Source organism: Sparus aurata, unplaced genomic scaffold (assembly GCF_900880675.1).
Source record: "Sparus aurata unplaced genomic scaffold, fSpaAur1.1, whole genome shotgun sequence".
NCBI lineage: Eukaryota > Metazoa > Chordata > Actinopteri > Spariformes > Sparidae > Sparus > Sparus aurata.
This window is the reverse complement of record NW_022045165.1, coordinates 4,649-67,553: the sequence shown is the minus strand read 5'-3', so window position 1 is coordinate 67,553 and position 62,905 is coordinate 4,649. Positions and strand designations below refer to the sequence as shown.

Here is a 62,905-nt window from a genome sequence, read left to right as displayed (position 1 = left end):
GAGGGCATGGACCTGGATTGGCTGGACGATTAAAAAACATGTGTGCTGTGTGTGATGTTTGGGAAGTTGTGGGGACTGTTCTAGTCAAGTTCATGTTATTTTTTGTTTGTTTTGTGTGGTTTGTTGTTATGATGACCATGTTTAAATAAATGTTTTTGCTTAGAAGGAAAATGCCTTGAAGTCTTGTTAACATTAGATTGACAAAGAAAGGGTGACAGAAAAAAGTGAAAAACACAAAGGCACTTTTTCTTTAACTAATTTATTTGAGAAACAAAGGGTTCAGACAAACATTGCAGGTGACACGGAGTGCATTTCATTCTACCAGAGACACTGAGCTGATGAAATGAGTCAAATATGGCATAGTTTGGACATGATTATACAAGGAAAAACAAAGGCGATGTCCAAGATGAAACACTAAAACACTTCACTTCTGCTAACAATAGTCTTTGTGTTCCATCGATTGCATTTCCACTTGATTTCAGGTGAAAAACCGCTGCTTTTTCATGGTTTGTAAGTGGTTGTTGCTTTTAAAATCTACAATTTCATGATGTGGATTCAATTGCTTGTTTTGTCCACTAGATGGAGACAGGTTGACCACATATGAAAACAGTTTAGATTTGTGAAAGTCAGTCTCATCCACACCTTCTAAACAAGAGACACATATATCTATCTATCTATCTATATATATATATATATATATATATATATATATGTATATATATATATATGCAGGTGTGTGCGTGTGTGTGTAAAAGCATCATGCAGGAAGTCATCAAGATGATCACAAAAAAGGTACGGGTGCAAACTTGCTTAAATGTCCTATCCTTCCTTTTTGCGTACTTTGCTTTGTATCTACAATCACCCAAGTTGTGAGCAAGAAGTTGCTGTGGCAAGAGTTTTAGAACTGATTTAGTTGTGTTTTGTAAACACCTCAGTTCTGAAAAGTTAGAATTTCTGGATGTGTCAAGCTTTATAATTATATAATATATATATATATATATAGATATATCTATCTATATATAGATATATATATATACATAATTATAAGTACCTTGGTGTTACCATCAACCATAGACTGGACTGGAGATCTAACACTGAAGCTGTTTACAAGAAGGGGATGAGCAGACTTTACTTCCTGAGGAAGCTGAGATCCTTCAACGTGTGCAGCAAGATGTTGGAGATCTTTTATCAGTCTGTGGTGGCCAGTGTACTTTTCTTTGCTGTGGTTTGTTGGGGAAGCAGCATTGGAGCCAGTGTAAACAGGACACTCTGGAGGCTGTGGTGGAGAGGAGGACACTGAAAAAACTGTTATCCATCATGGATAATCCTCTCCACCCTCTCCAACTCACACTGGTCAGACAGCAGAGCCCTTTCTCCGGAAGGCTGCTTACGCTTCGCTGTCGTAGCAACAGATACAGGAAATCTTTCCTGCCACAAACCATCACTTTATACAATAACTCTCTCACCTCTGCCTGATAGAGAACTCTGCTCTCTCTACTGTTTTGTTGTATATATTATCATAGTTTATTGTTTATAGCACACTGTGCACTGTATATATACACTATGTATATATTGGATTCTATTTATGTTATGTACGAAGTGTTTTATTTGTGGACCCACTACTGCTGTACCAAAATAATTTCCCAGTCTGGGATTATTAAAGTATTTCTATCTATCTATCTATCTATCTATCTATCTATCTATCTATCTATCTTTATAGGGTTAACTCTGCGCGAGTGTCTGCATTGTGTTTCCACAGATAAGGCCGGTCAGCATAAAAATTGTCTGTGAAAAAAATGTAAGTAATAACACACACACATGCTTGAGACTATACACTTCAGCTGACTACAGTCAGGAGAAGGCCATGCATTTTTGTTGTTTTTTTCAATGTCTCAAATGTACTTTACCGTTGTGAACCTGTGATGCATGTCAGATCTCAGGAAAACAGGAAGTCCTGCTGTGAGCACATGCGGGAGAAGCAAAGAAATTGGATGCAGGTAGCCTGCCAAAAGCTCAAAGAGGGAAGGCAGATGTCTGCTGACTCCAAAATGTATTACCAATATGTGCTGATGGACACAAGAGGTCGGTGCAGGAATTTAAAGTAAGCGTGCATTGATTCCAATTTTCCATCCAAAGGGTTTCTGTTTCCCTGAAACTTTGAGTGTCTTGCACTTGAAGTTCTTTGTATCCTTACCTTCAAAAGTAATCCCCCATCACAGCTGACTGACTGGATTGACAAGGAGGTGACCGCTGGTGTTGGCACAACCATCAGCTTCTTGGATGGCTCACAGAAAGCTGTCATCGGCTTGGATTTGGATAGGGTGAGTTGAGTGTTTTTTGTTTGTTTGTGTTTTTTTTTACATTCGAGTGAACAAACCATTTCCACCAACAACTGACTTGAAAAACATCTTGACATTTTGTTTCTCACCCACAGTAGTTGTCTGCCTACCACAACGCCATCAGACGCACACTACTCAGGAGGCTGGGAGAGAGCTGCAACTGGCAAGGACCATTTTTTCCTCAACACGAGAGGCAATTCCTTGGCCGATCCCTGGGCCGATGTGGAACGTCTCTGGGTGCAGTGAGTGTACTTCTCATTTCTTTAACAGGGCTAAGGCAATATCACTCAAAGTTAAATGGTAATTATTAGTGTTAGTATTAGTTAGATAGTTGTTGGTTGGACTGTTCTTTAGTCTGACGAGGCATATTGCAACCACTGAATATAAGCTGGGAGATAACAATAAATTTTTCTCTGTTTTTGTTTTTCTTCTCCCCCTCTCCTCCACAACACAGTTACCAGAAGAGACGAAAGCGCGGCCTAATGCGCCGACCAGTATGGCCGACACTTTTCCAGTTGGCAATGTGGTTGTGGTTCATATTGTTCATATATGTTGCTGCTTTTTATTATTAACACGTGTTGTTGTTTTTGTTGTTCTTGTTCTTTACAATCATGTTTTAAATAAATGTTCTTGCTGAGAAGGAAAATGCCTTGAAGTCTTTTAACATTAGATGGACACATAAAGGGTGACAAAAACAGTGAAAAACACAAAGACACTGTCTTTTCTTAAACTCATTTATTGGAGAGAGAAAAGGGTTTAGACAAACATTGCTACTCCAGGAGAAGGGATTGCATAAAAAATGTTCACTGCATGTGAAACATGCCATAATGACATGTGGCATAATTGTAATTACCAGATGTGAGGATGAAAAAATATGTTGCCATACAAGCAGTGAGGACAATAAAGTAAAAAAACAAACACATCAACAATGAAGGAGTGAATGAATATACAAGTACATGCTTAAGACAGAGAGCAGGTGACACAAATGGCCGTGTGGGCTGCAGGTCGCTCCTCCAACCCAGCCAGACCAGGCAGGCGGACCAACCAGCTGTCTGAAGACTGAGATGAGCTGATGAAATTAGTCAAGTATGGCATAGTTTGGACAAGATTATAGAAGGGAAAACAAAGGTAATGTCCAAGATTAAATACTAAAACACTTCACTTCTGCTAACTATAGTCTTTGGGTTCCATTGATTGCATTTCCATTTGATTTCAGGTGGACAACCACTGCTTTTTCATGGTTTGTAAGTGGTGTGCTTCTAAAATCTACAATTTCATGATGTGGATTCAATAGCAGCACTGTATCACATCTGCTGGGGATGCTGTGTGATGATCTACCTCTCTTGCAACAGACAAAAGCACATACGATGCACTGCACCGGGTGCAAGCTTGCTTAAATATCCTGGGAGACGACTGCAGCAGATATGATGAATTTAGCACAGGTGATGTTGGTGGTGCTTCACACGACACCCTGTGGACGTGGAGTTGCACTGCAACTGCCACACTCAGTGATTTGTCAGTGCAAAGACGCAGCAAAAAACACCACAAATGCAACACAGCTGGACTGCTGGGACACACTGTACACCTTTAAGTTTGAATTACACTTTATCAGTCTGCCAGTGACCTTCATATGATTCTCCTTTTGACAACTTACAGTTCAGCCACATGACTCGTGGCAAAATACAGCTGTGAATGCTATATAATGAACACACTGAAATGGATGTCTATCACAAACTAGTCCAAAACATCTCAAACCACACACACAGACACACACACACAGGATTCTTTTGTCCACGAGGTGGAGACAGGTGACCACATTTAAAAACAGTTTAGATTTGTGAAAGTCAGTCTCAGCCACACCTTCTAAACAAAGAGACACATATATGTATCTATCTATGTATCTATCTATTTATCTATCTATCTATCTATCTATCTATATGTATATATAGGAGCAAAGGAGAAAAAAGAAAGAGAAAAGGAAAGAAGTTAACAAGTTAAAAACACAGACTATCAAAAGGGAAACAGGGAAGATAAAAGTCAGTTTGGCATCACAGCTCGAAGGGGCAACATCTCCTCATATAAAAAGCCATACTTACCTTGTGTCTCCTGGCCTGATGAAGACCCAAATAGGGTCGAAACGTGGCCATCTGCAGAGACACACAAAGAAAAAGATTCATCTGTAAAAATAAAGGCAAACAACAAACAAAAAAATGACAACAAAATGTCAATCAACAGAAAAACAATAAAAACACAAAAACGAAATTAATACTTGACATAACAAAGGCTACAAAACAAACTATTATTAATGGATACTGCAACTGCCACACTTGGCTGTGCAAAGACGCAGCAGAAAACACCACAAGTGCTGCAGGCGCACAGGTGATGACCTCTTGCACTGCCCCGGGAGCAAGCTTGCTTAAATATCCTGGGAGACGGACTGCAGCAAATGTGATGAATCCAGCACATGTGATGATGCCACAGGACACAGTGATAGTGGTGAGAATATATATACATATATATAACTAACATGAACTACTATTTAATACATAAAAAATTAAAACATTGTAGAAATCCTAAATTTACATATTACCAGGTGTGTTTTTCTTATTTATTTTTCTTCTATGAAATACTGTTAACCTGGTGGCCATTGGCTGGTGAAGTGATCCGTGCCTCGTCAGGTCAGGGTTGCCAGTCCTGTAAGGCAAAGGCAATGCATACGAATTTCTACGTACAGGAATCTTTCACCTTTAACAGTGGGCGGAACTCGGTGGCTGGATTGCCAGGGAGGTGACCCCAGGCGTTGGGAAAAAAATCACCTTCTCTGACAGCTTTGAGCAAGCTGTGATCAGTTTAGCATTGGAGAGGGTGAGTTGAGTGTTTTTTGCTTGTTTGTTTGTTTGTTTGCTTGTGTGTTTTGTACCTTTAAGTGAAGAAAACCATTTCCACCGACGACTGACTTGAAAAGAAACATCCTGACAAATTTTTTTTCCCCCCCACCAACAGTGGTTTGCGGCCTATCTCACCTGCATCAGGCCCTCACTCCAAAGGAGGCTGGGGCGAGCTGCAGCAGGCCAGGGCCTTTTTTTCCTGGGCAACACAGGAGATGTTGTGGCTGGTCTCTGGAAGCAGTGAGTTTACTTCTCATTTCTTAAACAGGGCTGAGCCAATTTCACTCATTAAGCAACCACAACTAGCAGGTTGCTTATGTAACTTGTTAAATGGTAATTATTACTGCTAGTATTGTGAGTTGGTTTGTTCTTCACCTCTGACCAGGCATACTGCAACCACTCAACATAAGGTGGGAGATAACAATACATTTTTGTCTGTTTCTGTTGTTCTTCTCCCCCTCTCCTCCACAACACAGTTACCAGAAGAGACGAAGGGGGACCCACATTAGCCGTCCACTGCGGGCCACAGTGTTTGCTCTGATTTGATTGATGCTGATGTTTTTTTTGTTTTTTTGATACTTGTTCTTGTTATTGCTGCTGTTGTTTGTGTTTATATTGTTCATACGTGTTGCTGTTGTTTGCTTTTTATTATTCACATTTGTTTTTGTTGTTACTTGGAACTGTGTTTTAAATAAACGTTTTTGCTGAGAAGCAAAATGCCTTGAAGTCTTGTTAACATTAGATTTACATAAAGAGGGTGGCAAAAAACAGTGAAAAACACATAGGCACTGTCTTTTCTTTAACTAATTTATCTGAGAAACAAAGGGTTCAGACAAACATTGCAGGTGACACGGAATGCATTTCATACTACCAGGGACACTGAGCTGATGAAACGAGTCAAGTATGGCACAGTTTGGACATGATTATACGATGAAACACTAAAACACTTGACTTCCGCTAACAGTAGTCTTTGGCTTCCATTTATTGCATTTCCATTTCATTTCAGGTGAAAAACCACTGCTTTTTCATGGTTTGTAAGTGGTGTGCTTCTAAAATCTACAATTTCATGATTCAATTCCTCCTTTTGTCCACTAGGTGGAGACAGGTGACCACATACATATATATATATATATACATATATATATATATACATATATATATATATATATACATATATATACATATAGCTATATAGCTGTCTTTTGTGTGCTTCAAGTCATCAGGTGCTGCCTGTTGCGCTTGATTGTGCATTTACTACAAAAAAATTAGTCCCAGAAATTCAAGGTTCACCTCTAAATAATAAGGTGTCCCTGGTTTTTCACTGACCTTCTTCTCTCTCAGCACTGACGCACCTGTCTCGGAGAAACCGCGGCGGAATACTGGAACATCGCTGCGTCTCAGCTCTTCCCTCTCAGCTGCTGTGGCAGAGTGTCGGTGCCTCCCTCCATGTCCACCTTTGAAAATGACAATGTGAATCGTGCCAACTGCATAGAAGCATGAAACCTTGAATGTGTTGTTGGAACAAAGGGAGGCATTGCTATTTCAAGTTCAGCTGTATGGTGCGGACTCTTTGGTTTAGCTTTAGTGATTCTGGAGATTCTTCAAGACACCAGAGGATCACAGAAGCTTTAAGCCTCCACGCCTCGTCAAGGCAGAGCCCATGTGGAGGTTACTCACTGTAACTACATATACATATATATATATATATGTATATAGTAAAACTATGTATTGTAAAACTTAGTGTATGTATATATATATATATATATATATATATATATATATATATATATATATATATATACATATACATATACATACACTAAGTTTTACAATAAATTGCATGTGATACCATGGAAGCAGTTACCTGTTTTACTTACCTGTTGCAATTCAGCAGTAAGTATAACTGTTCATGGGTGGCGCTGCCGGATACAGTAGTTTGATTCCATGTTCGTATTTGTCTCTGACCTGCTTCTGTCCGTGAAGAGGTAATCCAGCACCATAAGGAGGCTTTTGAGAAAAGTGGAAGTAGTTGAGCTGATGCTGGAGACTGCCACCATTTCCTCTCGTCCATTAACCACACCAACACGTTCATCTTTCTCCAATACTCCTGCCAGGTTTTGCTGTCGGCAAATAAGAGGAGACAAAGAATACACAGCAAATGTTTGAATGCATTAAATATGCATACCATACATGCTTTACAAGCCACACATTCTGGTACTTGTAGAATGCACAAATGAGAACATATTAGAGCTGATTTCACACCAGTAGACCTGTTTTCTTATTGTTTTTTTCCCCCACACGCGTAATTTTCGGTTCGGGCCACTCTGAAAAGTCGTAATTCACCAGAGAAACTGCTAAATTCACAGTGTTCAGGTAAATAATACAAGAGACACAGCAAATAAGTCTGCACTTGCCAAGATACAATATCTCATATTTACATATGTCAGATGGATGTTCTTGTGTTCAAAGTTATTCGCTTGTTTTTGATGTGTGCATAAATGGGATGATCTTAAATTGATCATTTACATGTCATTTTGGTCCTAAAATTGAGTTAACAAATGTTAAACTAAGAATCGCTGCAAAATAAAACAGCTGGAGCTGTTGACTGCATCCAGAAAGGCTGAAAACAACACATCTCATACTGTATTAGAAACCAGAAATGAGCTGCATTGTTCTCTACAATTCTGGACTACCTCTGTCCAGCAGGCACCTCTCACAATTACCTATATTCAGATGAACCTGGCAAAAAACATCATCCAACTTGAGTTTCTTTAATCTTGGTCGTTTTTCTCCTCCGCCATACTAACCCTAACAATAAATCGCATCTGCATACTGTGATACCATCGAAGCAGTTCTCTGTTTCACTTACCTGTTGAAATCTGGATGTGTTTACTGCATCCAGAATGGCTGTGTGTGTCACAGCTGACCTCTATGTTAGAAATAAGAAGTCGTCTGTGCGCACCAAGCCATTCAGGAGCATCACCGTCGAGAATGTGCCAGACAAACTGCTAAATTCGTGAACTGTGTTCAGGTAAATAATACAAGAGACACAGCAAATAAGTCTGCACTTGCCAAGATACAATATCTCATGTTGACATATGTCAGATGGATGAGAGTTATTCGCTTGTTTTTGATGTGTGCATAAATGGTATGATCTTAAATTGATCATTTACATGTCTTTTTTGTCTCCACTTGTCCTGGAATCTTAAAATTGACTTAAATGTTAAATGTTAAACTAAGTTATTTTAGTTCTAGCTCTAGCTGTCTCCAAAAATCTCTGCAAAATAAAACAGCTGGAGCTGTGGACTTGAGTTCATGGTGGTCGTGGTGTGTGTGTGTTTTTGTATATTTACTTCTTATTGTTATTATTTTCCCTTAAAAGACAGGTATTAAATTGGGTTTTGAGTTAAAATCAAAATACTAAGGTATCCCTGGTTTTCACACTGACCTCCTTGTCTCTCAGCACTGGTGCACCTGTCTCGGAGAAGCCGCGGTGGAATACAGGAACACTGCTGCGTCTCAGCTCTTCCCTCTCAGCTGCTGTGGCAGTGTCAGTACTTCTCTCCATGTCCACCTTTAAAAATGACAATGTGAATCGTGCGCCTGACAGCCGAACAGAAGCATGAAACTGCGAAGCATTGTTGCAAAACAGGGAGGCAATTTCAGTTTAATTTTAGCTGTATGTTGTGGACTCTTTGGTTTGGCCTCTGTGATTCTGGAGATTCTGAAACACACCAGAGGATCACAGAGGCTTTAAGCCCTCACGCCTCGTCAAGGCAGAGTCCATGTGAGGGTTTTTTTTTTTTATTTTTCCTCATTTTCAATATACACGATCACATACATATATTAATATATATTATATATATGCATGTATATATATATATATATAAACTTATTTTTGGTATATATTAGTTACAGTACAGTATATATGTATGTGTGTGTGATTTGCTGTTGCAATCGTTGACTTATTTATTGTATGAGTTCAAAGTAGTATTCAATTATCTCCACTGATGCCACGGTTAGCCACAGAGGCTACAATATGTCACAATAAGAAGAAGAAGGAGGAGCTGGGTAGCAAGAAGCTTTCCTGCATTCATGAGGAAGCGACAGCGGATGATGCATGTGCAATAGACGAAATGAAAAAAAGGAAGGAAAATGTTTTGCCGTTGCATTGTGTGACATCAACCGTGGCATCAGTGGAGATAATTGAATACTACTTTGAACTCATACAATAAATAAGTCAACGATTGCAACAGCAAATCACACACATACATATATACATATGTATATATATACATATATATATATATATATATATATATATATATACATATATATATATGAACATATATACATATACATATATATATATAAACATATACATATATATATATATATATATATATATATATATATATGTATAGCTATATAGCTATCTTTTGTGTGCTTCAAGTCATCAGGTGCTGCCTGTTGCGCTTGAAGACATCAACTACTTTGAACTTATACAATAAATAAGGCAACGATTGCAACAGCAAATCACACAAACATATATACATACCAAAAAAAATACAAATACAAAATTCAAACATTGCAACAGCACATTCTTTTCTTAGCTATCTTTTGTGTGCTTCAAGTCATCAGGCGCTGCCCCTTGCGCTTGAAGACATCAACTACTTTGAACTTATACAATAAATAAGGCAACGATTGCAACAGCAAATCACACAAACATATATACATACCAAAAAAAATACAAATACAAAATTCAAACATTGCAACAGCACATTCTTTTCTTAGCTATCTTTTGTGTGCTTCAAGTCATCAGGCGCTGCCCCTTGCGCTTGAAGGCATCAAATGTTCTTACTGGCAACTTTCTCTTCCTGCATGTTTGGATGTATTCCTGGTATGCAACTTTGTGGGTGACCTGGGACTCTTTGGGAACGAGCGATTCCTCATCTGCGGTCCACTCCTGCCGAAAGTTGGCCGGCAAGCACGTGGCAGCCGGCACCGCTGCGGGCCTTATCTCATCCTGGTCATCGACCGCTTGGACATCTTCCAGGGGCTGGACACACTTAGTCGCCTCACTGGGAGGTGCTCGGAGGGATGGCAAAGGGGTCACACGTTTCTCCAACTGTTAAGAATATATGAACGACAATAGCTGTGACGACAACAAGCATTGTTATAATGACAATAGAAATAACAACACCTTCGTTTGCACAGCAGCTTAAAAAAGACAAAGTCACAGGATGCTTTAGATAAAAAGAGCAGCTACTACTACTACAAAGAAATAAAGATGTAAATAGATAAAAAAGACAAATAGCATATCAAAAACAAGTGCTGTGGAATGACACGGACAGGCCAGCTAATGCATACCTTATACGGGACAGACGGATGCAGTCTCCAGATCCTGACATTTCTCACTTTTTCCAGGTTGAATTTCCCCAGGATGAGTAGCTGCTGAAGTCGGGCCTGTGACACACCTCCCAGGCTCATCTGCAGGAGAAGCTCTTTCAAGTGTACAAAGTCAATGTAAGCTCCATTCTGTATCAAAGCAACGCAGGAGATGAAGGTGAGTGTGTTGAGGAGCAAACCTCCCTTCATCTCCTTCGGGAGCCTCTGTAACACTGTTGCCATCCAAGGCATGCCATGGTCTCGGTACACCTCCAGGTGTTTTGAAAAGCAGAGGGAGCGCCGCTCAATCTCTGAGAGAACTTGAAGTGTGTTGGAGGCGACGTGAGACATTTGTAGGATGGACTGATCTCCGTGGCTGACCTGAATCCAGTCCCTGTAGTTCCACTAGATCCTTTTGGTGCTGCGAAGGTCTGTGAATTTGAATCCTGGGAAGAAGATGATGGCCTCAGCGGTGAAGCCTTGGACCAGGCACTCCACCACATCCTGCCCTGCCTCACTCACCAGGGTGCGCGCCCTGCTGAATGTGTGTGGGACTGGGAAGCTGTCTTTGTTGGCGAGGTCCTCGGCCAGTTTCTTGACATCGGTCGCACCAATCAGCCTGCCAGGGGGAGTGTCTGCCTTAAGGGAGGTCCAGGGAAGCTGATCGTCGTAAAGATCCCCCAGCAGGACCCTTATAAGGGCTGCCCCAAGCACGGCCGGTCCAGCTTCCAAACACTGACACAGTGCCCAGATCCTCTGGATGCGTGTTTTTTGTAGCTCGTCCCTGGTCCAGTGATGGAGGGGAGGCGGGGACTCTTCCAGACTGGCGCTGTTGTGGGGTGCCAGCCCGATGAAACCCCTCTCGTGGCTCACGCTACGTTCATTGACTGTGCTGGTTCCCAGGCTGGCACTGAGGGTGTTGTCAAGGACTGACAAGGGATGGCCGAAGAAGAGATCCTCCAGGGCCAGCTCCGCCTGAAATGCTTTCCAAGAAGCGTGGTACCTGCCAACGCCCTCGCTGTCTCGCAAGGACTGTCCCAGGACGCCGGCCAGGTGGTTGACAACATTCCTCAATGTGGATAGGAGACCCTGGCCTTCCTCTCTGTCCTGGAAGGGCACCAGCAGCGCAAGGTCAAGGAAAAGCTTCTGCAGAGCGGAATGATCGAAATAGTCCCACGGGTTAATGTCAAAGGGAACATCTTTGCCATCAAAACGCACCACCTGCTCGATGCGGCATGCCACTTGACACGCCAGGCGGCGGCTCAGGTCCCGGACGTACCTGAGGTACGTGTGTGCCCTGCTGGTGAGGGTGGTTATGAAATTTGGGTGGGACAAGCCACAAGTTACCAGAACCCCACTCACGGGGTGTTTGAATGGCTGGCTGTAGTGAATGTGCGGAGCGTCGGCGTAGAGCTGGAGGAAAGTTACTTTGCCGGTTTTTGACAGCACGCTCATTAAGTCCTGGCCTATGTCCATACCTAGATTGTTCAAGTTTGACTGGAAATTGCACGTTTCGTGCATTCCCAGTGTCGTAAAGAGTGACCCCCTCATGCCAATCAGGCCAAGCAGACCATAACGAGAGAGGAGGAGATGCGTGTCCTCCTCTCTCCAGCCAGCACCTTTATGGCAAGGTGGACTGATAAGGACACCACTGAATCCTGGGACACCAAGTCGCTGATTTGCAGGATGTCAGTGTCCCGCTGGCCAAACTGCCCAAGGGTGGCGATGACGGTCAAGAAGTAGCAGCTGTTGGCCTTCTCCACTGCCTTGTCCAGGAGGCTAAGAATGAAGGGTTGATCCACCCTGAGGACTCGGAAATAGGCCAGGTTGGTAGTGCCCTGCTTCTGTACCGTGGGGCGCGACATGTCCATCGGTGTCAGGTTATTCAGGTGTCGGCAAAACTCGTCCGTCACGTTTCTTAGCAGTTCGGCCGCAAGAGGGGCATACAGACTCGGGTTTTGCAGCCTGAAGTCTGGCTCTGTGAGGCAGCTGGGGACAGCGCAAAGCGTGAGGACGTAGCCTCCCGCGACGTCCGCTATTTTGTGTCCGAGGCTGTTCTTCAGGGCCGCTATGCCTTTTGGACTACAGTTTGGCAGGTACACGTTCTTTTTCAAGTAGCTATACTGCTTTTTCGGCGTTTTGGCATTCCCCAGGGGCAGGTTCAGATAGCACACGTCCGCAAATAAATCCCTCATGTGGCGCACATGCATCACGACGCCGTCGATGTCGTACGTGTATCTGAGGCAATGGTGATTAGTGGGGCTGGTGCAGTGTATGGGGAGCCGGAAATCGGCGTGAAGGAATCCCCCAATGTCGCTGTGGTGGCCCAGCTCGGCGAGGAGACATTCGGTATTGTCTGACGCAACGCTGAGGAAGTCGGTGTCCGTGGTGTCCGGGGTCTGTTGTAGGGGAGATAATTGGGGACTCACGGGAGCCGACATCATCTCGATCTGCTGCGTTTGTAATGGAAGACAGAAAAAAGTGATGACATCATATTCTACTATGAATACGTCTAATCAAAAGATACCCAACAGCAAACAAGCTCACAAACAGTAACACCTTGCACAGCATGTAAACATGTTGGGGCCAGTTTACACGACACACACTCAATACATACACACATTGCCCATTGATAACAGCCCATGCTAGACATCGGGGCTGGCCGGTGTTACTTAATATCAATGTCACTATTGATTGCAGCTTTTACCCGCATTGTGATGAATCAACAATCATTTCACGCATTGCTTTTAGTTAAGCTTGACCATTAAAGATGAATTGAGATGGTTGGGTCGGCCTGGAGATCACTCCACGGACTAAATTTAAATAGCTCTCTCTGTGTCTCTCTGACATTTGCAACACTACACAAAAGCAAAACCCCAACTACATCAGCAAAACGATTTGACAAAACTAGGTCCAGAAAATTAAAAGATCACAATGACAATGATTTGATTATCAAGGTCAGTGTTAGCATTGGATTGAAAAGATTCTCGGGATTAGATTGGAGGCCCACATCGTGCACCCTGAGCCACGCGCTCCGGCCGGCGCACCACACCAATGCATTTATTCATCTATGGGTAAAAAAAACAACAAAAAAACCCATAAAACACGAAAAATCAATGAATGAATATGTCCTTTAAAAGTTGTAAACTACTATCTAACTCTGTCTGACTCCTCACGGACTTTGCACAAGTTGTTACATCGTAGTTACCGAGCCTGTCCCTGCAACAAAATGGCGAAACAAACGTCGCGTATGTAAAATAATTAGGCTTATGACCTTTGGGGTAATGTGCATGACTTTGTTTATTTAATAACAACAACCGAGAAGGAAAGGCCAACAACATAAACTCACCTTGCTGAGCCAACGTGAAGCGAGAATTTAAAGACTATCGGTATTAGATTCTGGGCGCATTTAGTGCGCCCTGAGTCACGCGCGGAGAGCGTGAGCCACGCGGAGCGCATGGCTCATGGCACACACGGAGCGCATGAGCAACGCGGACCTATTCATTTATTCATCTATGTGTAGAAACACCATAGACACGATACATTAATAAATGAATACGTCTTTTAAAAGTAGTAAACTATTATCGCACTCTGTCTGACTCCTCGCGGATTTTGCACAAGTTATTACATTGTAGCTACCGAGGCTGTCCCTGCAACAACATGGCGAAAAAACGTCCGTATGTAGAAAAACTAAGCTTATGACCTTTGGGGTAATGTGCATGACTTTGTTGATTTAATAACAACAACCGAGAAGGAAAGCCCAACAACATAAACTCACCTTGCTGAGCCGATGTGATGCCTCGTCCTGGTAGTCCCGGTGGCCAGTGGCTGGTCAGATGACCCGTGCCTCTCGTTCGCTGTCTGTTGTGTAAGGCAAATGCAGTATGTACATAACAGTGGGCGGAGCTCGCGGTGTCAGAACCGCGTCACAGCGTAAGTGCCAATCTCAAGTCCAGTTTCAGGACCATTTGAGAACTGCGCAGAGCGAGAGGTCACAACCGCGTCTGAACAGGTAAAATGATTATCAATTATGCGAACATGTAATTTTCAGATGTAAGATATTACCTTAATTTCCATCAGCATCAGCTTATTTGCTATGGTAACTTTAGGATTGTGACACTGCTGAGGCCGAATGTGTGCGTGTGAGCAGGTATAATACTACTACTTCTACTACTACTACTAATAATAATGATAATAATATACATTTTATTTTCAGGTGTAAAACGTTATCTTAATTCACACCAGCATCAATGTATTTGCAACTTTACAGCGATACTTTACGATTTTATTCATATTTTATGTCTTTTTTGGGAATTTAGGTAATGGGGTGTGTGTGTGTGTGGGGGGGGGAGTGTTAACTTAATTCACTCCAGCATCAATGTATTTGCTACTTTACGGCGATAGTTTATGATTTTATCCATATTTCATGTATTTTTGGGGGGGGGGGAAGTTAGGTAATGGTGGGGGAGGTGCTGCGCAGTGCGCCCTCAGATACGTGCTGATGGGTAATAAATAAGTGCATATGAATTATAAATTTTTCCAACATTTTATTTTCAGGTGCAAAATGTTATCTTAATTCACACCAGCATCAATGTATTTGCTACTCAACCGCGATAGTTTACGATTTTATTCATATTTTATGTATTTTTTTGGCAGGGGAGTTAGGTAATGGTGGGGGAGGGGCGGCGCAGTGCGCCCTGAGACACGTGCTGATGGGGATTGAATAAGTGCGTATGGATTATACATTTTTCCTACATTTTATTTTCAGGTGTAAAACGTTATCTTTATTCACACCAGCATCAATGTATTTGCAACTTTACAGTGATACTTTACGATTGTATTTATATTTTATGTCTTTTTGGGGAATTTAGGTAATGGGGTGTGTGTGTGTGTGTGGGGGGGGGGAGTGTTATCTTAATTCACTCCAGCATCAATGTATTTGCTACCTTACGGTGATAGTTTACGATTTCATTAATATTTTATGTATTTCATTTGGATTTTATGTAATGGTGGGGTGAACAAGAAGTTGCCAAACATGCGGAATTTGTCAAATGTGCTACACAAAATATAGCATAAACAACATGACATGGCCACAGTTTTTGGCCTGATGTTGGTGTTGTAAACATCTCAGTTGCAAAAAATTTGAATTTACTTGGCTTTGTTGTATGTGTCAGGCTTTACATCAGAGGAGGCTCGTCCATAGAGGCAGAGGAGGTTGGTCCTCCTCTATTTTTGGGAGGCAAGAGGAAGATCCATTTTTTTTAAAGACAGAGTAACTGGTTGAAATAAATCATTACCAAATCTCAGTATCATTTATACAATATTATATATATTATATCATTAAAAAAGTTTCTTCTTTGGAAGAAAATCCACCTAAAACGGTTGAACAGTGTCAGCTGCAGACGGAGGAGACAGAGCAGTCTGTGAGAGGAGCAGGGAGCAGGAAGGTGGGGGCTAGAGGAGGACGGAGGGCTTCTGTCCTCCGTGGGAGGGATCTCCTTCCATTCACTCAATGCATTCAGGATTTTTTCATGCTGATCTATGATTGGCTAAGACACGTAAAATGACGCGCTAAGGGAGGACGTCCTCCCTTACCAATCAGCAACCAGAATACAAGATTGACAGCAGGTTGGTCCAATAACAGTTCCCAAATTTCATTCTCACATTTATACAGCCGTAAACAAAAAATACTTCTATGTACCGTATTGACCCGAATATAGTACGAGTTTGTTTTTTGTTTTTTTCGATTAAGATTATGTGAAAAAGTGGGGTCGTTTTATAATCGGGGTCTAACCGTTGACACATGCTGATAGTTGCCTGGGTCGCTACGCGACCGCAACGGCAGAGGGCGCCATCTTGTTGTAGAGACGTCACTGACACTGTGGCTGCGGTTATCTGTCAATCACAGCGGAGAAGAAGTGACAGGAGATGAAAAATGGAGAGACGTGGTGATTTTACGGAGCAAAGTGGATCAAGTGTGGCAAGTTAACAGACATCTGAGGCGGAGCTATGACGCTGATTTTAAGATAATGAGATCAATGCAGCGGAGGCGCCAAACAACTGTCAACCAGCCAAGAAATATGGAGTAACGGAGTGTAACGTCCGAAGATGGCGGGTCCAAAAAGACCGTCTGAAAACGCTAACAGTAAGAGAAAAGCTTATCGTGGTCCTCTAAGCGGCCACTTCCAAGAGATTGACAGGAAGGTGTGTGAGTTTGTTACTGAGAAACAAATTTTGGATATCAGAGTCTTTTTCTGAAGATTAGTCTTGAAAAGAGGGGTCGTCTTATTATCAGGGTCGTCCTATATTCGGGTCAATATGGTATTTTACAGTTTTCACTGCCCGCCATGCTCGGACAAGAAATATGGAGTTTTCAGCGATATCGGAATCGGTTTCAAAGGAAAAATAAGCACATTTCTGATAGAAAAAAAAACTGTTGGGAGAAATCAGAGCGAAGCAGTCAGAAAAATAATTCATAGTTTTCGTTTCGTTCGTCCTGCTGGACGTTAGCGGCACGACCGGGCGATTGTGATGAGTGATGTGTGTGATGTCCTGTGCTGTCGTGAAGTATGTACATTGATTGCTGTGGTAGCACAGTGAGTAGAGCAGGTGACTGGGGATCAAATTCCGGAAGGGGTATACAGTGTTATTTTTTTTGTCTTGTATATTAGCCATTTAATAAAATGTTTTTTAAAGAATTCTTATAAGTCATTGTTTTATTGCTTAGTTTTCATTGAATATAAGAAAGTAGGGATAAGTAGTTGACTTGTATAAAATAACATGACACCGTGGACTGGTTTTCCTCCTGTCCTCCTCAATTTTTTCAGTCACCAGCCGCCACTGCTTTACATGGTTAACTGTGTGTGTGTGTGTGTGTGTGTGTGTGTGTATGTGTGTGTGTGTGTGTGTCGACATTGTGTTTCCACAGATAAGGCTGGTGACACCAGGAATACATTGTGACTGATGTAAGTGAGACCTTATGTGCTTGTGACTGTACACTTCACCTGACTAAAATTAGGAGAAGGCAGTGCAGATGCTTACATCTGATGAATGCATTCTCTCTGTCCTCTGTTTCGGAAGGGAGGTCCCTGACAGGCGAATTGTTTATTGCTTCAGATGCAAGAAGGGTTATGATGCACTGCCCGTCCACCTCAAAAGGGTATGCATGAAAGACAACACACAAGCAGAACGGGATGAAGAGCTTAAGCAAGCCAAGCTGTCTCAGAAAGAATGGACTAAGTTTGGCAGACGCTGGGAGTACAAGGACCTGTGCTCCACAGTTCCAGACGAAGCGTCTCGCCAGTCCCTAGTTCACCTTCTCCGGAGCAAAGGCTTCTTTGTTGTCGGTGAAGAAGCGGAGGGCCCTCAGGGTGCAGAGCTGAGGTTGGTTATGCTTCTGATTGGATGAACATTTAAGGTGACTCTTTTTTTTTTTTTTTTTTTTAATGTTTCAAATGTGCATCGCTTTAATGAATCTGTGACGCACGTCAGCTCTCAGGAGAAGAGGAGTTCGGAGCACCAGCGTCTGCTGGACTTGGCAGAGGATTGGATGGAGGAAGCATGCCACAGGCTCCAGACGGGGGAGCGCCTATCGCATCATCATATTACGATGTACCGCTATTTCTGCATGGCCACCCTGTTGAAGAGACACGGCATAGCCGAAAAGATGGTGGCGGACTTCAAAGTAAGCATGCGCTTATTCCAAAGTTCCCTCGACACTGTTTCTGTTTCCTTGCAACTTTGACTGTCGTACACTTCAAGTTGTTTGTATCCTTACCTGCAAAAACAATCCCCCATCACAGCTGACGGAGTGGTACGACAGGCAGCTGACCCCCGGTATCGGAGCAACTATCAGATTCAAAGATGGCACGCAGAGAGCTGTTATCAGCGTAGATGAAGATAGAGTGAGTTGAGGGTTTCCTTGGGGTGTTTTGGTTGTGTTTTTGTTGTTGTTGTTATTGTTGTTGTTTTTGTTTTTTTTTTACATTCAAGTAAGGAAACCATTTCCACAGACTTGAAAAAAACATCTTGACATTTCATCTCCCACCTACAAGTGGTTCAGTGCCTACTTCACCTGTTTCTTCCTGGGGAGCACAGGCCTTCCGGTGGCCAATCCAAGGACCGATTTGCACCGTCTGTGGAAGCAGTGAGTGTGCTTTTCTTTTCTTAAACAGGGGTGAGGCCATTTCACTCATTAAGCTTCCAGAACTAGCAGGCCGCTTTTGTAACTTTTAACTGGTAATTATTAGTGCTAGTATTGTTAGATGGCTTGTTCTTGACTTCAGACAGGGCATATTGCAACCACTGAACGTAAGCTGTGACTTGAAAATTTATTCTTCTCTGTCTCTGTTTTTTGTTTTTGTTTTGGTCTCTGTCTGTTCCCCCTCTCCTCCACAACACAGCTGTCAAAACATTGCCGGGGGACAGGTCCCGAGCCGTCCGTCCGTCACGTCCGAGGCGGCTGAGAGTTCCGAGGCCGCGGGGACGTCCGAGGCCGCGGGGACAGCTGACCAGGACAAAAGGTAAACACTGTCTGTTTCGGTGCCGACGGCAACGCGTCCGAAAGTCACAACTGCCCGATTGTGATGGGTGCTTTTCTCTTCCTGCAGTTCGGCGTCAACGAAAGGCTCATTTGATGACGGACAGGAGGCTTTCGTGAAATAATTCCCCGTGACGATCCGTTCACCCCCCCCCCGTCCAAAGACGACATCACCGACGCCGGATTTGGAGGTGAACGGACCCATTACTTCAAGTGGAGACGCATGCAGTACGAGAAGCGTGTGCTACATGTCGCTGGTAGGCATCAGCTTTGTCTTTGTCCAAAACATATTGTATGCTGTCTGTGGAAAACTTTCTTACTGTCTCAATATGACTGCATCTTCTTTCGTCATCGCCTGTGTGACTGACACACACACTGACTGCCTGACTGACAGTGACCTTACTCACTCACTTACTCACAGACCTTACTCACTGCCTCACTCACTTGTTCACTCACTCACTCACTGCCTCACTCACTCACTCACTCTTTTCCTCCCAGCTTCCTGTGGCAGGCAGTGTCCGAAAGAGGAAAAAGTGAAAGCCATCGCCACGAAGGAGGGGTGGCTGACAAATGTCCCCTCTTTCACTGATGTGCTTCAAGCGTGGGTGTCCCCTTTAAAGACCGCCATTGAGGAAAATGAAGATATCATGAAGTCAGTGGTGGAGCAAAAGTGGAGGGGGATTGCCTTAAAAGATTTTGGAGAACCAAAGGGTAAAGGTGAGGAGAGACAGAAAAGCACAACTTTCCTGTAAGGACTTTGCAATGGCCGCTAAACAACAGCTGTTTATGTGTTGGTTTTTTTCCTGTGCTCTTTCTGTGCAGGTGTCATTGCCACCATGCCCTTCTCCAAAGGGGATGTGATATGCGACTATCATGGAAAGCTCCTATCAGAACCTGGGTGGAAGAAGAGGATAGAAGACCTGGAGGAGGGAGCGATGTGCTACCTGTTCTTTTTTAAGGGCAGGTTCGGCACGAAGTTGTGCCTGGATGCGCAGACCTTCCCCTGCGAGTGTCACCCTGCCAAGGACACTTTCGGCAGAAGGATGAACCACTCGTGCAAGGCTTTTAATGTTAAGCCCGTGGTCTTCCGACTTAACTTGCCAGACGGAGCCAAAGACTCTGTCCTCTTCTTGGCCACCAGAGACATAGCTGTTAACGACGAACTGTGTTGGGACTACGGAGTAAGGCGGGCGTCCTTCAAAGGGGAGGGCATGGACCTGGATTGGCTGGACGATTAAAAAACATGTGTGCTGTGTGTGATGTTTGGGAAGTTGTGGGGACTGTTCTAGTCAAGTTCATGTTATTTTTTGTTTGTTTGTTGTGGTTTGTTGTTATGATGACCATGTTTTAAATAAATGTTTTTGCTTAGAAGGAAAATGCCTTGAAGTCTTGTTAACATTAGATTGACAAAGAAAGGGTGACAGAAAAAAGTGAAAAACACAAAGGCACTGTCTTTTCTTTAACTAATTTATTTGAGAAACAAAGGGTTCAGACAAACATTGCAGGTGACACGGAGTGCATTTCATTCTACCAGAGACACTGAGCTGATGAAATGAGTCAAATATGGCATAGTTTGGACATGATTATACAAGGAAAAACAAAGGCGATGTCCAAGATGAAACACTAAAACACTTCACTTCTGCTAACAATAGTCTTTGTGTTCCATCGATTGCATTTCCACTTGATTTCAGGTGAAAAACCGCTGCTTTTTCATGGTTTGTAAGTGGTGTGCTTTTAAAATCTACAATTTCATGATGTGGATTCAATAGCAGCACTGTATCACATCTGCTGGGGATGCTGTGTGATGATCTACCTCTCTTGCAACAGACAAAAGCACATACGATGCACTGCACCGGGTGCAAGCTTGCTTAAATATCCTGGGAGACGACTGCAGCAGATATGATGAATTTAGCACAGGTGATGTTGGTGGTGCTTCACACGACACCCTGTGGACGTGGAGTTGCACTGCAACTGCCACACTCAGTGATTTGTCAGTGCAAAGACGCAGCAAAAAACACCACAAATGCAACACAGCTGGACTGCTGGGACACACTGTACACCTTTAAGTTTGAATTACACTTTATCAGTCTGCCAGTGACCTTCATATGATTCTCCTTTTGACAACTTACAGTTCAGCCACATGACTCGTGGCAAAATACAGCTGTGAATGCTATATAATGAACACACTGAAATGGATGTCTATCACAAACTAGTCCAAAACATCTCAAACCACACACACAGACACACACACACAGGATTCTTTTGTCCACGAGGTGGAGACAGGTGACCACATTTAAAAACAGTTTAGATTTGTGAAAGTCAGTCTCAGCCACACCTTCTAAACAAAGAGACACATATATGTATCTATCTATGTATCTATCTATTTATCTATCTATCTATCTATCTATCTATCTATATGTATATATAGGAGCAAAGGAGAAAAAAGAAAGAGAAAAGGAAAGAAGTTAACAAGTTAAAAACACAGACTATCAAAAGGGAAACAGGGAAGATAAAAGTCAGTTTGGCATCACAGCTCGAAGGGGCAACATCTCCTCATATAAAAAGCCATACTTACCTTGTGTCTCCTGGCCTGATGAAGACCCAAATAGGGTCGAAACGTGGCCATCTGCAGAGACACACAAAGAAAAAGATTCATCTGTAAAAATAAAGGCAAACAACAAACAAAAAAATGACAACAAAATGTCAATCAACAGAAAAACAATAAAAACACAAAAACGAAATTAATACTTGACATAACAAAGGCTACAAAACAAACTATTATTAATGGATACTGCAACTGCCACACTTGGCTGTGCAAAGACGCAGCAGAAAACACCACAAGTGCTGCAGGCGCACAGGTGATGACCTCTTGCACTGCCCCGGGAGCAAGCTTGCTTAAATATCCTGGGAGACGGACTGCAGCAAATGTGATGAATCCAGCACATGTGATGATGCCACAGGACACAGTGATAGTGGTGAGAATATATATACATATATATAACTAACATGAACTACTATTTAATACATACAAAATTAAAACATTGTAGAAATCCTAAATTTACATATTACCAGGTGTGTTTTTCTTATTTATTTTTCTTCTATGAAATACTGTTAACCTGGTGGCCATTGGCTGGTGAAGTGATCCGTGCCTCGTCAGGTCAGGGTTGCCAGTCCTGTAAGGCAAAGGCAATGCATACGAATTTCTACGTACAGGAATCTTTCACCTTTAACAGTGGGCGGAACTCGGTGGCTGGATTGCCAGGGAGGTGACCCCAGGCGTTGGGAAAAAAATCACCTTCTCTGACAGCTTTGAGCAAGCTGTGATCAGTTTAGCATTGGAGAGGGTGAGTTGAGTGTTTTTTGCTTGTTTGTTTGTTTGTTTGCTTGTGTGTTTTGTACCTTTAAGTGAAGAAAACCATTTCCACCGACGACTGACTTGAAAAGAAACATCCTGACAAATTTTTTTTCCCCCCCACCAACAGTGGTTTGCGGCCTATCTCACCTGCATCAGGCCCTCACTCCAAAGGAGGCTGGGGCGAGCTGCAGCAGGCCAGGGCCTTTTTTTCCTGGGCAACACAGGAGATGTTGTGGCTGGTCTCTGGAAGCAGTGAGTTTACTTCTCATTTCTTAAACAGGGCTGAGCCAATTTCACTCATTAAGCAACCACAACTAGCAGGTTGCTTATGTAACTTGTTAAATGGTAATTATTACTGCTAGTATTGTGAGTTGGTTTGTTCTTCACCTCTGACCAGGCATACTGCAACCACTCAACATAAGGTGGGAGATAACAATACATTTTTGTCTGTTTCTGTTGTTCTTCTCCCCCTCTCCTCCACAACACAGTTACCAGAAGAGACGAAGGGGGACCCACATTAGCCGTCCACTGCGGGCCACAGTGTTTGCTCTGATTTGATTGATGCTGATGTTTTTTTTGTTTTTTTGATACTTGTTCTTGTTATTGCTGCTGTTGTTTGTGTTTATATTGTTCATACGTGTTGCTGTTGTTTGCTTTTTATTATTCACATTTGTTTTTGTTGTTACTTGGAACTGTGTTTTAAATAAACGTTTTTGCTGAGAAGCAAAATGCCTTGAAGTCTTGTTAACATTAGATTTACATAAAGAGGGTGGCAAAAAACAGTGAAAAACACATAGGCACTGTCTTTTCTTTAACTAATTTATCTGAGAAACAAAGGGTTCAGACAAACATTGCAGGTGACACGGAATGCATTTCATACTACCAGGGACACTGAGCTGATGAAACGAGTCAAGAATGGCACAGTTTGGACATGATTATACGATGAAACACTAAAACAATTGACTTCCGCTAACAGTAGTCTTTGGCTTCCATTTATTGCATTTCCATTTCATTTCAGGTGAAAAACCACTGCTTTTTCATGGTTTGTAAGTGGTGTGCTTCTAAAATCTACAATTTCATGATTCAATTCCTCCTTTTGTCCACTAGGTGGAGACAGGTGACCACATACATATATATATATATATACATATATATATATATACATATATATATATATATATACATATATATACATATAGCTATATAGCTGTCTTTTGTGTGCTTCAAGTCATCAGGTGCTGCCTGTTGCGCTTGATTGTGCATTTACTACAAAAAAATTAGTCCCAGAAATTCAAGGTTCACCTCTAAATAATAAGGTGTCCCTGGTTTTTCACTGACCTTCTTCTCTCTCAGCACTGACGCACCTGTCTCGGAGAAACCGCGGCGGAATACTGGAACATCGCTGCGTCTCAGCTCTTCCCTCTCAGCTGCTGTGGCAGAGTGTCGGTGCCTCCCTCCATGTCCACCTTTGAAAATGACAATGTGAATCGTGCCAACTGCATAGAAGCATGAAACCTTGAATGTGTTGTTGGAACAAAGGGAGGCATTGCTATTTCAAGTTCAGCTGTATGGTGCGGACTCTTTGGTTTAGCTTTAGTGATTCTGGAGATTCTTCAAGACACCAGAGGATCACAGAAGCTTTAAGCCTCCACGCCTCGTCAAGGCAGAGCCCATGTGGAGGTTACTCACTGTAACTACATATACATATATATATATATATGTATATAGTAAAACTATGTATTGTAAAACTTAGTGTATGTATATATATATATATATATATATATATATATATATATATATATATACATATACATATACATACACTAAGTTTTACAATAAATTGCATGTGATACCATGGAAGCAGTTACCTGTTTTACTTACCTGTTGCAATTCAGCAGTAAGTATAACTGTTCATGGGTGGCGCTGCCCGGATACAGTAGTTTGATTCCATGTTCGTGTTTGTCTCTGACCTGCTTCTGTCCGTGAAGAGGTAATCCAGCACCATAAGGAGGCTTTTGAGAAAAGTGGAAGTAGTTGAGCTGATGCTGGAGACTGCCACCATTTCCTCTCGTCCATTAACCACACCAACACGTTCATCTTTCTCCAATACTCCTGCCAGGTTTTGCTGTCGGCAAATAAGAGGAGACAAAGAATACACAGCAAATGTTTGAATGCATTAAATATGCATACCATACATGCTTTACAAGCCACACATTCTGGTACTTGTAGAATGCACAAATGAGAACATATTAGAGCTGATTTCACACCAGTAGACCTGTTTTCTTATTGTTTTTTTACCCCACACGCGTAATTTTCGGTTCGGGCCACTCTGAAAAGTCGTAATTCACCAGAGAAACTGCTAAATTCACAGTGTTCAGGTAAATAATACAAGAGACACAGCAAATAAGTCTGCACTTGCCAAGATACAATATCTCATATTTACATATGTCAGATGGATGTTCTTGTGTTCAAAGTTATTCGCTTGTTTTTGATGTGTGCATAAATGGGATGATCTTAAATTGATCATTTACATGTCATTTTGGTCCTAAAATTGAGTTAACAAATGTTAAACTAAGAATCGCTGCAAAATAAAACAGCTGGAGCTGTTGACTGCATCCAGAAAGGCTGAAAACAACACATCTCATACTGTATTAGAAACCAGAAATGAGCTGCATTGTTCTCTACAATTCTGGACTACCTCTGTCCAGCAGGCACCTCTCACAATTACCTATATTCAGATGAACCTGGCAAAAAACATCATCCAACTTGAGTTTCTTTAATCTTGGTCGTTTTTCTCCTCCGCCATACTAACCCTAACAATAAATCGCATCTGCATACTGTGATACCATCGAAGCAGTTCTCTGTTTCACTTACCTGTTGAAATCTGGATGTGTTTACTGTGCATCCAGAATGGCTGTGTGTGTCACAGCTGACCTCTATGTTAGAAATAAGAAGTCGTCTGTGCGCACCAAGCCATTCAGGAGCATCACCGTCGAGAATGTGCCAGACAAACTGCTAAATTCGTGAACTGTGTTCAGGTAAATAATACAAGAGACACAGCAAATAAGTCTGCACTTGCCAAGATACAATATCTCATGTTGACATATGTCAGATGGATGAGAGTTATTCGCTTGTTTTTGATGTGTGCATAAATGGTATGATCTTAAATTGATCATTTACATGTCTTTTTTGTCTCCACTTGTCCTGGAATCTTAAAATTGACTTAAATGTTAAATGTTAAACTAAGTTATTTTAGTTCTAGCTCTAGCTGTCTCCAAAAATCTCTGCAAAATAAAACAGCTGGAGCTGTGGACTTGAGTTCATGGTGGTCGTGGTGTGTGTGTGTTTTTGTATATTTACTTCTTATTGTTATTATTTTCCCTTAAAAGACAGGTATTAAATTGGGTTTTGAGTTAAAATCAAAATACTAAGGTATCCCTGGTTTTCACACTGACCTCCTTGTCTCTCAGCACTGGTGCACCTGTCTCGGAGAAGCCGCGGTGGAATACAGGAACACTGCTGCGTCTCAGCTCTTCCCTCTCAGCTGCTGTGGCAGTGTCAGTACTTCTCTCCATGTCCACCTTTAAAAATGACAATGTGAATCGTGCGCCTGACAGCCGAACAGAAGCATGAAACTGCGAAGCATTGTTGCAAAACAGGGAGGCAATTTCAGTTTAATTTTAGCTGTATGTTGTGGACTCTTTGGTTTGGCCTCTGTGATTCTGGAGATTCTGAAACACACCAGAGGATCACAGAGGCTTTAAGCCCTCACGCCTCGTCAAGGCAGAGTCCATGTGAGGGTTTTTTTTTTTTATTTTTCCTCATTTTCAATATACACGATCACATACATATATTAATATATATTATATATATGCATGTATATATATAAACTTATTTTTGGTATATATTAGTTACAGTACAGTATATATGTATGTGTGTGTGATTTGCTGTTGCAATCGTTGACTTATTTATTGTATGAGTTCAAAGTAGTATTCAATTATCTCCACTGATGCCACGGTTAGCCACAGAGGCTACAATATGTCACAATAAGAAGAAGAAGGAGGAGCTGGGTAGCAAGAAGCTTTCCTGCATTCATGAGGAAGCGACAGCGGATGATGCATGTGCAATAGACGAAATGAAAAAAAGGAAGGAAAATGTTTTGCCGTTGCATTGTGTGACATCAACCGTGGCATCAGTGGAGATAATTGAATACTACTTTGAACTCATACAATAAATAAGTCAACGATTGCAACAGCAAATCACACACATACATATATACATATGTATATATATACATATATATATATATATATATATATATATATATATATATATATATATACATATATATATATGAACATATATACATATACATATATATATATATAAACATATACATATATATAATATATATATATATATATATATATATATGTATAGCTATATAGCTATCTTTTGTGTGCTTCAAGTCATCAGGTGCTGCCTGTTGCGCTTGAAGACATCAACTACTTTGAACTTATACAATAAATAAGGCAACGATTGCAACAGCAAATCACACAAACATATATACATACCAAAAAAAATACAAATACAAAATTCAAACATTGCAACAGCACATTCTTTTCTTAGCTATCTTTTGTGTGCTTCAAGTCATCAGGCGCTGCCCCTTGCGCTTGAAGACATCAACTACTTTGAACTTATACAATAAATAAGGCAACGATTGCAACAGCAAATCACACAAACATATATACATACCAAAAAAAATACAAATACAAAATTCAAACATTGCAACAGCACATTCTTTTCTTAGCTATCTTTTGTGTGCTTCAAGTCATCAGGCGCTGCCCCTTGCGCTTGAAGACATCAACTACTTTGAACTTATACAATAAATAAGGCAACGATTGCAACAGCAAATCACACAAACATATATACATACCAAAAAAAATACAAATACAAAATTCAAACATTGCAACAGCACATTCTTTTCTTAGCTATCTTTTGTGTGCTTCAAGTCATCAGGCGCTGCCCCTTGCGCTTGAAGGCATCAAATGTTCTTACTGGCAACTTTCTCTTCCTGCATGTTTGGATGTATTCCTGGTATGCAACTTTGTGGGTGACCTGGGACTCTTTGGGAACGAGCGATTCCTCATCTGCGGTCCACTCCTGCCGAAAGTTGGCCGGCAAGCACGTGGCAGCCGGCACCGCTGCGGGCCTTATCTCATCCTGGTCATCGACCGCTTGGACATCTTCCAGGGGCTGGACACACTTAGTCGCCTCACTGGGAGGTGCTCGGAGGGATGGCAAAGGGGTCACACGTTTCTCCAACTGTTAAGAATATATGAACGACAATAGCTGTGACGACAACAAGCATTGTTATAATGACAATAGAAATAACAACACCTTCGTTTGCACAGCAGCTTAAAAAAGACAAAGTCACAGGATGCTTTAGATAAAAAGAGCAGCTACTACTACTACAAAGAAATAAAGATGTAAATAGATAAAAAAGACAAATAGCATATCAAAAACAAGTGCTGTGGAATGACACGGACAGGCCAGCTAATGCATACCTTATACGGGACAGACGGATGCAGTCTCCAGATCCTGACATTTCTCACTTTTTCCAGGTTGAATTTCCCCAGGATGAGTAGCTGCTGAAGTCGGGCCTGTGACACACCTCCCAGGCTCATCTGCAGGAGAAGCTCTTTCAAGTGTACAAAGTCAATGTAAGCTCCATTCTGTATCAAAGCAACGCAGGAGATGAAGGTGAGTGTGTTGAGGAGCAAACCTCCCTTCATCTCCTTCGGGAGCCTCTGTAACACTGTTGCCATCCAAGGCATGCCATGGTCTCGGTACACCTCCAGGTGTTTTGAAAAGCAGAGGGAGCGCCGCTCAATCTCTGAGAGAACTTGAAGTGTGTTGGAGGCGACGTGAGACATTTGTAGGATGGACTGATCTCCGTGGCTGACCTGAATCCAGTCCCTGTAGTTCCACTAGATCCTTTTGGTGCTGCGAAGGTCTGTGAATTTGAATCCTGGGAAGAAGATGATGGCCTCAGCGGTGAAGCCTTGGACCAGGCACTCCACCACATCCTGCCCTGCCTCACTCACCAGGGTGCGCGCCCTGCTGAATGTGTGTGGGACTGGGAAGCTGTCTTTGTTGGCGAGGTCCTCGGCCAGTTTCTTGACATCGGTTGCACCAATCAGCCTGCCAGGGGGAGTGTCTGCCTTAAGGGAGGTCCAGGGAAGCTGATCGTCGTAAAGATCCCCCAGCAGGACCCTTATAAGGGCTGCCCCAAGCACGGCCGGTCCAGCTTCCAAACACTGACACAGTGCCCAGATCCTCTGGATGCGTGTTTTTTGTAGCTCGTCCCTGGTCCAGTGATGGAGGGGAGGCGGGGACTCTTCCAGACTGGCGCTGTTGTGGGGTGCCAGCCCGATGAAACCCCTCTCGTGGCTCACGCTACGTTCATTGACTGTGCTGGTTCCCGGGCTGGCACTGAGGGTGTTGTCAAGGACTGACAAGGGATGGCCGAAGAAGAGATCCTCCAGGGCCAGCTCCGCCTGAAATGCTTTCCAAGAAGCGTGGTACCTGCCAACGCCCTCGCTGTCTCGCAAGGACTGTCCCAGGACGCCGGCCAGGTGGTTGACAACATTCCTCAATGTGGATAGGAGACCCTGGCCTTCCTCTCTGTCCTGGAAGGGCACCAGCAGCGCATGGTCAAGGAAAAGCTTCTGCAGAGCTGAATGATCGAAATAGTCCCGCGGGTTAATGTCAAAGGGAACATCTTTGCCATCAAAACGCACCACCTGCTCGATGCGGCATCCCACTTGACACGCCAGGCGGCGGCTCAGGTCCCGGACGTACCTGAGGTACGTGTGTGCCCTGCTGGTGAGGGTGGTTATGAAATTTGGGTGGGACAAGCCACAAGTTACCAGAACCCCACTCACGGGGTGTTTGAATGGCTGGCTGTAGTGAATGTGCGGAGCGTCGGCGTAGAGCTGGAGGAAAGTTACTTTGCCGGTTTTTGACAGCACGCTCATTAAGTCCTGGCCTATGTCCATACCTAGATTGTTCAAGTTTGACTGGAAATTGCACGTTTCGTGCATTCCCAGTGTCGTAAAGAGTGACCCCCTCATGCCAATCAGGCCAAGCAGACCGTAACGAGAGAGGAGGAGATGCGTGTCCTCCTCTCTCCAGCCAGCACCTTTATGGCAAGGTGGACTGATAAGGACACCACTGAATCCTGGGACACCAAGTCGCTGATTTGCAGGATGTCAGTGTCCCGCTGGCCAAACTGCCCAAGGGTGGCGATGACGGTCAAGAAGTAGCAGCTTTTGGCCTTCTCCACTGCCTTGTCCAGGAGGCTAAGAATGAAGGGTTGATCCACCCTGAGGACTCGGAAATAGGCCAGGTTGGTAGTGCCCTGCTTCTGTACCGTGGGGCGCGACATGTCCATCGGTGTCAGGTTATTCAGGTGTCGGCAAAACTCGTCCGTCACGTTTCTTAGCAGTTCGGCCGCAAGAGGGGCATACAGACTCGGGTTTTGCAGCCTGAAGTCTGGCTCTGTGAGGCAGCTGGGGACAGCGCAAAGCGTGAGGACGTAGCCTCCCGCGACGTCCGCTATTTTGTGTCCGAGGCTGTTCTTCAGGGCCGCTATGCCTTTTGGACTACAGTTTGGCAGGTACACGTTCTTTTTCAAGTAGCTATACTGCTTTTTCGGCGTTTTGGCATTCCCCAGGGGCAGGTTCAGATAGCACACGTCCGCAAATAAATCCCTCATGTGGCGCACATGCATCACGACGCCGTCGATGTCGTACGTGTATCTGAGGCAATGGTGATTAGTGGGGCTGGTGCAGTGTATGGGGAGCCGGAAATCGGCGTGAAGGAATCCCCCAATGTCGCTGTGGTGGCCCAGCTCGGCGAGGAGACATTCGGTATTGTCTGACGCAACGCTGAGGAAGTCGGTGTCCGTGGTGTCCGGGGTCTGTTGTAGGGGAGATAATTGGGGACTCACGGGAGCCGACATCATCTCGATCTGCTGCGTTTGTAATGGAAGACAGAAAAAAGTGATGACATCATATTCTACTATGAATACGTCTAATCAAAAGATACCCAACAGCAAACAAGCTCACAAACAGTAACACCTTGCACAGCATGTAAACATGTTGGGGCCAGTTTACACGACACACACTCAATACATACACACATTGCCCATTGATAACAGCCCATGCTAGACATCGGGGCTGGCCGGTGTTACTTAATATCAATGTCACTATTGATTGCAGCTTTTACCCGCATTGTGATGAATCAACAATCATTTCACGCATTGCTTTTAGTTAAGCTTGACCATTAAAGATGAATTGAGATGGTTGGGTCGGCCTGGAGATCACTCCACGGACTAAATTTAAATAGCTCTCTCTGTGTCTCTCTGACATTTGCAACACTACACAAAAGCAAAACCCCAACTACATCAGCAAAACGATTTGACAAAACTAGGTCCAGAAAATTAAAAGATCACAATGACAATGATTTGATTATCAAGGTCAGTGTTAGCATTGGATTGAAAAGATTCTCGGGATTAGATTGGAGGCCCACATCGTGCACCCTGAGCCACGCGCTCCGGCCGGCGCACCACACCAATGCATTTATTCATCTATGGGTAAAAAAAACAACAAAAAAACCCATAAAACACGAAAAATCAATGAATGAATATGTCCTTTAAAAGTTGTAAACTACTATCTAACTCTGTCTGACTCCTCACGGACTTTGCACAAGTTGTTACATCGTAGTTACCGAGCCTGTCCCTGCAACAAAATGGCGAAACAAACGTCGCGTATGTAAAATAATTAGGCTTATGACCTTTGGGGTAATGTGCATGACTTTGTTTATTTAATAACAACAACCGAGAAGGAAAGGCCAACAACATAAACTCACCTTGCTGAGCCAACGTGAAGCGAGAATTTAAAGACTATCGGTATTAGATTCTGGGCGCATTTAGTGCGCCCTGAGTCACGCGCGGAGAGCGTGAGCCACGCGGAGCGCATGGCTCATGGCACACACGGAGCGCATGAGCAACGCGGACCTATTCATTTATTCATCTATGTGTAGAAACACCATAGACACGATACATTAATAAATGAATACATCTTTTAAAAGTAGTAAACTATTATCGCACTCTGTCTGACTCCTCGCGGATTTTGCACAAGTTATTACATTGTAGCTACCGAGGCTGTCCCTGCAACAACATGGCGAAAAAACGTCCGTATGTAGAAAAACTAAGCTTATGACCTTTGGGGTAATGTGCATGACTTTGTTGATTTAATAACAACAACCGAGAAGGAAAGCCCAACAACATAAACTCACCTTGCTGAGCCGATGTGATGCCTCGTCCTGGTAGTCCCGGTGGCCAGTGGCTGGTCAGATGACCCGTGCCTCTCGTTCGCTGTCTGTTGTGTAAGGCAAATGCAGTATGTACATAACAGTGGGCGGAGCTCGCGGTGTCAGAACCGCGTCACAGCGTAAGTGCCAATCTCAAGTCCAGTTTCAGGACCATTTGAGAACTGCGCAGAGCGAGAGGTCACAACCGCGTCTGAACAGGTAAAATGATTATCAATTATGCGAACATGTAATTTTCAGATGTAAGATATTACCTTAATTTCCATCAGCATCAGCTTATTTGCTATGGTAACTTTAGGATTTTATTGCCTTGTGACACTGCTGAGGCCGAATGTGTGCGTGTGAGCAGGTATAATACTACTACTTCTACTACTACTACTAATAATAATGATAATAATATACATTTTATTTTCAGGTGTAAAACGTTATCTTAATTCACACCAGCATCAATGTATTTGCAACTTTACAGCGATACTTTACGATTTTATTCATATTTTATGTCTTTTTTGGGAATTTAGGTAATGGGGTGTGTGTGTGTGTGGGGGGGGGAGTGTTAACTTAATTCACTCCAGCATCAATGTATTTGCTACTTTACGGCGATAGTTTATGATTTTATCCATATTTCATGTATTTTTGGGGGGGGGGGGAAGTTAGGTAATGGTGGGGGAGGTGCTGCGCAGTGCGCCCTCAGATACGTGCTGATGGGTAATAAATAAGTGCATATGAATTATAAATTTTTCCAACATTTTATTTTCAGGTGCAAAATGTTATCTTAATTCACACCAGCATCAATGTATTTGCTACTCAACCGCGATAGTTTACGATTTTATTCATATTTTATGTATTTTTTTGGCAGGGGAGTTAGGTAATGGTGGGGGAGGGGCGGCGCAGTGCGCCCTGAGACACGTGCTGATGGGGATTGAATAAGTGCGTATGGATTATACATTTTTCCTACATTTTATTTTCAGGTGTAAAACGTTATCTTTATTCACACCAGCATCAATGTATTTGCAACTTTACAGTGATACTTTACGATTGTATTTATATTTTATGTCTTTTTGGGGAATTTAGGTAATGGGGTGTGTGTGTGTGTGTGTGTGGGGGGGGAGTGTTATCTTAATTCACTCCAGCATCAATGTATTTGCTACCTTACGGTGATAGTTTACGATTTCATTAATATTTTATGTATTTCATTTGGATTTTATGTAATGGTGGGGTGAACAAGAAGTTGCCAAACATGCGGAATTTGTCAAATGTGCTACACAAAATATAGCATAAACAACATGACATGGCCACAGTTTTTGGCCTGATGTTGGTGTTGTAAACATCTCAGTTGCAAAAAATTTGAATTTACTTGGCTTTGTTGTATGTGTCAGGCTTTACATCAGAGGAGGCTCGTCCATAGAGGCAGAGGAGGTTGGTCCTCCTCTATTTTTGGGAGGCAAGAGGAAGATCCATTTTTTTTAAAGACAGAGTAACTGGTTGAAATAAATCATTACCAAATCTCAGTATCATTTATACAATATTATATATATTATATCATTAAAAAAGTTTCTTCTTTGGAAGAAAATCCACCTAAAACGGTTGAACAGTGTCAGCTGCAGACGGAGGAGACAGAGCAGTCTGTGAGAGGAGCAGGGAGCAGGAAGGTGGGGGCTAGAGGAGGACGGAGGGCTTCTGTCCTCCGTGGGAGGGATCTCCTTCCATTCACTCAATGCATTCAGGATTTTTTCATGCTGATCTATGATTGGCTAAGACACGTAAAATGACGCGCTAAGGGAGGACGTCCTCCCTTACCAATCAGCAACCAGAATACAAGATTGACAGCAGGTTGGTCCAATAACAGTTCCCAAATTTCATTCTCACATTTATACAGCCGTAAACAAAAAATACTTCTATGTACCGTATTGACCCGAATATAGTACGAGTTTGTTTTTTGTTTTTTTCGATTAAGATTATGTGAAAAAGTGGGGTCGTTTTATAATCGGGGTCTAACCGTTGACACATGCTGATAGTTGCCTGGGTCGCTACGCGACCGCAACGGCAGAGGGCGCCATCTTGTTGTAGAGACGTCACTGACACTGTGGCTGCGGTTATCTGTCAATCACAGCGGAGAAGAAGTGACAGGAGATGAAAAATGGAGAGACGTGGTGATTTTACGGAGCAAAGTGGATCAAGTGTGGCAAGTTAACAGACATCTGAGGCGGAGCTATGACGCTGATTTTAAGATAATGAGATCAATGCAGCGGAGGCGCCAAACAACTGTCAACCAGCCAAGAAATATGGAGTAACGGAGTGTAACGTCCGAAGATGGCGGGTCCAAAAAGACCGTCTGAAAACGCTAACAGTAAGAGAAAAGCTTATCGTGGTCCTCTAAGCGGCCACTTCCAAGAGATTGACAGGAAGGTGTGTGAGTTTGTTACTGAGAAACAAATTTTGGATATCAGAGTCTTTTTCTGAAGATTAGTCTTGAAAAGAGGGGTCGTCTTATTATCAGGGTCGTCCTATATTCGGGTCAATATGGTATTTTACAGTTTTCACTGCCCGCCATGCTCGGACAAGAAATATGGAGTTTTCAGCGATATCGGAATCGGTTTCAAAGGAAAAATAAGCACATTTCTGATAGAAAAAAAAACTGTTGGGAGAAATCAGAGCGAAGCAGTCAGAAAAATAATTCATAGTTTTCGTTTCGTTCGTCCTGCTGGACGTTAGCGGCACGACCGGGCGATTGTGATGAGTGATGTGTGTGATGTCCTGTGCTGTCGTGAAGTATGTACATTGATTGCTGTGGTAGCACAGTGAGTAGAGCAGGTGACTGGGGATCAAATTCCGGAAGGGGTATACAGTGTTATTTTTTTTGTCTTGTATATTAGCCATTTAATAAAATGTTTTTTAAAGAATTCTTATAAGTCATTGTTTTATTGCTTAGTTTTCATTGAATATAAGAAAGTAGGGATAAGTAGTTGACTTGTATAAAATAACATGACACCGTGGACTGGTTTTCCTCCTGTCCTCCTCAATTTTTTCAGTCACCAGCCGCCACTGCTTTACATGGTTAACTGTGTGTGTGTGTGTGTGTGTGTGTGTGTGTGTGTATGTGTGTGTGTGTGTGTGTGTCGACATTGTGTTTCCACAGATAAGGCTGGTGACACCAGGAATACATTGTGACTGATGTAAAAGTGAGACCTTATGTGCTTGTGACTGTACACTTCACCTGACTAAAATTAGGAGAAGGCAGTGCAGATGCTTACATCTGATGAATGCATTCTCTCTGTCCTCTGTTTCGGAAGGGAGGTCCCTGACAGGCGAATTGTTTATTGCTTCAGATGCAAGAAGGGTTATGATGCACTGCCCGTCCACCTCAAAAGGGTATGCATGAAAGACAACACACAAGCAGAACGGGATGAAGAGCTTAAGCAAGCCAAGCTGTCTCAGAAAGAATGGACTAAGTTTGGCAGACGCTGGGAGTACAAGGACCTGTGCTCCACAGTTCCAGACGAAGCGTCTCGCCAGTCCCTAGTTCACCTTCTCCGGAGCAAAGGCTTCTTTGTTGTCGGTGAAGGAGCGGAGGGCCCTCAGGGTGCAGAGCTGAGGTTGGTTATGCTTCTGATTGGATGAACATTTAAGGTGACTCTTTTTTTTTTTTTTTTTTTAATGTTTCAAATGTGCATCGCTTTAATGAATCTGTGACGCACGTCAGCTCTCAGGAGAAGAGGAGTTCGGAGCACCAGCGTCTGCTGGACTTGGCAGAGGATTGGATGGAGGAAGCATGCCACAGGCTCCAGACGGGGGAGCGCCTATCGCATCATCATATTACGATGTACCGCTATTTCTGCATGGCCACCCTGTTGAAGAGACACGGCATAGCCGAAAAGATGGTGGCGGACTTCAAAGTAAGCATGCGCTTATTCCAAAGTTCCCTCGACACTGTTTCTGTTTCCTTGCAACTTTGACTGTCGTACACTTCAAGTTGTTTGTATCCTTACCTGCAAAAACAATCCCCCATCACAGCTGACGGAGTGGTACGACAGGCAGCTGACCCCCGGTATCGGAGCAACTATCAGATTCAAAGATGGCACGCAGAGAGCTGTTATCAGCGTAGATGAAGATAGAGTGAGTTGAGGGTTTCCTTGGGGTGTTTTGGTTGTGTTTTTGTTGTTGTTGTTATTGTTGTTGTTTTTGTTTTTTTTTACATTCAAGTAAGGAAACCATTTCCACAGACTTGAAAAAAACATCTTGACATTTCATCTCCCACCTACAGTGGTTCAGTGCCTACTTCACCTGTTTCTTCCTGGGGAGCACAGGCCTTCCGGTGGCCAATCCAAGGACCGATTTGCACCGTCTGTGGAAGCAGTGAGTGTGCTTTTCTTTTCTTAAACAGGGGTGAGGCCATTTCACTCATTAAGCTTCCAGAACTAGCAGGCCGCTTTTGTAACTTTTAACTGGTAATTATTAGTGCTAGTATTGTTAGATGGCTTGTTCTTGACTTCAGACAGGGCATATTGCAACCACTGAACGTAAGCTGTGACTTGAAAATTTATTCTTCTCTGTCTCTGTTTTTTGTTTTTGTTTTGGTCTCTGTCTGTTCCCCCTCTCCTCCACAACACAGCTGTCAAAACATTGCCGGGGGACAGGTCCCGAGCCGTCCGTCCGTCACGTCCGAGGCGGCTGAGAGTTCCGAGGCCGCGGGGACGTCCGAGGCCGCGGGGACAGCTGACCAGGACAAAAGGTAAACACTGTCTGTTTCGGTGCCGACGGCAACGCGTCCGAAAGTCACAACTGCCCGATTGTGATGGGTGCTTTTCTCTTCCTGCAGTTCGGCGTCAACGAAAGGCTCATTTGATGACGGACAGGAGGCTTTCGTGAAATAATTCCCCGTGACGATCCGTTCACCCCCCCCCCGTCCAAAGACGACATCACCGACGCCGGATTTGGAGGTGAACGGACCCATTACTTCAAGTGGAGACGCATGCAGTACGAGAAGCGTGTGCTACATGTCGCTGGTAGGCATCAGCTTTGTCTTTGTCCAAAACATATTGTATGCTGTCTGTGGAAAACTTTCTTACTGTCTCAATATGACTGCATCTTCTTTCGTCATCGCCTGTGTGACTGACACACACACTGACTGCCTGACTGACAGTGACCTTACTCACTCACTTACTCACAGACCTTACTCACTGCCTCACTCACTTGTTCACTCACTCACTCACTGCCTCACTCACTCACTCACTCTTTTCCTCCCAGCTTCCTGTGGCAGGCAGTGTCCGAAAGAGGAAAAAGTGAAAGCCATCGCCACGAAGGAGGGGTGGCTGACAAATGTCCCCTCTTTCACTGATGTGCTTCAAGCGTGGGTGTCCCCTTTAAAGACCGCCATTGAGGAAAATGAAGATATCATGAAGTCAGTGGTGGAGCAAAAGTGGAGGGGGATTGCCTTAAAAGATTTTGGAGAACCAAAGGGTAAAGGTGAGGAGAGACAGAAAAGCACAACTTTCCTGTAAGGACTTTGCAATGGCCGCTAAACAACAGCTGTTTATGTGTTGGTTTTTTTCCTGTGCTCTTTCTGTGCAGGTGTCATTGCCACCATGCCCTTCTCCAAAGGGGATGTGATATGCGACTATCATGGAAAGCTCCTATCAGAACCTGGGTGGAAGAAGAGGATAGAAGACCTGGAGGAGGGAGCGATGTGCTACCTGTTCTTTTTTAAGGGCAGGTTCGGCACGAAGTTGTGCCTGGATGCGCAGACCTTCCCCTGCGAGTGTCACCCTGCCAAGGACACTTTCGGCAGAAGGATGAACCACTCGTGCAAGGCTTTTAATGTTAAGCCCGTGGTCTTCCGACTTAACTTGCCAGACGGAGCCAAAGACTCTGTCCTCTTCTTGGCCACCAGAGACATAGCTGTTAACGACGAACTGTGTTGGGACTACGGAGTAAGGCGGGCGTCCTTCAAAGGGGAGGGCATGGACCTGGATTGGCTGGACGATTAAAAAACATGTGTGCTGTGTGTGATGTTTGGGAAGTTGTGGGGACTGTTCTAGTCAAGTTCATGTTATTTTTTGTTTGTTTGTTGTGGTTTGTTGTTATGATGACCATGTTTTAAATAAATGTTTTTGCTTAGAAGGAAAATGCCTTGAAGTCTTGTTAACATTAGATTGACAAAGAAAGGGTGACAGAAAAAAGTGAAAAACACAAAGGCACTGTCTTTTCTTTAACTAATTTATTTGAGAAACAAAGGGTTCAGACAAACATTGCAGGTGACACGGAGTGCATTTCATTCTACCAGAGACACTGAGCTGATGAAATGAGTCAAATATGGCATAGTTTGGACATGATTATACAAGGAAAAACAAAGGCGATGTCCAAGATGAAACACTAAAACACTTCACTTCTGCTAACAATAGTCTTTGTGTTCCATCGATTGCATTTCCACTTGATTTCAGGTGAAAAACCGCTGCTTTTTCATGGTTTGTAAGTGGTGTGCTTTTAAAATCTACAATTTCATGATGTGGATTCAATTGCTTGTTTTGTCCACTAGATGGAGACAGGTGACCACATATGAAAACAGTTTAGATTTGTGAAAGTCAGTCTCATCCACACCTTCTAAACAAAGAGACACATATATCTATCTATCTATCTATCTATCTATATATATATATATATATATATATATATATATATATATATATATATATATATATATATATATGTATATATATATATATGCAGGTGTGTGCGTGTGTGTGTAAAAGCATCATGCAGGAAGTCATCAAGATGATCACAAAAAAGGTACGGGTGCAAACTTGCTTAAATGTCCTATCCTTCCTTTTTGCGTACTTTGCTTTGTATCTACAATCACCCAAGTTGTGAGCAAGAAGTTGCTGTGGCAAGAGTTTTAGAACTGATTTAGTTGTGTTTTGTAAACACCTCAGTTCTGAAAAAGTTAGAATTTCTGGATGTGTCAAGCTTTATAATTATATAATATATATATATATATATATATATATATATATATATATATATATACATAATTATAAGTACCTTGGTGTTACCATCAACCATAGACTGGACTGGAGATCTAACACTGAAGCTGTTTACAAGAAGGGGATGAGCAGACTTTACTTCCTGAGGAAGCTGAGATCCTTCAACGTGTGCAGCAAGATGTTGGAGATCTTTTATCAGTCTGTGGTGGCCAGTGTACTTTTCTTTGCTGTGGTTTGTTGGGGAAGCAGCATTGGAGCCAGTGTAAACAGGACACTCTGGAGGCTGTGGTGGAGAGGAGGACACTGAAAAAACTGTTATCCATCATGGATAATCCTCTCCACCCTCTCCAACTCACACTGGTCAGACAGCAGAGCCCTTTCTCCGGAAGGCTGCTTACGCTGCTTACGAAGGCAGATGTCTGCTGACTCCAAAATGTATTACCAATATGTGCTGATGGACACAAGAGGTCGGTGCAGGAATTTAAAGTAAGCGTGCATTGATTCCAATTTTCCATCCAAAGGGTTTCTGTTTCCCTGAAACTTTGAGTGTCTTGCACTTGAAGTTCTTTGTATCCTTACCTTCAAAAGTAATCCCCCATCACAGCTGACTGACTGGATTGACAAGGAGGTGACCGCTGGTGTTGGCACAACCATCAGCTTCTTGGATGGCTCACAGAAAGCTGTCATCGGCTTGGATTTGGATAGGGTGAGTTGAGTGTTTTTTGTTTGTTTGTGTTTTTTTTTACATTCGAGTGAACAAACCATTTCCACCAACAACTGACTTGAAAAACATCTTGACATTTTGTTTCTCACCCACAGTAGTTGTCTGCCTACCACAACGCCATCAGACGCACACTACTCAGGAGGCTGGGGAGAGCTGCAACTGGCAAGGACCATTTTTTCCTCAACACGAGAGGCAATTCCTTGGCCGATCCCTGGGCCGATGTGGAACGTCTCTGGGTGCAGTGAGTGTACTTCTCATTTCTTTAACAGGGCTAAGGCAATATCACTCAAAGTTAAATGGTAATTATTAGTGTTAGTATTAGTTAGATAGTTGTTGGTTGGACTGTTCTTTAGTCTGACGAGGCATATTGCAACCACTGAATATAAGCTGGGAGATAACAATAAATTTTTCTCTGTTTTTGTTTTTCTTCTCCCCCTCTCCTCCACAACACAGTTACCAGAAGAGACGAAAGCGCGGCCTAATGCGCCGACCAGTATGGCCGACACTTTTCCAGTTGGCAATGTGGTTGTGGTTCATATTGTTCATATATGTTGCTGCTTTTTATTATTAACACGTGTTGTTGTTTTTGTTGTTCTTGTTCTTTACAATCATGTTTTAAATAAATGTTCTTGCTGAGAAGGAAAATGCCTTGAAGTCTTTTAACATTAGATGGACACATAAAGGGTGACAAAAACAGTGAAAAACACAAAGACACTGTCTTTTCTTAAACTCATTTATTGGAGAGAGAAAAGGGTTTAGACAAACATTGCTACTCCAGGAGAAGGGATTGCATAAAAAATGTTCACTGCATGTGAAACATGCCATAATGACATGTGGCATAATTGTAATTACCAGATGTGAGGATGAAAAAATATGTTGCCATACAAGCAGTGAGGACAATAAAGTAAAAAAACAAACACATCAACAATGAAGGAGTGAATGAATATACAAGTACATGCTTAAGACAGAGAGCAGGTGACACAAATGGCCGTGTGGGCTGCAGGTCGCTCCTCCAACCCAGCCAGACCAGGCAGGCGGACCAACCAGCTGTCTGAAGACTGAGATGAGCTGATGAAATTAGTCAAGTATGGCATAGTTTGGACAAGATTATAGAAGGGAAAACAAAGGTAATGTCCAAGATTAAATACTAAAACACTTCACTTCTGCTAACTATAGTCTTTGGGTTCCATTGATTGCATTTCCATTTGATTTCAGGTGGACAACCACTGCTTTTTCATGGTTTGTAAGTGGTGTGCTTCTAAAATCTACAATTTCATGATTCAATTCCTCCTTTTGTCCACTAGGTGGAGACAGGTGACCACATACATATATATATATATACATATATATATATATATATATACATATATATACATATAGCTATATAGCTGTCTTTTGTGTGCTTCAAGTCATCAGGTGCTGCCTGTTGCGCTTGATTGTGCATTTACTACAAAAAAATTAGTCCCAGAAATTCAAGGTTCACCTCTAAATAATAAGGTGTCCCTGGTTTTTCACTGACCTTCTTCTCTCTCAGCACTGACGCACCTGTCTCGGAGAAACCGCGGCGGAATACTGGAACATCGCTGCGTCTCAGCTCTTCCCTCTCAGCTGCTGTGGCAGAGTGTCGGTGCCTCCCTCCATGTCCACCTTTGAAAATGACAATGTGAATCGTGCCAACTGCATAGAAGCATGAAACCTTGAATGTGTTGTTGGAACAAAGGGAGGCATTGCTATTTCAAGTTCAGCTGTATGGTGCGGACTCTTTGGTTTAGCTTTAGTGATTCTGGAGATTCTTCAAGACACCAGAGGATCACAGAAGCTTTAAGCCTCCACGCCTCGTCAAGGCAGAGCCCATGTGGAGGTTACTCACTGTAACTACATATACATATATATATATATATGTATATAGTAAAACTATGTATTGTAAAACTTAGTGTATGTATATATATATATATATATATATATATATATATATATATATATATATACATATATATATACATACACTAAGTTTTACAATAAATTGCATGTGATACCATGGAAGCAGTTACCTGTTTTACTTACCTGTTGCAATTCAGCAGTAAGTATAACTGTTCATGGGTGGCGCTGCCCGGATACAGTAGTTTGATTCCATGTTCGTGTTTGTCTCTGACCTGCTTCTGTCCGTGAAGAGGTAATCCAGCACCATAAGGAGGCTTTTGAGAAAAGTGGAAGTAGTTGAGCTGATGCTGGAGACTGCCACCATTTCCTCTCGTCCATTAACCACACCAACACGTTCATCTTTCTCCAATACTCCTGCCAGGTTTTGCTGTCGGCAAATAAGAGGAGACAAAGAATACACAGCAAATGTTTGAATGCATTAAATATGCATACCATACATGCTTTACAAGCCACACATTCTGGTACTTGTAGAATGCACAAATGAGAACATATTAGAGCTGATTTCACACCAGTAGACCTGTTTTCTTATTGTTTTTTTCCCCCACACGCGTAATTTTCGGTTCGGGCCACTCTGAAAAGTCGTAATTCACCAGAGAAACTGCTAAATTCACAGTGTTCAGGTAAATAATACAAGAGACACAGCAAATAAGTCTGCACTTGCCAAGATACAATATCTCATATTTACATATGTCAGATGGATGTTCTTGTGTTCAAAGTTATTCGCTTGTTTTTGATGTGTGCATAAATGGGATGATCTTAAATTGATCATTTACATGTCATTTTGGTCCTAAAATTGAGTTAACAAATGTTAAACTAAGAATCGCTGCAAAATAAAACAGCTGGAGCCGTTGACTGCATCCAGAAAGGCTGAAAACAACACATCTCATACTGTATTAGAAACCAGAAATGAGCTGCATTGTTCTCTACAATTCTGGACTACCTCTGTCCAGCAGGCACCTCTCACAATTACCTATATTCAGATGAACCTGGCAAAAAACATCATCCAACTTGAGTTTCTTTAATCTTGGTCGTTTTTCTCCTCCGCCATACTAACCCTAACAATAAATCGCATCTGCATACTGTGATACCATCGAAGCAGTTCTCTGTTTCACTTACCTGTTGAAATCTGGATGTGTTTACTGTGCATCCAGAATGGCTGTGTGTGTCACAGCTGACCTCTATGTTAGAAATAAGAAGTCGTCTGTGCGCACCAAGCCATTCAGGAGCATCACCGTCGAGAATGTGCCAGACAAACTGCTAAATTCGTGAACTGTGTTCAGGTAAATAATACAAGAGACACAGCAAATAAGTCTGCACTTGCCAAGATACAATATCTCATGTTGACATATGTCAGATGGATGAGAGTTATTCGCTTGTTTTTGATGTGTGCATAAATGGTATGATCTTAAATTGATCATTTACATGTCTTTTTTGTCTCCACTTGTCCTGGAATCTTAAAATTGACTTAAATGTTAAATGTTAAACTAAGTTATTTTAGTTCTAGCTCTAGCTGTCTCCAAAAATCTCTGCAAAATAAAACAGCTGGAGCTGTGGACTTGAGTTCATGGTGGTCGTGGTGTGTGTGTGTTTTTGTATATTTACTTCTTATTGTTATTATTTTCCCTTAAAAGACAGGTATTAAATTGGGTTTTGAGTTAAAATCAAAATACTAAGGTATCCCTGGTTTTCACACTGACCTCCTTGTCTCTCAGCACTGGTGCACCTGTCTCGGAGAAGCCGCGGTGGAATACAGGAACACTGCTGCGTCTCAGCTCTTCCCTCTCAGCTGCTGTGGCAGTGTCAGTACTTCTCTCCATGTCCACCTTTAAAAATGACAATGTGAATCGTGCGCCTGACAGCCGAACAGAAGCATGAAACTGCGAAGCATTGTTGCAAAACAGGGAGGCAATTTCAGTTTAATTTTAGCTGTATGTTGTGGACTCTTTGGTTTGGCCTCTGTGATTCTGGAGATTCTGAAACACACCAGAGGATCACAGAGGCTTTAAGCCCTCACGCCTCGTCAAGGCAGAGTCCATGTGAGGGTTTTTTTTTTTTATTTTTCCTCATTTTCAATATACACGATCACATACATATATTAATATATATTATATATATGCATATATATATATATATAAACTTATTTTTGGTATATATTAGTTACAGTACAGTATATATGTATGTGTGTGTGATTTGCTGTTGCAATCGTTGACTTATTTATTGTATGAGTTCAAAGTAGTATTCAATTATCTCCACTGATGCCACGGTTAGCCACAGAGGCTACAATATGTCACAATAAGAAGAAGAAGGAGGAGCTGGGTAGCAAGAAGCTTTCCTGCATTCATGAGGAAGCGACAGCGGATGATGCATGTGCAATAGACGAAATGAAAAAAAGGAAGGAAAATGTTTTGCCGTTGCATTGTGTGACATCAACCGTGGCATCAGTGGAGATAATTGAATACTACTTTGAACTCATACAATAAATAAGTCAACGATTGCAACAGCAAATCACACACATACATATATACATATGTATATATATACATATATATATATATATATATATATATATATATATATATATACATATATATATATGAACATATATACATATACATATATATATATAAACATATACATATATATATATATATATATATATATATATATATATGTATAGCTATATAGCTATCTTTTGTGTGCTTCAAGTCATCAGGTGCTGCCTGTTGCGCTTGAAGACATCAACTACTTTGAACTTATACAATAAATAAGGCAACGATTGCAACAGCAAATCACACAAACATATATACATACCAAAAAAAATACAAATACAAAATTCAAACATTGCAACAGCACATTCTTTTCTTAGCTATCTTTTGTGTGCTTCAAGTCATCAGGCGCTGCCCCTTGCGCTTGAAGACATCAACTACTTTGAACTTATACAATAAATAAGGCAACGATTGCAACAGCAAATCACACAAACATATATACATACCAAAAAAAATACAAATACAAAATTCAAACATTGCAACAGCACATTCTTTTCTTAGCTATCTTTTGTGTGCTTCAAGTCATCAGGCGCTGCCCCTTGCGCTTGAAGGCATCAAATGTTCTTACTGGCAACTTTCTCTTCCTGCATGTTTGGATGTATTCCTGGTATGCAACTTTGTGGGTGACCTGGGACTCTTTGGGAACGAGCGATTCCTCATCTGCGGTCCACTCCTGCCGAAAGTTGGCCGGCAAGCACGTGGCAGCCGGCACCGCTGCGGGCCTTATCTCATCCTGGTCATCGACCGCTTGGACATCTTCCAGGGGCTGGACACACTTAGTCGCCTCACTGGGAGGTGCTCGGAGGGATGGCAAAGGGGTCACACGTTTCTCCAACTGTTAAGAATATATGAACGACAATAGCTGTGACGACAACAAGCATTGTTATAATGACAATAGAAATAACAACACCTTCGTTTACACAGCAGCTTAAAAAAGACAAAGTCACAGGATGCTTTAGATAAAAAGAGCAGCTACTACTACTACAAAGAAATAAAGATGTAAATAGATAAAAAAGACAAATAGCATATCAAAAACAAGTGCTGTGGAATGACACGGACAGGCCAGCTAATGCATACCTTATACGGGACAGACGGATGCAGTCTCCAGATCCTGACATTTCTCACTTTTTCCAGGTTGAATTTCCCCAGGATGAGTAGCTGCTGAAGTCGGGCCTGTGACACACCTCCCAGGCTCATCTGCAGGAGAAGCTCTTTCAAGTGTACAAAGTCAATGTAAGCTCCATTCTGTATCAAAGCAACGCAGGAGATGAAGGTGAGTGTGTTGAGGAGCAAACCTCCCTTCATCTCCTTCGGGAGCCTCTGTAACACTGTTGCCATCCAAGGCATGCCATGGTCTCGGTACACCTCCAGGTGTTTTGAAAAGCAGAGGGAGCGCCGCTCAATCTCTGAGAGAATTTGAAGTGTGTTGGAGGCGACGTGAGACATTTGTAGGATGGACTGATCTCCGTGGCTGACCTGAATCCAGTCCCTGTAGTTCCACTAGATCCTTTTGGTGCTGCGAAGGTCTGTGAATTTGAATCCTGGGAAGAAGATGATGGCCTCAGCGGTGAAGCCTTGGACCAGGCACTCCACCACATCCTGCCCTGCCTCACTCACCAGGGTGCGCGCCCTGCTGAATGTGTGTGGGACTGGGAAGCTGTCTTTGTTGGCGAGGTCCTCGGCCAGTTTCTTGACATCGGTCGCACCAATCAGCCTGCCAGGGGGAGTGTCTGCCTTAAGGGAGGTCCAGGGAAGCTGATCGTCGTAAAGATCCCCCAGCAGGACCCTTATAAGGGCTGCCCCAAGCACGGCCGGTCCAGCTTCCAAACACTGACACAGTGCCCAGATCCTCTGGATGCGTGTTTTTTGTAGCTCGTCCCTGGTCCAGTGATGGAGGGGAGGCGGGGACTCTTCCAGACTGGCGCTGTTGTGGGGTGCCAGCCCGATGAAACCCCTCTCGTGGCTCACGCTACGTTCATTGACTGTGCTGGTTCCCAGGCTGGCACTGAGGGTGTTGTCAAGGACTGACAAGGGATGGCCGAAGAAGAGATCCTCCAGGGCCAGCTCCGCCTGAAATGCTTTCCAAGAAGCGTGGTACCTGCCAACGCCCTCGCTGTCTCGCAAGGACTGTCCCAGGACGCCGGCCAGGTGGTTGACAACATTCCTCAATGTGGATAGGAGACCCTGGCCTTCCTCTCTGTCCTGGAAGGGCACCAGCAGCGCATGGTCAAGGAAAAGCTTCTGCAGAGCGGAATGATCGAAATAGTCCCGCGGGTTAATGTCAAAGGGAACATCTTTGCCATTAAAACGCACCACCTGCTCGATGCGGCATCCCACTTGACACGCCAGGCGGCGGCTCAGGTCCCGGACGTACCTGAGGTACGTGTGTGCCCTGCTGGTGAGGGTGGTTATGAAATTTGGGTGGGACAAGCCACAAGTTACCAGAACCCCACTCACGGGGTGTTTGAATGGCTGGCTGTAGTGAATGTGCGGAGCGTCGGCGTAGAGCTGGAGGAAAGTTACTTTGCCGGTTTTTGACAGCACGCTCATTAAGTCCTGGCCTATGTCCATACCTAGATTGTTCAAGTTTGACTGGAAATTGCACGTTTCGTGCATTCCCAGTGTCGTAAAGAGTGACCCCCTCATGCCAATCAGGCCAAGCAGACCATAACGAGAGAGGAGGAGATGCGTGTCCTCCTCTCTCCAGCCAGCACCTTTATGGCAAGGTGGACTGATAAGGACACCACTGAATCCTGGGACACCAAGTCGCTGATTTGCAGGATGTCAGTGTCCCGCTGGCCAAACTGCCCAAGGGTGGCGATGACGGTCAAGAAGTAGCAGCTGTTGGCCTTCTCCACTGCCTTGTCCAGGAGGCTAAGAATGAAGGGTTGATCCACCCTGAGGACTCGGAAATAGGCCAGGTTGGTAGTGCCCTGCTTCTGTACCGTGGGGCGCGACATGTCCATCGGTGTCAGGTTATTCAGGTGTCGGCAAAACTCGTCCGTCACGTTTCTTAGCAGTTCGGCCGCAAGAGGGGCATACAGACTCGGGTTTTGCAGCCTGAAGTCTGGCTCTGTGAGGCAGCTGGGGACAGCGCAAAGCGTGAGGACGTAGCCTCCCGCGACGTCCGCTATTTTGTGTCCGAGGCTGTTCTTCAGGGCCGCTATGCCTTTTGGACTACAGTTTGGCAGGTACACGTTCTTTTTCAAGTAGCTATACTGCTTTTTCGGCGTTTTGGCATTCCCCAGGGGCAGGTTCAGATAGCACACGTCCGCAAATAAATCCCTCATGTGGCGCACATGCATCACGACGCCGTCGATGTCGTACGTGTATCTGAGGCAATGGTGATTAGTGGGGCTGGTGCAGTGTATGGGGAGCCGGAAATCGGCGTGAAGGAATCCCCAATGTCGCTGTGGTGGCCCAGCTCGGCGAGGAGACATTCGGTATTGTCTGACGCAACGCTGAGGAAGTCGGTGTCCGTGGTGTCCGGGGTCTGTTGTAGGGGAGATAATTGGGGACTCACGGGAGCCGACATCATCTCGATCTGCTGCGTTTGTAATGGAAGACAGAAAAAAGTGATGACATCATATTCTACTATGAATACGTCTAATCAAAAGATACCCAACAGCAAACAAGCTCACAAACAGTAACACCTTGCACAGCATGTAAACATGTTGGGGCCAGTTTACACGACACACACTCAATACATACACACATTGCCCATTGATAACAGCCCATGCTAGACATCGGGGCTGGCCGGTGTTACTTAATATCAATGTCACTATTGATTGCAGCTTTTACCCGCATTGTGATGAATCAACAATCATTTCACGCATTGCTTTTAGTTAAGCTTGACCATTAAAGATGAATTGAGATGGTTGGGTCGGCCTGGAGATCACTCCACGGACTAAATTTAAATAGCTCTCTCTGTGTCTCTCTGACATTTGCAACACTACACAAAAGCAAAACCCCAACTACATCAGCAAAACGATTTGACAAAACTAGGTCCAGAAAATTAAAAGATCACAATGACAATGATTTGATTATCAAGGTCAGTGTTAGCATTGGATTGAAAAGATTCTCGGGATTAGATTGGAGGCCCACATCGTGCACCCTGAGCCACGCGCTCCGGCCGGCGCACCACACCAATGCATTTATTCATCTATGGGTAAAAAAAACAACAAAAAAACCCATAAAACACGAAAAATCAATGAATGAATATGTCCTTTAAAAGTTGTAAACTACTATCTAACTCTGTCTGACTCCTCACGGACTTTGCACAAGTTGTTACATCGTAGTTACCGAGCCTGTCCCTGCAACAAAATGGCGAAACAAACGTCGCGTATGTAAAATAATTAGGCTTATGACCTTTGGGGTAATGTGCATGACTTTGTTTATTTAATAACAACAACCGAGAAGGAAAGGCCAACAACATAAACTCACCTTGCTGAGCCAACGTGAAGCGAGAATTTAAAGACTATCGGTATTAGATTCTGGGCGCATTTAGTGCGCCCTGAGTCACGCGCGGAGAGCGTGAGCCACGCGGAGCGCATGGCTCATGGCACACACGGAGCGCATGAGCAACGCGGACCTATTCATTTATTCATCTATGTGTAGAAACACCATAGACACGATACATTAATAAATGAATACGTCTTTTAAAAGTAGTAAACTATTATCGCACTCTGTCTGACTCCTCGCGGATTTTGCACAAGTTATTACATTGTAGCTACCGAGGCTGTCCCTGCAACAACATGGCGAAAAAACGTCCGTATGTAGAAAAACTAAGCTTATGACCTTTGGGGTAATGTGCATGACTTTGTTGATTTAATAACAACAACCGAGAAGGAAAGCCCAACAACATAAACTCACCTTGCTGAGCCGATGTGATGCCTCGTCCTGGTAGTCCCGGTGGCCAGTGGCTGGTCAGATGACCCGTGCCTCTCGTTCGCTGTCTGTTGTGTAAGGCAAATGCAGTATGTACATAACAGTGGGCGGAGCTCGCGGTGTCAGAACCGCGTCACAGCGTAAGTGCCAATCTCAAGTCCAGTTTCAGGACCATTTGAGAACTGCGCAGAGCGAGAGGTCACAACCGCGTCTGAACAGGTAAAATGATTATCAATTATGCGAACATGTAATTTTCAGATGTAAGATATTACCTTAATTTCCATCAGCATCAGCTTATTTGCTATGGTAACTTTAGGATTTATTGCCTGTGACACTGCTGAGGCCGAATGTGTGCGTGTGAGCAGGTATAATACTACTACTTCTACTACTACTACTAATAATAATGATAATAATATACATTTTATTTTCAGGTGTAAAACGTTATCTTAATTCACACCAGCATCAATGTATTTGCAACTTTACAGCGATACTTTACGATTTTATTCATATTTTATGTCTTTTTTGGGAATTTAGGTAATGGGGTGTGTGTGTGTGGGGGGGGGAGTGTTAACTTAATTCACTCCAGCATCAATGTATTTGCTACTTTACGGCGATAGTTTATGATTTTATCCATATTTCATGTATTTTTGGGGGGGGGGGGAAGTTAGGTAATGGTGGGGGAGGTGCTGCGCAGTGCGCCCTCAGATACGTGCTGATGGGTAATAAATAAGTGCATATGAATTATAAATTTTTCCAACATTTTATTTTCAGGTGCAAAATGTTATCTTAATTCACACCAGCATCAATGTATTTGCTACTCAACCGCGATAGTTTACGATTTTATTCATATTTTATGTATTTTTTTGGCAGGGGAGTTAGGTAATGGTGGGGGAGGGGCGGCGCAGTGCGCCCTGAGACACGTGCTGATGGGGATTGAATAAGTGCGTATGGATTATACATTTTTCCTACATTTTATTTTCAGGTGTAAAACGTTATCTTTATTCACACCAGCATCAATGTATTTGCAACTTTACAGTGATACTTTACGATTGTATTTATATTTTATGTCTTTTTGGGGAATTTAGGTAATGGGGTGTGTGTGTGTGTGTGTGGGGGGGGGAGTGTTATCTTAATTCACTCCAGCATCAATGTATTTGCTACCTTACGGTGATAGTTTACGATTTCATTAATATTTTATGTATTTCATTTGGATTTTATGTAATGGTGGGGTGAACAAGAAGTTGCCAAACATGCGGAATTTGTCAAATGTGCTACACAAAATATAGCATAAACAACATGACATGGCCACAGTTTTTGGCCTGATGTTGGTGTTGTAAACATCTCAGTTGCAAAAAATTTGAATTTACTTGGCTTTGTTGTATGTGTCAGGCTTTACATCAGAGGAGGCTCGTCCATAGAGGCAGAGGAGGTTGGTCCTCCTCTATTTTTGGGAGGCAAGAGGAAGATCCATTTTTTTTAAAGACAGAGTAACTGGTTGAAATAAATCATTACCAAATCTCAGTATCATTTATACAATATTATATATATTATATCATTAAAAAAGTTTCTTCTTTGGAAGAAAATCCACCTAAAACGGTTGAACAGTGTCAGCTGCAGACGGAGGAGACAGAGCAGTCTGTGAGAGGAGCAGGGAGCAGGAAGGTGGGGGCTAGAGGAGGACGGAGGGCTTCTGTCCTCCGTGGGAGGGATCTCCTTCCATTCACTCAATGCATTCAGGATTTTTTCATGCTGATCTATGATTGGCTAAGACACGTAAAATGACGCGCTAAGGGAGGACGTCCTCCCTTACCAATCAGCAACCAGAATACAAGATTGACAGCAGGTTGGTCCAATAACAGTTCCCAAATTTCATTCTCACATTTATACAGCCGTAAACAAAAAATACTTCTATGTACCGTATTGACCCGAATATAGTACGAGTTTGTTTTTTGTTTTTTTCGATTAAGATTATGTGAAAAAGTGGGGTCGTTTTATAATCGGGGTCTAACCGTTGACACATGCTGATAGTTGCCTGGGTCGCTACGCGACCGCAACGGCAGAGGGCGCCATCTTGTTGTAGAGACGTCACTGACACTGTGGCTGCGGTTATCTGTCAATCACAGCGGAGAAGAAGTGACAGGAGATGAAAAATGGAGAGACGTGGTGATTTTACGGAGCAAAGTGGATCAAGTGTGGCAAGTTAACAGACATCTGAGGCGGAGCTATGACGCTGATTTTAAGATAATGAGATCAATGCAGCGGAGGCGCCAAACAACTGTCAACCAGCCAAGAAATATGGAGTAACGGAGTGTAACGTCCGAAGATGGCGGGTCCAAAAAGACCGTCTGAAAACGCTAACAGTAAGAGAAAAGCTTATCGTGGTCCTCTAAGCGGCCACTTCCAAGAGATTGACAGGAAGGTGTGTGAGTTTGTTACTGAGAAACAAATTTTGGATATCAGAGTCTTTTTCTGAAGATTAGTCTTGAAAAGAGGGGTCGTCTTATTATCAGGGTCGTCCTATATTCGGGTCAATATGGTATTTTACAGTTTTCACTGCCCGCCATGCTCGGACAAGAAATATGGAGTTTTCAGCGATATCGGAATCGGTTTCAAAGGAAAAATAAGCACATTTCTGATAGAAAAAAAAACTGTTGGGAGAAATCAGAGCGAAGCAGTCAGAAAAATAATTCATAGTTTTCGTTTCGTTCGTCCTGCTGGACGTTAGCGGCACGACCGGGCGATTGTGATGAGTGATGTGTGTGATGTCCTGTGCTGTCGTGAAGTATGTACATTGATTGCTGTGGTAGCACAGTGAGTAGAGCAGGTGACTGGGGATCAAATTCCGGAAGGGGTATACAGTGTTATTTTTTTTGTCTTGTATATTAGCCATTTAATAAAATGTTTTTTAAAGAATTCTTATAAGTCATTGTTTTATTGCTTAGTTTTCATTGAATATAAGAAAGTAGGGATAAGTAGTTGACTTGTATAAAATAACATGACACCGTGGACTGGTTTTCCTCCTGTCCTCCTCAATTTTTTCAGTCACCAGCCGCCACTGCTTTACATGGTTAACTGTGTGTGTGTGTGTGTGTGTGTGTGTGTGTGTGTGTGTGTGTGTGTCGACATTGTGTTTCCACAGATAAGGCTGGTGACACCAGGAATACATTGTGACTGATGTAAGTGAGACCTTATGTGCTTGTGACTGTACACTTCACCTGACTAAAATTAGGAGAAGGCAGTGCAGATGCTTACATCTGATGAATGCATTCTCTCTGTCCTCTGTTTCGGAAGGGAGGTCCCTGACAGGCGAATTGTTTATTGCTTCAGATGCAAGAAGGGTTATGATGCACTGCCCGTCCACCTCAAAAGGGTATGCATGAAAGACAACACACAAGCAGAACGGGATGAAGAGCTTAAGCAAGCCAAGCTGTCTCAGAAAGAATGGACTAAGTTTGGCAGACGCTGGGAGTACAAGGACCTGTGCTCCACAGTTCCAGACGAAGCGTCTCGCCAGTCCCTAGTTCACCTTCTCCGGAGCAAAGGCTTCTTTGTTGTCGGTGAAGGAGCGGAGGGCCCTCAGGGTGCAGAGCTGAGGTTGGTTATGCTTCTGATTGGATGAACATTTAAGGTGACTCTTTTTTTTTTTTTTTTTTTTAATGTTTCAAATGTGCATCGCTTTAATGAATCTGTGACGCACGTCAGCTCTCAGGAGAAGAGGAGTTCGGAGCACCAGCGTCTGCTGGACTTGGCAGAGGATTGGATGGAGGAAGCATGCCACAGGCTCCAGACGGGGGAGCGCCTATCGCATCATCATATTACGATGTACCGCTATTTCTGCATGGCCACCCTGTTGAAGAGACACGGCATAGCTGAAAAGATGGTGGCGGACTTCAAAGTAAGCATGCGCTTATTCCAAAGTTCCCTCGACACTGTTTCTGTTTCCTTGCAACTTTGACTGTCGTACACTTCAAGTTGTTTGTATCCTTACCTGCAAAAACAATCCCCCATCACAGCTGACGGAGTGGTACGACAGGCAGCTGACCCCCGGTATCGGAGCAACTATCAGATTCAAAGATGGCACGCAGAGAGCTGTTATCAGCGTAGATGAAGATAGAGTGAGTTGAGGGTTTCCTTGGGGTGTTTTGGTTGTGTTTTTTGTTTTTTTGTTGTTGTTGTTATTGTTGTTGTTTTTGTTTTTTTTTACATTCAAGTAAGGAAACCATTTCCACAGACTTGAAAAAAACATCTTGACATTTCATCTCCCACCTACAGTGGTTCAGTGCCTACTTCACCTGTTTCTTCCTGGGGAGCACAGGCCTTCCGGTGGCCAATCCAAGGACCGATTTGCACCGTCTGTGGAAGCAGTGAGTGTGCTTTTCTTTTCTTAAACAGGGGTGAGGCCATTTCACTCATTAAGCTTCCAGAACTAGCAGGCCGCTTTTGTAACTTTTAACTGGTAATTATTAGTGCTAGTATTGTTAGATGGCTTGTTCTTGACTTCAGACAGGGCATATTGCAACCACTGAACGTAAGCTGTGACTTGAAAATTTATTCTTCTCTGTCTCTGTTTTTTGTTTTTGTTTTGGTCTCTGTCTGTTCCCCCTCTCCTCCACAACACAGCTGTCAAAACATTGCCGGGGGACAGGTCCCGAGCCGTCCGTCCGTCACGTCCGAGGCGGCTGAGAGTTCCGAGGCCGCGGGGACGTCCGAGGCCGCGGGGACAGCTGACCAGGACAAAAGGTAAACACTGTCTGTTTCGGTGCCGACGGCAACGCGTCCGAAAGTCACAACTGCCCGATTGTGATGGGTGCTTTTCTCTTCCTGCAGTTCGGCGTCAACGAAAGGCTCATTTGATGACGGACAGGAGGCTTTCGTGAAATAATTCCCCGTGACGATCCGTTCACCCCCCCCCGTCCAAAGACGACATCACCGACGCCGGATTTGGAGGTGAACGGACCCATTACTTCAAGTGGAGACGCATGCAGTACGAGAAGCGTGTGCTACATGTCGCTGGTAGGCATCAGCTTTGTCTTTGTCCAAAACATATTGTATGCTGTCTGTGGAAAACTTTCTTACTGTCTCAATATGACTGCATCTTCTTTCGTCATCGCCTGTGTGACTGACACACACACTGACTGCCTGACTGACAGTGACCTTACTCACTCACTTACTCACAGACCTTACTCACTGCCTCACTCACTTGTTCACTCACTCACTCACTGCCTCACTCACTCACTCACTCTTTTCCTCCCAGCTTCCTGTGGCAGGCAGTGTCCGAAAGAGGAAAAAGTGAAAGCCATCGCCACGAAGGAGGGGTGGCTGACAAATGTCCCCTCTTTCACTGATGTGCTTCAAGCGTGGGTGTCCCCTTTAAAGACCGCCATTGAGGAAAATGAAGATATCATGAAGTCAGTGGTGGAGCAAAAGTGGAGGGGGATTGCCTTAAAAGATTTTGGAGAACCAAAGGGTAAAGGTGAGGAGAGACAGAAAAGCACAACTTTCCTGTAAGGACTTTGCAATGGCCGCTAAACAACAGCTGTTTATGTGTTGGTTTTTTTCCTGTGCTCTTTCTGTGCAGGTGTCATTGCCACCATGCCCTTCTCCAAAGGGGATGTGATATGCGACTATCATGGAAAGCTCCTATCAGAACCTGGGTGGAAGAAGAGGATAGAAGACCTGGAGGAGGGAGCGATGTGCTACCTGTTCTTTTTTAAGGGCAGGTTCGGCACGAAGTTGTGCCTGGATGCGCAGACCTTCCCCTGCGAGTGTCACCCTGCCAAGGACACTTTCGGCAGAAGGATGAACCACTCGTGCAAGGCTTTTAATGTTAAGCCCGTGGTCTTCCGACTTAACTTGCCAGACGGAGCCAAAGACTCTGTCCTCTTCTTGGCCACCAGAGACATAGCTGTTAACGACGAACTGTGTTGGGACTACGGAGTAAGGCGGGCGTCCTTCAAAGGGGAGGGCATGGACCTGGATTGGCTGGACGATTAAAAAACATGTGTGCTGTGTGTGATGTTTGGGAAGTTGTGGGGACTGTTCTAGTCAAGTTCATGTTATTTTTTGTTTGTTTGTTGTGGTTTGTTGTTATGATGACCATGTTTTAAATAAATGTTTTTGCTTAGAAGGAAAATGCCTTGAAGTCTTGTTAACATTAGATTGACAAAGAAAGGGTGACAGAAAAAAGTGAAAAACACAAAGGCACTGTCTTTTCTTTAACTAATTTATTTGAGAAACAAAGGGTTCAGACAAACATTGCAGGTGACACGGAGTGCATTTCATTCTACCAGAGACACTGAGCTGATGAAATGAGTCAAATATGGCATAGTTTGGACATGATTATACAAGGAAAAACAAAGGCGATGTCCAAGATGAAACACTAAAACACTTCACTTCTGCTAACAATAGTCTTTGTGTTCCATCGATTGCATTTCCACTTGATTTCAGGTGAAAAACCGCTGCTTTTTCATGGTTTGTAAGTGGTGTGCTTTTAAAATCTACAATTTCATGATGTGGATTCAATTGCTTGTTTTGTCCACTAGATGGAGACAGGTGACCACATATGAAAACAGTTTAGATTTGTGAAAGTCAGTCTCATCCACACCTTCTAAACAAAGAGACACATATATCTATCTATCTATCTATCTATCTATATATATATATATATATATATATATATATGTATATATATATATATGCAGGTGTGTGCGTGTGTGTGTAAAAGCATCATGCAGGAAGTCATCAAGATGATCACAAAAAAGGTACGGGTGCAAACTTGCTTAAATGTCCTATCCTTCCTTTTTGCGTACTTTGCTTTGTATCTACAATCACCCAAGTTGTGAGCAAGAAGTTGCTGTGGCAAGAGTTTTAGAACTGATTTAGTTGTGTTTTGTAAACACCTCAGTTCTGAAAAAGTTAGAATTTCTGGATGTGTCAAGCTTTATAATTATATAATATATATATATATATATATATATATATATATATATATATATATATAGATATACATAATTATAAGTACCTTGGTGTTACCATCAACCATAGACTGGACTGGAGATCTAACACTGAAGCTGTTTACAAGAAGGGGATGAGCAGACTTTACTTCCTGAGGAAGCTGAGATCCTTCAACGTGTGCAGCAAGATGTTGGAGATCTTTTATCAGTCTGTGGTGGCCAGTGTACTTTTCTTTGCTGTGGTTTGTTGGGGAAGCAGCATTGGAGCCAGTGTAAACAGGACACTCTGGAGGCTGTGGTGGAGAGGAGGACACTGAAAAAACTGTTATCCATCATGGATAATCCTCTCCACCCTCTCCAACTCACACTGGTCAGACAGCAGAGCCCTTTCTCCGGAAGGCTGCTTACGCTTCGCTGTCGTAGCAACAGATACAGGAAATCTTTCCTGCCACAAACCATCACTTTATACAATAACTCTCTCACCTCTGCCTGATAGAGAACTCTGCTCTCTCTACTGTTTTGTTGTATATATTATCATAGTTTATTGTTTATAGCACACTGTGCACTGTATATATACACTATGTATATATTGGATTCTATTTATGTTATGTACGAAGTGTTTTATTTGTGGACCCACTACTGCTGTACCAAAATAATTTCCCAGTCTGGGATTATTAAAGTATTTCTATCTATCTATCTATCTATCTATCTATCTATCTATCTATCTTTATAGGGTTAACTCTGCGCGAGTGTCTGCATTGTGTTTCCACAGATAAGGCCGGTCAGCATAAAAATTGTCTGTGAAAAAAATGTAAGTAATAACACACACACATGCTTGAGACTATACACTTCAGCTGACTACAGTCAGGAGAAGGCCATGCATTTTTTGTTGTTTTTTTCAATGTCTCAAATGTACTTTACCGTTGTGAACCTGTGATGCATGTCAGATCTCAGGAAAACAGGAAGTCCTGCTGTGAGCACATGCGGGAGAAGCAAAGAAATTGGATGCAGGTAGCCTGCCAAAAGCTCAAAGAGGGAAGGCAGATGTCTGCTGACTCCAAAATGTATTACCAATATGTGCTGATGGACACAAGAGGTCGGTGCAGGAATTTAAAGTAAGCGTGCATTGATTCCAATTTTCCATCCAAAGGGTTTCTGTTTCCCTGAAACTTTGAGTGTCTTGCACTTGAAGTTCTTTGTATCCTTACCTTCAAAAGTAATCCCCCATCACAGCTGACTGACTGGATTGACAAGGAGGTGACCGCTGGTGTTGGCACAACCATCAGCTTCTTGGATGGCTCACAGAAAGCTGTCATCGGCTTGGATTTGGATAGGGTGAGTTGAGTGTTTTTTGTTTGTTTGTGTTTTTTTTTACATTCGAGTGAACAAACCATTTCCACCAACAACTGACTTGAAAAACATCTTGACATTTTGTTTCTCACCCACAGTAGTTGTCTGCCTACCACAACGCCATCAGACGCACACTACTCAGGAGGCTGGGGAGAGCTGCAACTGGCAAGGACCATTTTTTCCTCAACACGAGAGGCAATTCCTTGGCCGATCCCTGGGCCGATGTGGAACGTCTCTGGGTGCAGTGAGTGTACTTCTCATTTCTTTAACAGGGCTAAGGCAATATCACTCAAAGTTAAATGGTAATTATTAGTGTTAGTATTAGTTAGATAGTTGTTGGTTGGACTGTTCTTTAGTCTGACGAGGCATATTGCAACCACTGAATATAAGCTGGGAGATAACAATAAATTTTTCTCTGTTTTTGTTTTTCTTCTCCCCCTCTCCTCCACAACACAGTTACCAGAAGAGACGAAAGCGCGGCCTAATGCGCCGACCAGTATGGCCGACACTTTTCCAGTTGGCAATGTGGTTGTGGTTCATATTGTTCATATATGTTGCTGCTTTTTATTATTAACACGTGTTGTTGTTTTTGTTGTTCTTGTTCTTTACAATCATGTTTTAAATAAATGTTCTTGCTGAGAAGGAAAATGCCTTGAAGTCTTTTAACATTAGATGGACACATAAAGGGTGACAAAAACAGTGAAAAACACAAAGACACTGTCTTTTCTTAAACTCATTTATTGGAGAGAGAAAAGGGTTTAGACAAACATTGCTACTCCAGGAGAAGGGATTGCATAAAAAATGTTCACTGCATGTGAAACATGCCATAATGACATGTGGCATAATTGTAATTACCAGATGTGAGGATGAAAAAATATGTTGCCATACAAGCAGTGAGGACAATAAAGTAAAAAAACAAACACATCAACAATGAAGGAGTGAATGAATATACAAGTACATGCTTAAGACAGAGAGCAGGTGACACAAATGGCCGTGTGGGCTGCAGGTCGCTCCTCCAACCCAGCCAGACCAGGCAGGCGGACCAACCAGCTGTCTGAAGACTGAGATGAGCTGATGAAATTAGTCAAGTATGGCATAGTTTGGACAAGATTATAGAAGGGAAAACAAAGGTAATGTCCAAGATTAAATACTAAAACACTTCACTTCTGCTAACTATAGTCTTTGGGTTCCATTGATTGCATTTCCATTTGATTTCAGGTGGACAACCACTGCTTTTTCATGGTTTGTAAGTGGTGTGCTTCTAAAATCTACAATTTCATGATGTGGATTCAATAGCAGCACTGTATCACATCTGCTGGGGATGCTGTGTGATGATCTACCTCTCTTGCAACAGACAAAAGCACATACGATGCACTGCACCGGGTGCAAGCTTGCTTAAATATCCTGGGAGACGACTGCAGCAGATATGATGAATTTAGCACAGGTGATGTTGGTGGTGCTTCACACGACACCCTGTGGACGTGGAGTTGCACTGCAACTGCCACACTCAGTGATTTGTCAGTGCAAAGACGCAGCAAAAAACACCACAAATGCAACACAGCTGGACTGCTGGGACACACTGTACACCTTTAAGTTTGAATTACACTTTATCAGTCTGCCAGTGACCTTCATATGATTCTCCTTTTGACAACTTACAGTTCAGCCACATGACTCGTGGCAAAATACAGCTGTGAATGCTATATAATGAACACACTGAAATGGATGTCTATCACAAACTAGTCCAAAACATCTCAAACCACACACACAGACACACACACACAGGATTCTTTTGTCCACGAGGTGGAGACAGGTGACCACATTTAAAAACAGTTTAGATTTGTGAAAGTCAGTCTCAGCCACACCTTCTAAACAAAGAGACACATATATGTATCTATCTATGTATCTATCTATTTATCTATCTATCTATCTATCTATCTATCTATATGTATATATAGGAGCAAAGGAGAAAAAAGAAAGAGAAAAGGAAAGAAGTTAACAAGTTAAAAACACAGACTATCAAAAGGGAAACAGGGAAGATAAAAGTCAGTTTGGCATCACAGCTCGAAGGGGCAACATCTCCTCATATTAAAAGCAATACCTACCTTGTGCCTTCTGGCCTGATGAAGACCCAAGCCGGGTCGAAACGTCGCGATCTGCAGAGACACACAAAGAAAAAGATTCATCTGTAAAAATAAAGGCAAACAACAAACAAAAAAATGACAACAAAATGTCAATCAACAGAAAAACAATAAAAACACAAAAACGAAATTAATACTTGACATAACAAAGGCTACAAAACAAACTATTATTAATGGATACTGCAACTGCCACACTTGGCTGTGCAAAGACGCAGCAGAAAACACCACAAGTGCTGCAGGCGCACAGGTGATGACCTCTTGCACTGCCCCGGGAGCAAGCTTGCTTAAATATCCTGGGAGACGGACTGCAGCAAATGTGATGAATCCAGCACATGTGATGATGCCACAGGACACAGTGATAGTGGTGAGAATATATATACATATATATAACTAACATGAACTACTATTTAATACATACAAAATTAAAACATTGTAGAAATCCTAAATTTACATATTACCAGGTGTGTTTTTCTTATTTATTTTTCTTCTATGAAATACTGTTAACCTGGTGGCCATTGGCTGGTGAAGTGATCCGTGCCTCGTCAGGTCAGGGTTGCCAGTCCTGTAAGGCAAAGGCAATGCATACGAATTTCTACGTACAGGAATCTTTCACCTTTAACAGTGGGCGGAACTCGGTGGCTGGATTGCCAGGGAGGTGACCCCAGGCGTTGGGAAAAAAATCACCTTCTCTGACAGCTTTGAGCAAGCTGTGATCAGTTTAGCATTGGAGAGGGTGAGTTGAGTGTTTTTTGCTTGTTTGTTTGTTTGTTTGCTTGTGTGTTTTGTACCTTTAAGTGAAGAAAACCATTTCCACCGACGACTGACTTGAAAAGAAACATCCTGACAAATTTTTTTTCCCCCCCACCAACAGTGGTTTGCGGCCTATCTCACCTGCATCAGGCCCTCACTCCAAAGGAGGCTGGGGCGAGCTGCAGCAGGCCAGGGCCTTTTTTTCCTGGGCAACACAGGAGATGTTGTGGCTGGTCTCTGGAAGCAGTGAGTTTACTTCTCATTTCTTAAACAGGGCTGAGCCAATTTCACTCATTAAGCAACCACAACTAGCAGGTTGCTTATGTAACTTGTTAAATGGTAATTATTACTGCTAGTATTGTGAGTTGGTTTGTTCTTCACCTCTGACCAGGCATACTGCAACCACTCAACATAAGGTGGGAGATAACAATACATTTTTGTCTGTTTCTGTTGTTCTTCTCCCCCTCTCCTCCACAACACAGTTACCAGAAGAGACGAAGGGGGACCCACATTAGCCGTCCACTGCGGGCCACAGTGTTTGCTCTGATTTGATTGATGCTGATGTTTTTTTTGTTTTTTTGATACTTGTTCTTGTTATTGCTGCTGTTGTTTGTGTTTATATTGTTCATACGTGTTGCTGTTGTTTGCTTTTTATTATTCACATTTGTTTTTGTTGTTACTTGGAACTGTGTTTTAAATAAACGTTTTTGCTGAGAAGCAAAATGCCTTGAAGTCTTGTTAACATTAGATTTACATAAAGAGGGTGGCAAAAAACAGTGAAAAACACATAGGCACTGTCTTTTCTTTAACTAATTTATCTGAGAAACAAAGGGTTCAGACAAACATTGCAGGTGACACGGAATGCATTTCATACTACCAGGGACACTGAGCTGATGAAACGAGTCAAGTATGGCACAGTTTGGACATGATTATACGATGAAACACTAAAACACTTGACTTCCGCTAACAGTAGTCTTTGGCTTCCATTTATTGCATTTCCATTTCATTTCAGGTGAAAAACCACTGCTTTTTCATGGTTTGTAAGTGGTGTGCTTCTAAAATCTACAATTTCATGATTCAATTCCTCCTTTTGTCCACTAGGTGGAGACAGGTGACCACATACATATATATATATATATATATATATATATATACATATATATATATATATACATATATATACATATAGCTATATAGCTGTCTTTTGTGTGCTTCAAGTCATCAGGTGCTGCCTGTTGCGCTTGATTGTGCATTTACTACAAAAAAATTAGTCCCAGAAATTCAAGGTTCACCTCTAAATAATAAGGTGTCCCTGGTTTTTCACTGACCTTCTTCTCTCTCAGCACTGACGCACCTGTCTCGGAGAAACCGCGGCGGAATACTGGAACATCGCTGCGTCTCAGCTCTTCCCTCTCAGCTGCTGTGGCAGAGTGTCGGTGCCTCCCTCCATGTCCACCTTTGAAAATGACAATGTGAATCGTGCCAACTGCATAGAAGCATGAAACCTTGAATGTGTTGTTGGAACAAAGGGAGGCATTGCTATTTCAAGTTCAGCTGTATGGTGCGGACTCTTTGGTTTAGCTTTAGTGATTCTGGAGATTCTTCAAGACACCAGAGGATCACAGAAGCTTTAAGCCTCCACGCCTCGTCAAGGCAGAGCCCATGTGGAGGTTACTCACTGTAACTACATATACATATATATATATATATGTATATAGTAAAACTATGTATTGTAAAACTTAGTGTATGTATATTATATATATATATATATATATATATATATATATATATATATATATATATACATATACATATACATACACTAAGTTTTACAATAAATTGCATGTGATACCATGGAAGCAGTTACCTGTTTTACTTACCTGTTGCAATTCAGCAGTAAGTATAACTGTTCATGGGTGGCGCTGCCCGGATACAGTAGTTTGATTCCATGTTCGTGTTTGTCTCTGACCTGCTTCTGTCCGTGAAGAGGTAATCCAGCACCATAAGGAGGCTTTTGAGAAAAGTGGAAGTAGTTGAGCTGATGCTGGAGACTGCCACCATTTCCTCTCGTCCATTAACCACACCAACACGTTCATCTTTCTCCAATACTCCTGCCAGGTTTTGCTGTCGGCAAATAAGAGGAGACAAAGAATACACAGCAAATGTTTGAATGCATTAAATATGCATACCATACATGCTTTACAAGCCACACATTCTGGTACTTGTAGAATGCACAAATGAGAACATATTAGAGCTGATTTCACACCAGTAGACCTGTTTTCTTATTGTTTTTTTACCCCACACGCGTAATTTTCGGTTCGGGCCACTCTGAAAAGTCGTAATTCACCAGAGAAACTGCTAAATTCACAGTGTTCAGGTAAATAATACAAGAGACACAGCAAATAAGTCTGCACTTGCCAAGATACAATATCTCATATTTACATATGTCAGATGGATGTTCTTGTGTTCAAAGTTATTCGCTTGTTTTTGATGTGTGCATAAATGGGATGATCTTAAATTGATCATTTACATGTCATTTTGGTCCTAAAATTGAGTTAACAAATGTTAAACTAAGAATCGCTGCAAAATAAAACAGCTGGAGCTGTTGACTGCATCCAGAAAGGCTGAAAACAACACATCTCATACTGTATTAGAAACCAGAAATGAGCTGCATTGTTCTCTACAATTCTGGACTACCTCTGTCCAGCAGGCACCTCTCACAATTACCTATATT

At 42.8% G+C, this 62,905-nt stretch overlaps 3 protein-coding genes and 5 long non-coding RNA genes across 26 annotated transcripts; all 8 read left to right on the top strand.

The window, feature by feature from the left end:
- Window positions 1–5,126: 5,126 nt before the first annotated feature.
- Window positions 5,127–5,849, top strand: LOC115578109 (uncharacterized). The gene is made up of 3 exons (XR_003983376.1): window positions 5,127–5,204; window positions 5,343–5,467; window positions 5,704–5,849. It is a non-coding gene; the product is annotated as an uncharacterized LOC115578109 (long non-coding RNA).
- Window positions 5,850–16,700: 10,851 nt separating this feature from the next.
- On the top strand, window positions 16,701–20,531 carry LOC115578106 (uncharacterized). 7 transcript variants are annotated; one of them, XM_030410934.1, is made up of 10 exons: window positions 16,701–16,760; window positions 17,544–17,580; window positions 17,696–17,998; window positions 18,107–18,299; window positions 18,418–18,519; window positions 18,670–18,761; window positions 18,983–19,137; window positions 19,225–19,411; window positions 19,653–19,871; window positions 19,977–20,531. In XM_030410934.1, coding segments are annotated over exons 2-8 (897 nt in total). In that variant the 5' UTR covers window positions 16,701–16,760; window positions 17,544–17,578; the 3' UTR covers window positions 19,275–19,411; window positions 19,653–19,871; window positions 19,977–20,531. The 7 variants fall into 7 exon arrangements, with proteins under 7 accessions (XP_030266794.1, XP_030266796.1, XP_030266799.1 ...); XM_030410936.1 differs by lacking the exon at window positions 17,544–17,580 and having other exon boundaries at window positions 16,707–16,760; XM_030410939.1 differs by lacking the exon at window positions 17,544–17,580 and having other exon boundaries at window positions 16,743–16,760; window positions 17,732–17,998.
- A 1,889-nt stretch (window positions 20,532–22,420) lies between these two features.
- LOC115578112 (uncharacterized) lies at window positions 22,421–23,143 on the top strand. Its single transcript, XR_003983379.1, has 3 exons — window positions 22,421–22,498; window positions 22,637–22,761; window positions 22,998–23,143. It is a non-coding gene; the product is annotated as an uncharacterized LOC115578112 (long non-coding RNA).
- An 11,049-nt stretch (window positions 23,144–34,192) lies between these two features.
- On the top strand, window positions 34,193–38,028 carry LOC115578107 (uncharacterized). Of its 8 annotated transcripts, XM_030410942.1 has the most exons (10): window positions 34,193–34,252; window positions 35,042–35,078; window positions 35,196–35,498; window positions 35,606–35,798; window positions 35,917–36,018; window positions 36,167–36,258; window positions 36,480–36,634; window positions 36,722–36,908; window positions 37,150–37,368; window positions 37,474–38,028. In XM_030410942.1, coding segments are annotated over exons 2-8 (897 nt in total). In that variant the 5' UTR covers window positions 34,193–34,252; window positions 35,042–35,076; the 3' UTR covers window positions 36,772–36,908; window positions 37,150–37,368; window positions 37,474–38,028. The 8 variants fall into 8 exon arrangements, with proteins under 8 accessions (XP_030266802.1, XP_030266805.1, XP_030266807.1 ...); XM_030410945.1 differs by lacking the exon at window positions 35,042–35,078 and having other exon boundaries at window positions 34,208–34,252; XM_030410947.1 differs by lacking the exon at window positions 35,042–35,078 and having other exon boundaries at window positions 34,236–34,252; window positions 35,232–35,498.
- Window positions 38,029–39,298: 1,270 nt separating this feature from the next.
- LOC115578111 (uncharacterized) lies at window positions 39,299–40,229 on the top strand. Its single transcript, XR_003983378.1, has 3 exons — window positions 39,299–39,588; window positions 39,702–39,847; window positions 40,060–40,229. It is a non-coding gene; the product is annotated as an uncharacterized LOC115578111 (long non-coding RNA).
- Window positions 40,230–51,280: 11,051 nt separating this feature from the next.
- On the top strand, window positions 51,281–55,113 carry LOC115578105 (uncharacterized). Of its 6 annotated transcripts, XM_030410928.1 has the most exons (10): window positions 51,281–51,340; window positions 52,120–52,156; window positions 52,272–52,574; window positions 52,683–52,875; window positions 52,994–53,095; window positions 53,253–53,344; window positions 53,566–53,720; window positions 53,808–53,993; window positions 54,235–54,453; window positions 54,559–55,113. In XM_030410928.1, coding segments are annotated over exons 2-8 (897 nt in total). In that variant the 5' UTR covers window positions 51,281–51,340; window positions 52,120–52,154; the 3' UTR covers window positions 53,858–53,993; window positions 54,235–54,453; window positions 54,559–55,113. The 6 variants fall into 6 exon arrangements, with proteins under 6 accessions (XP_030266788.1, XP_030266789.1, XP_030266791.1 ...); XM_030410929.1 differs by lacking the exon at window positions 52,120–52,156 and having other exon boundaries at window positions 51,287–51,340; XM_030410931.1 differs by lacking the exon at window positions 52,120–52,156 and having other exon boundaries at window positions 51,323–51,340; window positions 52,308–52,574.
- A 1,822-nt stretch (window positions 55,114–56,935) lies between these two features.
- On the top strand, window positions 56,936–57,909 carry LOC115578110 (uncharacterized). Its single transcript, XR_003983377.1, has 3 exons — window positions 56,936–57,268; window positions 57,382–57,527; window positions 57,740–57,909. It is a non-coding gene; the product is annotated as an uncharacterized LOC115578110 (long non-coding RNA).
- A 2,167-nt stretch (window positions 57,910–60,076) lies between these two features.
- LOC115578104 (uncharacterized) lies at window positions 60,077–60,799 on the top strand. The gene is made up of 3 exons (XR_003983375.1): window positions 60,077–60,154; window positions 60,293–60,417; window positions 60,654–60,799. It is a non-coding gene; the product is annotated as an uncharacterized LOC115578104 (long non-coding RNA).
- The last annotated feature ends 2,106 nt before the right edge of the window (window positions 60,800–62,905 follow it).

Excerpts from the sequence above, each read along its gene's own strand:
- LOC115578105 (XM_030410925.1), top strand. The coding sequence starts at position 52,225 with ATGCTTACATCTGATGAATGCATTCTCTCTGTCCTCTGTTTCGGAAGG. Across the intron at positions 52,575-52,682 it reads CCTCAGGGTGCAGAGCTGAG|CTCTCAGGAGAAGAGGAGTT; the intron begins GTTGGTTATGCT and ends GACGCACGTCAG. Across the intron at positions 53,721-53,807 it reads ACAGCTGACCAGGACAAAAG|TTCGGCGTCAACGAAAGGCT; the intron begins GTAAACACTGTC and ends CTCTTCCTGCAG.
- LOC115578107 (XM_030410940.1), top strand. The coding sequence starts at position 35,149 with ATGCTTACATCTGATGAATGCATTCTCTCTGTCCTCTGTTTCGGAAGG. Across the intron at positions 35,499-35,605 it reads CCTCAGGGTGCAGAGCTGAG|CTCTCAGGAGAAGAGGAGTT; the intron begins GTTGGTTATGCT and ends GACGCACGTCAG. Across the intron at positions 36,635-36,721 it reads ACAGCTGACCAGGACAAAAG|TTCGGCGTCAACGAAAGGCT; the intron begins GTAAACACTGTC and ends CTCTTCCTGCAG.
- LOC115578106 (XM_030410932.1), top strand. The coding sequence starts at position 17,649 with ATGCTTACATCTGATGAATGCATTCTCTCTGTCCTCTGTTTCGGAAGG. Across the intron at positions 18,300-18,417 it reads AGATGGTGGCGGACTTCAAA|CTGACGGAGTGGTACGACAG; the intron begins GTAAGCATGCGC and ends CCCCCATCACAG. Across the intron at positions 19,138-19,224 it reads ACAGCTGACCAGGACAAAAG|TTCGGCGTCAACGAAAGGCT; the intron begins GTAAACACTGTC and ends CTCTTCCTGCAG.